The 72,089-nt window shown below is 38.3% G+C and overlaps 1 non-coding gene across 1 annotated transcript; it reads left to right on the top strand.

Moving 5' to 3' along the window:
* The first annotated feature begins 38,970 nt into the window (after nt 1–38,970).
* On the top strand, nt 38,971–39,042 carry TRNAC-GCA (transfer RNA cysteine (anticodon GCA)). The gene has a single exon. It is a non-coding gene; the product is annotated as a tRNA-Cys (tRNA).
* Nucleotides 39,043–72,089: the final 33,047 nt, after the last annotated feature.

Raw genomic sequence — 72,089 nt, 5'->3', positions numbered from 1 at the left:
TTTTAGAGCTATAATGAGTACTAAAGGATGCTATAAAAGAACATTTCCCTTGTGGTAAGTGTTCTCTGCATCATATTCTCTAGTAGTCTGATAATCAAAAGAGCTAAGGCATAGAATAACCCTCTTTATAAACATCAAAAAAATTTAGGTACATAGTACACATTTTAAGAAAACTTTTGAGTCATTGAAAATTTGATTTGAAACCTATCTTAAAGACCAATCATATTCTTACTAATATTGTTTCCTATGGATACACTGTCTGGCCTATGGCCATACCACTTCTAGCTAAAAACTCATCAGATTTTGTAAACTAAACACAATTGAACAGGGTCAGTGTGTATGAGGACGTCTACTGGAAATAAAATGAGGCAATTAGAACTGGTATAAGAGGGGACTTCCACTGAGGTCCAGTGGTTAAGATGCCATACTTCCAATGCAGGGGGTGTGAGTTCAATCCCTGGTCTGATAAGCATCTTGTGTCTCATATGCTTCAAGGCAAGGCTAAAAGAAAATCTGGAATAGGAAAATGTGTGGTTTAATGTCACCTAAGTAAATCATAGTGTTACACATAAATTCAATTTCTTAGAAAATAAAGGTGAGTTATAGAAGACTTTGATACTTAACCTAGGTTGACTAAAGCAATTTATAAATATTTTATCCAGGGGTTCTGGAAAACAGACTAGCTTGATGTGGTGTAACAGACTCTATGTCTAAGGAGCCATATAAAATTATTATTATCTTCAGAACAAGGCATGTGCAACGGGTAGAAAAGAACAGGATAGTCCAGTCAACAGGCATATCACTCACCCATTCCTTCATCCTTTCAACATCCCACCATTGATTCAAATTAATCAAATATTTATTAAACACTTACTATATGCCATGTTGTATAAGTAGTTTTCAATTATAGCAATAAACAAGAGAGATGGACTCTAACCACAAGAAAGGTAGTTTTGTAAAGCAAAATTTCTTCACTTCATGAGTAGTAATGTGCTCAGTTGCTTCAGTCGTGTCTGACTCTTTGTGACCTATGGACTATAGCCTGCCAGGATACTCTGTCCATGAGATTCTCCACATAAGAATGTTAGAGTGGTTGGCCATGCCTTTCTCCAAGGGGTCTTCCCTACGCAGAGACTGAATCTGCGTCTCATCTCCTGCACTGGCATGTGGATTATTTACCACTAGTGCCATCTGGGAAGCCCCATGAGTAGTATCAGTGAAAGTCACTCAGTCACGTCCAACTCTTTGCGACCCCATGGACTGTATGGAATTCTCCAGGCCAGAATACTGTAGTGGTAGCCTTTTCCTTCTCCAGGGGATTTTCACAACCCAGGGGGTAGAAACCAGGTCTCCCACATTGCAGGTGGATTCTTTACCAGCTGAGCCACAAGGGAAGCCCAAGAATACTGGAGTGGGTAGCCTATCCCTTCTCCAGCAGATCCTCCTGACCCAGGAATCGAACTGGGGTCTCCCGCATTGCAGGCGGATTCTTTACCAACTGAGCTATCAGGGAAGCCTGATACGAGTAGTATAATCAGGTGTAAATGTGTTAAGGTTATGAGAGTTCTTCCAGTTATGACGTGATCACACTCTACAGCTAGAGGTGTGAGAATTAGTATCTCTTAGAATTTGATTCTCAAATTCTGATATGTCATAGGAAAACTGCAACCCAATTCAGGCCTCCAGTCAGAATCAGAAGGATTAGGGATGGGCAGTAGAGCAGAAAGGAGCAATTTTCCCTGGTGATTCTGGTGAATGTGATGAGGCCTGCTCTATTTGAAGCTAGTGGTAGCTGGGCAGAAATACAAAAGCTAAATTTCCTTCTTCAACAGGAGAGGAAGAGAGGTAAATTCGGGATTCAAGGAAGACATGCCATAGGTGCTTGCATAACCAGGGAATAGAGGAGAAAAGAATATAGCTGTAAATTCTTCCAAAGAAGCTATGCTTAAATGTAGGAAAAAGTTATTGAGCTTCACCTTCTGACTAAACTTGCTGATAGGTCCTCTTTCCTGAAATGGATTAGAAACTGAAATGATTTGGGTCTATCTAAAGTGCTTCATTTCAATATAGTTCATGTGAAAAACAAAAATTGGAAGGATGAGGCTTCAGCAGACCACTCAAGACTTCTGCATGTTCACCATTTCAGAGATGACTCTCAAGTCTGTCTAGAGCGTCTGAAACAATACAATGGTAAGAAAGTTGTCTATTTATTTATTATTTTTTTCCCAGTGTTTTATTTTTTATTTATTTTTTTCATTTATTTTAGAGGGAGTTATAGCCCGATGCCAAGTGCTGGCTTTAAGGTCACAGATTTGGTTTGAATTCCTGTTCAAACACTGTGTAGCCATGTGGCTTTGGTGAAAGTTACTTAATCTTGTTATGTCCTGGTCTCTTCATTAAAAGCAAAAACAAAAACAAAAAACCTAGGAATTGGAAGAATAAAATCTTTTTTCTAAAGTGCTTGGAACAAAGTAAATGATAACTATCCTTAAGCCTCTCTCCCTTCCATTAACAATAAATTGTATTCTTGAGGTCACTGTTATGCAAAAATTAGTTCAGTAAATTACTGGTGAATTGAATGATTACACTAACCCCTTTGTTTTTACATACTTTTACCAGTGTATACAAATACAGTGACACTTCTTGTTGGCTGACAGGTAATAGAGACATATAATTCAAGCACCTTGAAAGTGGCTGTATTTTGATGATAGCTGAGTAGTGTCCTTTGGCAGAGTAGGTACCATAGTTTGTAAATCATCAAAGAAAGGAGCAGGGTGAAATATTTGATGAGATTTCCATGGCATTATCATATAGATTACAACATAAAGAAGAGTTTGAATATATCTGAAGAAGTGTTTCAGGATTTACATAATGAATTAAAATAAAAAGGCAGACTTAGGTCTGAATACTTTAACCAACATTCATCCATCACAAAGTCAATGGTCTTCGGTGAATTCCATTTGCACTAAAGGGACCTGATATGTTTTGTTAATAGTGTTAATGGTGGAAGAATATCTGAAATTGAAAAATAACAGAATGTTCTTAACTTTTAGAAGGATAGATAAATGGAATGGGCTCATTTACCCAACTGTCTTTAAATGCCATCTCAGGTATCTTAGGTAAATTGTGTAGACAAGCCATTGGCGAGATTGTGGAAAATAATAAATTGAGTCGTTATAGTACAGGCTCCCCTGGTGGCTCAGATTGTAAAGAGTCTGCCTGCAATGCAGAAGACCCAGGTTTGATCCTTGTGTTGGGAAGATCCTGTGGAGAAGGGAATGGCTACCCATTCCAGTATTCTTGCCTGGAGAATCCCTTGGACAGAGGAGCCTGTGGGGCTATAATCCATGGGATTGCAGAGATGGACAAGACTGAGTGACTAACATTTTCACTTTCACAGTAGTATTATGCACTCTTATTTAAATTTGCCTCCTTTCCCAAATATTCATAGATGTATTTTATGAACCTCTCCTGAAGTTCATTGTAGATCTCGCAAGCTATTTTTATCCCAGCTACCTCTATTTTAATCCTCCAGTTTTGCTAAAATTTATCTAGTTTATAGGATAAATCTAACCATGGGTTTTATGTCAACCAAAAACTGAGGTTGCAGATATATGTGGATGTCCATACTATAGTATGGACATAATATTTGCCTTATGCAGGGCTGACAGGTGTAGAAACATCTAACTGCAGGGAGTTATACTTTTACAGATAGACTGGGGATGTGGGTATGTTTCAAATGCCCCTGATAACATACAGCCACATTCTCATTTGATGTGTAGAGTTAGACCTAGATTTGAGATAAGACATGAGTAGAATAACCTTTCTGTTATTGTTATTTTTTAATGGAATAGGTATCCATGTTCTTCCTTTGGCAAACGAATTGCTCTATCATGAGAATAGGGATGGTCTTCTTGCCTGGATGGAGGACAAGCTGGCTTACAGGGCCACACATAACACCTGAGATTGAGATCCAGGAAGGGGTGATATCAATCAAAATGGTTTCACTGAACCTGAAGGGAAAAACAGAGGCAGAAATTAACACTATTCAAAGTCCATTTATGACTACCTAATAGGCCCAAATACCAGTAGAAGGTCTGTCAATAAATGAAAAAAAAAAAATATTGGCTTTGAAAAAATGTGGAGATTGGGAGAGAAGACGGCAGTTGGGAGCTTTCTTAGAAGAGGCCATGGAGTTGTTTTCATTGAGTATGTTTGTTCTTGATTTAGGGTGTGATTATCAAGTCACAGGGTAGAATTAGGCCATCTCTTTCACTCTTCTGTGAATCATTTTCTTTGTGATCTGAAGGTTTCAGTCAGTGCCTAAAAAGAGGCATGCTCTTTACCTGGAGTTCACCCAGCAGGTATATAATTTATTTTCAGATTTGGTTTCATGCAATTGTAATATGTTGATAAGAAATAGTAATACTCTAAGCATTCAGTACACAAATAAACTCACACAGCATATATGTTTAACATTTTCACATTTATAACAGGTGTAGATACATTTGTCTTTAATTTGGAAAATAATTTGCAATAGGGATTGAATTATTTAATATTATAAGTGATTGTTATATGCACATGTATTTCCTTTTTTTTTAACTAGTGAACTATTTCTGTACTTTTTAAAATTAATTGTTGTTGTTAAGTCCCTCAGTTGTGTTTGACTCTTTGTGACAGAATGGATGCAGCCCAGCAGGCTTCCCTGTCCTTCACGATCTACCAGAGTCCACTCAAACTCATGTCCATTGAGTTGGTGATGCCATCCAACCATCTCATCCTCTGTCCTCCCTTCTCCTTCTGCCTTCAATCTTGCCCAGTTTTAGGATCTTTTCTAAGTCAGTTCTTTACATCAGGTAACCAAAGTATTGGAGCTTCAGCTTCACCATCAACCCGTCCAACGAATATTCAGGTTTGATTTCCTTTAGGATTGACTGGTATGATCTCCTTGCAGTCCAAGGGACTCTTAAGAATCTTCTCCAGCTCCACAGTTAAAAGACATCAATTCTTCAGCCCTCAGTCTTTTTTTTTTTTTTATTGCCCAGCTCTATTTTTAACTAATAGAGCTTCCAAATTATTAAGTCTAATTCTGTAGGAAGATATTTATTAGTTTGAAAGGGAAGTGTTATTTGTAAACTCCTCGGGACCTACAAAGCATCAAAATTAGTTCTTTTTATTCAGAGTCTTTTGTGTTTCCATACAAATTGTGAAGTTTTTGTTCTAGTTCTGTGAAAAATATCATTGGTAGTTTGACAGGGGTTTGATAGGGATTGCATTGAATCCATAGATTGTTTTGGGTAGTACAGTCATTTTCACAATATTGATTCTTCCAATCCAGGGACATGGAATAGCTCTCCATTTGTTTGTGTTGTCTTTGATTTATTTCTTCAGTGTCTTATAGTTTTCTGCATATAGGTCTTTTGTCTCTTTAGGTAGGTTTATTCCTCAGTATTTTATTCTTTTTGTGGCAAGGGTGAATGGGATTATTTCCTTAATATTCTTTCTGGTTTTTCATTGTTAGTGTATAAGAATATAAGGGATTTCTGTGTATTAATGTTATATCCTGTGATTTTGCTATAGTCATTTATTAGCTCTAATACTTTTCCGGTGGCATCTTTAGGGTTTTCTATGTTAAGTATCATTTCATCTCCAAACAGTGAGAGTTTTGTTTCTAAATGTCCATCAACAGATGAACAGGTAAAGGAGTTGTGGTGCATATACACAATGGAATATTATTCAGCCATAAAAGACATTTATTTGAGACAGTTCTAATAAGGTAGATGAACACAAGCCTATTATACAGAGTGAAGTAAGTCAGAAAGAGAAAGACAAATATCATATATTAACACATATATATGGTATTTAGAAAGATGGTACTAATGAACCTATCTGCAGGGCAACAATGGACACCCAGACATAGAGACCAGCCTTTGGTCACAATGAGGGAAGAAGCAGGAGGGATGAATTGAGAGAGTTACGGTTGAAGCATATATATAGCCATATGTAAAATTAGCCAGTGGAAATTTACTATATGACACATAGAGTTCTGCGTGCTTAAATCTGGTGCTCTGTGACAACATAGAGGGGTGGGATGTGGTGGGAGGTGAGAGAGAGGTTCAAGATGGAGGGAACATACATACACCTATGGCTGATTTATGTTGATATATGGCAGAAACCAACATGATACTGTAAAACATTTGTCCTCCAATTAAAAATAAATAAATTTAAAAACTGGTTCTTTTTATACCATGCATTCATGTATATGTTTGCCCTGAATAGCAGGTGTTCAATTGATATGTTTCAAGTAGCCACTACTTAACCTATTCATTGAGTGTCCAGAAATGACAGAAACTTGGGTTCAAATCTTGCCTTTTGCATTTTAATTAGTCAATTAAGTCTTCTCCATGAATAGAAATGATGTAGCCCCGATATAATTTTATTAGTTCAATAAATAGATTCATAACTAAATTCTATTTGCTTTTTCATAAAAAAAAAACAAACAATACCTATTATATTCTTGCTTTATATAGGACCCTACCTCCCAAAAATGAAGATTATAATGAAAATACTTATCTATTTTATGATGTCAGTAGCAAAGAGTCAGACACAACTTTGTGATTAAATAACACCTGCAGCTCTTTATACTCTGTCCCTCCTTGAATGATTCTTTGTAGCTTCTGGAATACAATTTATTCCTCACCTCTTATATTTGAGGACCACCCTTAACTGATAAAAAACAGTATCTTCATATACTCTGCAAAGTATGCGTTTAATCTACTCTTCACTGAGTCCTTAGCTCTCTTTAAACATCCATGTTTACTTCCACTGCCATATCATTGATCACATAGAAGTATTAACAGTATGGTGCACTAAAACAGACTTTAAAGCAAGATGAATCAGTTCCAAGGTGTGTCACATGTTTTATAAACTAGGTTGATGAATATTGACTTTCAGGACTGTGAAGAAGATCAGAGATAAAATACAATGTGTCTAGCATAAGATGTAGACAAAACAACCTGATAAATGCAAATCTATTTATGAGAATAGAAGGTAGGAAATAAGGTCACATGCAGATGATTTAGGTGTGTGGCTACCTAAACTAAAAAGCATTGCACTCACAGCCACCCCTTCCTTTTTTTAATCACACAAACTTCTTCCCAGCTCAGCTCAAACCTCAAATCTTCTGGACCCAAAGGTTTACATCATGTATTCTTATATTGATTTATATTGCTTAAAATTGTGGTGCTGGAGAAGACTCTTGAGAATCCCTTGGGCTGCAAGGAGATAAAACCAGTCAGTCCTAAAGGAAATCAACCCTGAATATTCATTGGAAGGACTGTTGATAAAGCTAAAGCTCTAATACTTTGGCCACTTGATGCAGAGTCACCTTTCCTGATTCTGGGAAAGATTGAAGGCAGAAGGAGAAGGTGGAGACAGAGGATGAGAGGCTTAGATAGCATCACAGACTCAGAGGATGCAAATTTGAGCAAACTCTAGAAGATAGTGCAGGACAAGGGAGTCTGGCATTCTGCAGTCCATGGGGTTGCAGAGTTGGACACAACTTAGCAACTGAACAACAACTACTACTAAAGTTAAATAAGAGCTCAAAAATGCTGATAGGTTCAGTGTAAAGTTTTTTTTAAAGTATTTACAAGAACGATGATCCAAAAGGAACACTTGATTATCCCAAGAATCTAATTCACATACTTTTTATAAAAATGAAAAAAAAAAATCATAAAATTGTATAAACCAGAAAAACAAAAAGAAAAAAGAGAAAAGTTTCATTTTGAGACCTTGATAAACTTCATTCCATTTATCTAGTATTTTTCAGATTTTCATTTCCTGTTGCTTAGTTTCAGACCTTCACTTTCTTGAATAAAGTAAGAAGATCATGGTCTTATCAATTGTAGCAGAGCAGAAAGGAGTCCTAAGGTAATTTTCAGGTAAGCTGAAGCAAGAAACACACAGCAAAACTCTCTAAAGCATATAACTCTCTAAATAAAGCATTTTTAGGGTCTAAAGCCTCTAGGTGATGCCCCCAATTCCCAACTAGACTGTAAGTAGAGACCTGTCCTGAGCACAGGAATTCTAAAGAAGAAAATGAGACTGCCTATCTCCTGACCTCTGCCTCACCCTCTTCCCTTTTACAGGTGGGGCTGAGGCTCCTCAAATAGCCTGTGGCCCAGATGAGAGAGAACAATCGATGTCCCAATGACAAGAGGTTTTTCTGGGGTTAATCTTACTAGCTATTGAAAGCCACCCAGGACAATTGTATTCATTCTTTTCTTAAAGGAGAGAGGACTCCAAATCTTACCATCATCTTGGAAAAAAAAATGGTCACTCACAAGTACCATTTCACTTCCATCTAACTACAGGGAGGTGGCGGACTACAGAGAGAAGCAAGCAGACAAACAAACAAAGATGTGAGGGGATCAAGGCTCGCACTTGGAGCACTCCGTAGCAAAATGATGATAGGTCTTGCCATCTAAATCTCTTTCCTGCCTTACTGTCATTCCCCCCCTTTTTTATTTATAGTTTTTCAATGTTTAATAAGTAACTGAAGATCTATAAGTTCATCAATTGCTTTAATTTTTCATCTGCAATCCAGATTTTGTGTGAATAAAGTCTAACAGCCACAACAGGACAACAAATGTTGATGCTTTGCGCACTATAGATTTTATTATTTTTTTGTTTTAATAGTTCCTTGCATTTGGTGAATCTTGGAACAGATTTTGTAAAGGGAAAGAGAGAGAATCCAAGCAGACATGTCTGTTCAGAGGCATTTAAACTGAGCATAATTCCAGTCCCATCCTTGAGGAGTGGAGAATATTGTGCTACTCATCAACCAGAGCATTTGGCTGTAAAGTTGAAGACAGGAATATTTAATTACTATCTGCAAACAGAAACCCAGTGAAGAGTATTTGTGTCAGTTAGATGCCGATGAAACTAAGCCTTTCTGAGATGGAGAGGATCGATTTAATTTTTTTCCCCTTCTCCAGATTTTTGCTATGACAGAATGACATGCTCTTCATTCAGCCACTCAAGCAAAAGAATGACTGACGAGCCAATGAAGGTCAAATAGTTTTCCAGCCAGCTGACACTGTTTCAAACCAACTTAGCACTTCTCACAAAATGGCTGCACCAAAAGTTTAGCTCTGAAGACCGTTAAGGGCTACCTTTCCAGAGACAACCTGCCCTCACTTCCTCTCTCCCCAAAATACACGCTTAAAGAGAACTCTCCAGTGGGTGGTTTTACTTCCTCAGAAGGTCCCGCCCTTCCCTTTGTGTGCGGCTGAAACAACTTAGGACTTTCATTCTCCTTTGCCGGCGCTTTCCTGATCTTGCACCATTGTTGGCTCTGGCTTTATTTCTCATCAGTGTCAGTGCACCCCAGGGAATTAGTTTTTCTCTTTCCCTGAATGAACAAATGCTTTCCCTAGATGAAATCTGGAAATATACGGCCTTTCTAACAAAGTCATAAGGCAGGACTCTCCAGGAGGTGGGAACATTTACATAAAACAAAATCTCAAAGAGACTAGCGAATACTTCAGTTCAGAGCTCTGCTAGCAGGCCAGAAGAGACTCTTGCCTCTGACCTCTGCTTCTTTTAAACTGTACATATTTCAATATAGCTTCACATTCTTAAGAGGTACACTGAAGGGAGAAAGTCAGGAAGGATTTTGCCACATATCATCTGGTGTGCAAAAATCTGACAAAGGCCAATAGAACTGAGTGTCGAGGATCTTCTCATTTTTGGGTATATAATCCTAGACATTAGTTGAAGTCGGTGGGTTCTTGAAGTTTTATTTTTGTTGTTTTGAAAAGTTTCCTGCCAGCCAGCCTGCCTCAGAAGAAATCCCACTTGGCTATTTGGCCCCTAGTATCCTCTCCAGACTCTAATTCCTCTACCAGCCTTTTGAAAGATGTGTCTTCTATTTTTAACTTTTTGTTTCAGAGTTTTTTTCTCTTCCAAAATGTGAAGAATTAATGGATTCTTTTAAAGTGTCTGTCAAGGTAAAGAACAGCAATATATAACAATGTGTTCTGCATTTAGCTAAGGCACTTTTAAACACATTAACTCATTCAAGTCTTGATTCCTTCTATTATAGATTAGAACATATATTGATATATACTTGGTACATAATTTTTAGAACACCTGAGTAGTTGCATTATTTGTTCAGCTTCACCTTATAAGTCACTGAATAACCAAAAACAGGGTGTTTATTAACTCCTGGGATGGGATTTATTCTACTATGTGTATATGGTGCCTCTCTGTTTTCAAGTCTAGTTAGGTATTATTGATAGAGGAAGTCACTCTTCAAGTGAGCTGTTATTAACTCAGGTGTTATTATGCCCAACACTAACAGGAGGAATATGGCCCCACTGAAAGGGAAAGAGATTGAAGAAAACAACAGGTGTGCTGGACAAAAGCTGCCAATGGCAGAATTTCTGTAATTTAGTAAATAATAGTTCTACCAATTTAAAACAGCAATGTAGCATTTAGTAACTGAGCTTACCAAATAATCTGTTTCTCTACTAATTTGGAATTGCTCGAATATCAGTATTACAATATACCTTTGAAGTAAAGAAAATGTTAAGTTTAAAAGATGATTGTGCTGGCTGATTTGAGATTTGTGAATGTAAGTAAAGCCTACTACTTCTGGCCACAGCCACAGAGCCTGGTCAGTGACTTTATGGCTTTTCAGGCAGGCCTGGGATGGACAGCGCAGACACAGATATGGAGCTTAGTTTTGCTTATGCCGTTTTCTATCAGAGTAACTATGAACATGTGACTTAATTACTCTCAGCTTGCTTTCACATTTATAAAATAAGGAAAGGAGAACCAGTCTGCAGTGGGAGAATTAAGTAAAATGATCCACATACTGGAGTTAGCATTTAATACTTACACGGTTGTGTTATACTACTCTTTTATTTCCTCTGTGATTTCTTCTTTTCTCCCACAGAGAAGGTGAAGCAGCGAAGAAATATTGACACCGTTAGTGTTTGTGAGCAGCCATTTTCTAGACTTGCCGTTGAATACTGTGATCTTGAATCTTCTACCAACTGACTCTAATCATGGGCTACTCAGTTTGTTAGTTATGCACACGACTGCACCATGATGCAAAACAGCTGAGAATGTGAAGATCCGTACAATTCTAAGTAATGTGAGTCAGGTGGAAATATGCTTGTTTTAATCTAGGTGAACTGAGTCTAAAATAATTTACACTTTTAAAATCACAAAAAACTGGGCCTTGTTTGTCAGAAATTCTAGAGTATATAAGATGCAAGCAAGGGCTAAGAAGAGAAACATGGACTGATTTTAGATACTAAAAATACCTGAGACCCATTTATATATGAGAACTCTGAATTTTGCCTCTGCCCCAAAGCCCCAAATTTCTGCAGCATATATCTATGATATCGTTCTGCTTTGTTTCCCTTTCTTTTACAAACTGCCACACTCCACTCTAGCAGTCACATGACTGCCATTGGAACTGCCAAGTGAATATAAATATTGTACGGCTCCAGGTGACATCTCTCACGTTGCCTGTGTATATTTTACAATGTAAATGTTATGCCATATAAATATGTAAGCAGTGGCCCTGGTACAACATGAACCTGCCCTTTGCCACAATTGTTTGACTCAAGAATTGATGTATGATTCAAGAATTAAAAGCTACCAAAAGAAAAGACCTATTATCCTCAACTACTAAAACCCATTAATGCAACATAGTTCTTCCTCTCCTAAAGTTTGGATATGCAATACCTGCATTGGGACTCTGATAAATCCTAATATTTTTCCAGTAGCTTCTCTGTTGTTGCATGAGGTAACAAGATTCAACTTTCCTTAATCTGAGTAAACAATGAAGAACCTAAACTGATAAAACCATTCCATTCTAACCTCACATGAACATCCTCACACAAACAGACACATGGAGCAGATGCAATGCCTGTCCATTTTTCAAGACACAAATCACTGTGACTGAGGATGTAGGCACTGGCTTCAAAATTTCTCTACCTAAATCCTGATATCATCATTTACACTAATGGAATTGTGAAAAATAATTTTAGTGCCTCAATTTCTTTATCTGTAACATAGAAACAGTAGTGCTCTTGCCTGGAGAATCTCATGGACAGAAGAGCCTGGCAGACTACAGTTCATAGGGTTGCAAAGAGTCAGACACAACTGAAGTGACTAACACACATGCATGGTAGTACCTGTTAGGGTTATTGAGAGGGTGAAAAATTTGTACATAGCTTAGTTTGCTCTTTATCAACTCAGCTGTTATTACTCAGACCCTAGGGAGTCATCTGAAATTCTCCCATAAATTCTCTAAATCTCCATTTGATATAATTACATGGTGTGTGTGTGTGTGTGTGTGTGTGTGTGTGTGTGTGTGTGCTGCCACTTTCTCCTCCACTAGATGTCTTAATACATTGTTTTACAATTACGATTATTTATTCATCAATCTCCTTTTCCTAGCTGTGGTATCTGTGAGGGGCAAGCCCATGTCTATTTCACTTTTCCCCAGAATGCCCAGCTAGAAAAATGTCTGTTAAATACAGTGCTAATAAATAAATTTGATAAAAATCAATCAGCAAAATTACTGAAAACTGCTATACAAGGCCACATTCTGTTTTTTGTTATTATGTTTTTTTTCTCTTTCATTGTCAATGCAAAAATTTCTTTTCATTCTCCCACTTATTCGTGCATTTATTTGGAAGAGACGTAGGACAAAATCTACAGTGTGGGGTGTTCTGTGGAAATATAAAATGAATAACAATCTGTATCCTCTAAAGCAGTTTGCAGTCCAAGAGGGGATAAAGCAGGTACCCAAATTGCTGTAATATAAAGTAGAAGGTGATGGATTTTATAATAGAGGCACTAGGAAATTGCTATAAGATCTAGGAGATGTAGAGATCATTTTAGGCTGCAAAGCTTGAAAAAGACTTCAAGGAGGAAGTGTATATGAGGTTGTTCTTAGAGAAATGAGTATGCTTTCAATAGACTGACAAAATATTTCCTCAAATGGGAAAGGTCTGCAGATTAATGAATATCTGCTAAGTATGACTATTACTGATAATTCCTGTCTGTCAAAGGAATTTTGAGAATGCAGCCACAGTCTTCGGCTTGAATTTGATAAGGGTAGAGGTCAGGTGGAGAGATCTGTGTTTGCTTTGGCTTCTACTTCCCTAATAAGCCACATTAACACTACCGAAATCTCTCTGCTGATTGGACAAATTTTTGTTTTAGTTTCACTCTGAACAGAAATCAATATTGCAAAGACAATTCTGATATCCATTATGAACAATGATGATGCAACTGACATTTTCTTTGTTTCCTCAGCATAGTTATTTGCAGGAAAAAATATCACTGTCTGTAATTCTTCCTAAGATTGTTCCTAGGAAGCAGTTATTATTTAATATACATATATATATTACTGAGTGCCTACTGTGTATCAGACATGCCCCTCATTTGATTATTTTGGTCAAGAATATTTGATTGATGTATAATCTAAATTGAATGAAATGTACATTTTTAAAGAGTATGGTTTCACAGATTTTAACAAATGTCTTCACCTATGTCTCCCATGTCTCTATCAATATATAAAAGATTTTATCACCCTAGAAAGTTTTCCTCCCCTGTAAGTCACTATCCTTCCTTGAAAACAACTATTTATCGGTTTTCTCTTATCACAGATTCATTTTTCCTAGTCTGATATTTCTTGGAAACAGAATCATGGTGTACTCTTATGTGTCTTATTCTTTCACTCAGCACTTTTGAGATTCATCTTGTTGCTTCATATATCAGTAGTTCCTTTGTATTGCTACATATTAATATCATCCTTTGTGTGAATAAAACAATATATTTTTAATCTGTTTTTCTATTGTGGGGTATATGAATTGTTTTAGCTTTTAGCTATCATAACTCAAGTTGCTATGCATATTCTTGACAAATTTTTACTGGGCAAGGCATTTCTTTTGCATAAATACCTAAGAAGGCAATTGTTAGATCATGGGCTACGTGCATATTTAACTTTATGAGAAGTTATCATATCTATTTCCAAAATGTTTCAACAATTTCATACTTCTACTAGCTAAGTTTGAGAGCTCCACTTGCTCTTATTTTTCCAACTTACATCTGATACTGTCAGTATTTTTTAAAGTTTTATTTTATATTGGAGCTTAGTTGATTAATAATGGTGTGTTAGTTTCAGGTGTATCTAATTAAACTCAAAGTTTTGCACAGCAAAGGAAACCATAGACAAAATGAAAACAAAGCACAGAATGGAAGAAATATTTGCAAATGATGCAACAATCAGTATTTTTAATTTTAGCCATTTTTGTGACTGTATAATATTGTATGATTGAGATTTCATTTTATGTTTTCCTGATAAGAAGTAATGTTAAGTGCATTTGCATGATCTTGGTATATATTTCTATATCTTCATTTATGAACTGTCTATTAAAGTTTTTCACACAATTAGAAAAATGTGTTTTTTTTCCTTTGATTTTTCTAACTTCTCATTATGGACAAATCTTTTATCACACACATGTCTTACTAATTTTTCTCAATATGCAGTTTGCTTTTTCATTTTCTTAACAGTATTTTTTAATGAATAAACTTTTAAATTTTAATAAAGCAAAATTTCTAATGGTTCAAAATTGGGCAAGAAGGACATCAAGACTATATATTGTCACCTTGCTTATTTAACTTGTATGCAGATTACATCATGAGAAATGCTGGGCTGGATGAAGCACAAGCTGGAATCAAGATTACCAGGAGAAATACCAATAACCTCAGATATGCAGATGACATCACCTTATGGCAGAAAGGGAAGAAGAACTAAAGAGCCTCTTGATGAAAGTGAAAGAGGAGAGTGAAAAAGTTGGCTTAAAACTCAACATTCAAAAAACTAAGATCATGGCATCTGGTCCCATCACTTCATGGGAAATAGATGGGGAAATGATGGAAACTGAGTGACTTTATTTTTGGGGGTTCCAAAATCACTGCAGATGGTGACTGCAGCCATGAAATTAAAAGACACTTGCTTCTTGAAAGAAAATCTATGACCAATCTAGACAGCATACTAAAAAGCAGAGACATTACTTTGCCAACAAAAGTCCGTCTAGTCAAAGGTATGGTTTTTCCAGTAGTCAGGTATGGATGTGAGAGTTGGGCCATAAAGAAGGCTGAATGCCAAAGAATTGATGCCTTTGAACTGTGGTGTTGGAAAAGACTCTTGAGGGTGCCTTGGACTGCGAGGAAATCAAACCAGTCAATCCTAAAGGAAATCAATCCTGAATATTCATTGGAAGGACTGATGCTGAAGCTGAAGCTCCAGTTCTATGGCCACCTGATGTGAAGAGCTAACTTATTGGAAACAACCCTGATGCTGGGGAAAGATCGAAGGCAGGAGGAAAAGGGCATGACAGAGGGTGAGATGGTTGGATGACATCACTGACTCAATGCACATGAGTTTGAGCAAGCTCCAGGATTGGTGAATGACAGGGAAGTCTGGCAAGCTGCAGTCCATGGGGTCGCAAATATTGGACATAACTGAGCCACTGAGCAAAGTTTCTCAGTTTTTAATTATAGTTATGCTTGCTGTATTCTAAGAAATAGTTGCCCTCCTCATGATGTTCTATGTTTTCTTCTACACAGTAATCTTATGTCTTACAACTTTGCTAAATTCATTTATTAATTCTAATACTGCTTTGATAGATTATTTTCTACATAAATTATTGTCTATGAGTAAAACACTTTCATATTCCTTCAAATTTGTATAGCCTTTATTTGTTCCTTTTTATTGAATATATTTAGATGTCTAGTACAATGGTAAATAGAAGTTGTGAAAAGTAAACTCCTATTTTTGTTCTTGATATTAAATATGAAGTTAGTTATAGGTTTTGCAAGGGCTTCCCAGGTGGCCTCAGAGGTAGAGAAGCCCCTTAACAGTGCAGATGTGAGAGACATGGGTTTGATTCCTGGGTTAGGAAGATCCCCTGAAGGAGGGCATGGCAACCCACTCCACTATTCTTGACTAGCGAATCCCATGGACAGAGGAACCTGGTGGGCTATAGCCCACAGGGTTGCAAAGAGTCGGACACAATGGAAGCAACTTAGTATGCATGTAGGTTTTGCACAGTTGCCATTTATATCAGGTCCAAGAAATTTCCTTCAGTTATATCTTGCTGATAGTTTGTTTGTTTTTTTCCATCATAAAAGGATATCACATTTTTTTTTCCCAATGTTTTTCTGCATCTATTGAGATAGCATGTGATTTTTCTCTTAGTTCTGTTAATGTAATGTATATCATTGTCATGGTTTTTACCTGCTAATGAAACCATGCAATTCTATTTTTTTAATTTAACTTTTATGAATGGATTTTTTAAAGTGAACTGTTAAGAAGCAGGGACAAATAAAATATGTCTTATGTTAACTGGAAATAGGTCATCAAACACAACTGACTTTGTGCTAGCTCATCAAATTTCATACCAATATGGTATATTTTGATTCAATGACACTGTGAATTTTCTTTTTTTTTTTTAAGTTGATTTATATATTTTAATTGGGGGATAATTTACAATATTGTCATGTTTTTGTCACATGTCAACATAAATCGGCCACAGGTATGTGTATGTCCTCCCATCCTGAACCCCCATCCCATCTCCCTCCCCACCCTATCTCTCTGGCAAACCATGCTTTTCTAGAATCTACTTCACTTGGTCGGTATATATTATTCCTTACAGGTATTGCTGGGTTTAATTGATAATATATTGTTAATGATTTTTATAGGTTCATGAGTGAATTTGCTTGTAATTTTGTTTTCTATTAACAATCTTGTCCAGAGTTAGTATCAGGGTTATGTTGATACTAAGTATCAAACATAAAATGAGTTGGGAAGTATTCCCTTTCCTTCTAGTATCTGAAGTTTGAATTATTTCTATTACCTTGTCTTCAAGTTCACTGACCTTTTTCTTAAGTGAGTGCTAAGTCACTTCACTCATGTATGACTCTTTGTGACCCCTGGACCATATAAATCACCAGACTCCTTTGTCCATGGGATTCTCCAGGAAAAAATACTGGAGTGGATTGCCAGTTTCTCCTCCAGGGGATCTTGGACCCAGGGATTAAACCTGTGACTCTTGTATCTCCTACATTGGCAGGTGGGTTCTTTACCACTAGCACTGCCTGGGAAGACTTTTCTTCTGTTCTTTTCTGTGCTTAGTTGCTCAATCATGTCTGACTCTTTGCAACCCATGACTGTAAACAGGATCCTCTGACCATGGGGATTCTCCAGGCAAAAATACAGGAGTGGGTTCCATTAAATTTTTAGTACCTATCTAGATGTGGTTATAGATATAGATGATGGATACATATATAATTTCAGATATTATATTTTTTAATTCTAGAATTACACCTGATTTATATAGATATAGATATTCCATTTTCCACCAGAATATTCTTTTTTTTTTTCATTTACATTCTTGAACACAATTGTAATGACTCTTTTTAAAGCCTTAGTCTGCCAATTTCATCATCCCATGATCTATTTCTCCTGGCTTTTAATTTCCTTCACATATCTAATAAGTTTTGTGTGTCATTATGATTTCTATACTGTTGAATATCTATTAAAAATATCTTTGAATAGTATCAAGTTTCATTCAGGCAGGAGTTTATAGATGGATCAATTTGCTTCTTTAAAGATTTATTTTTATTTTGTTATTGAAGTATAGTGGATTTACAATACTGTTTTAGTTTCAGGTGTGTGTGTGTGTGTGTGTTTGTGTGTGTGTCTGTATGTACTCAGTTGTGGCCAATTCTTTGTGACCCCATAGACTATACCTGCCAGGTTCCTCTGTCCATGGGATTCTCCAGGCAAGAATACTGGAGTGGCTTGCCATTTCCTACTCCAGGGGGATCTTCCCAACCCAGGGTTTGAACCCATGTCTCCTGCATTAGCAGGCAGGTTCTTTACCTCTGTGCCACCTGGGAGGCCCTAGTTTTAGGAATATAGCATAATAATTCAGTATTTTTGCAGATTATATTCCATTTTAGGCTATAACAAGATAATGGGTATAATTCCCTCTGCTATACAGCACATCCGTGTTGCTTATCTATTTTATATATGGTAGTTTGTATCTGCTAACCCCATACCCCTAATTTGTCCCTCCCCTCTTTCCACTTCTCTTTGGCATACAAGAGTTTGTTTCCTATATCTATGAGTCTGAGAATATTATGCTTGTGAAATAAGTCAAACAGATAAGGAAAATTACATGATATCACTTGTATAGACTGGTCTTTACTCTAGCATCAGATAAGCTCTGTTCTAAAACTTTGGCTTTTCTGGGATCTCTAATGAACATGCTAGCTATTCAACAATCTCTATTTACTCTGACTGTCAAAGCTCAAAATCTCCCAGTCCTATTTAGCCCCAGGAATTGTTTTGGTCACAGTTCCCACATAATTATTCTTTCCATGGAAGTACTTTGTAGAATTTCATCGTGCACATGCTCTAATTAGCATTTATTTAAAGATTCAAAGGGAACTTCTATAAGTTTCTGGAGCTTTTCCTTTCTGAAGCCATGCTCTATAGATTTCAGCCACCTCTACACCCCCAAATTCTGATCTTTGCCTTTTGTTTAATGATGTTTCTCTGTTTTAATTTCTCATGTACTGTGGTCTAGAAAGTATGTCTAGGGAGAAATACTGGGCAATTTTGGAGCTTGTCTTCTTCAGCAATTCTGTAATCTTCTTTTGGGTTTATAGTCATGTACTACTTATTCTCTTTCTGGAGACAGTAAGTTTCATGTCTTTTGTCCAATTGTATAATTGAGAAAGCTAGTCTGATACCAATTATTCCATTATTAGTTCAGTTCAGCTCAGTCACTCAGTTCTGTCCGACTCTGCAACACCATGTACTGCAGCATGCAGTCCATGTCCATCACCAATCCCTTGGGCTTACTCAAACTCATGTCCATTGAGTTGGTGATGCCATTCAACCACTTCATCCTCTGTTGTCCTCCTCTGTCACCTTCAATCTTTCCCAGGATCAGGGTCTTTTCAAATGAGTCAGTTCTTCTTATTAGGTGGCCAAAATATTGGAGTTTCAGCTTCAGCATCAGCCCTTCAATGAATATTCAGGAATGATTTCCTTTAGGATTGACTGGTTAGACCTTCTTGAAGTCCAGGGGACTCTCAACAGTCTTCATCAGCACCACAGTTTGAAAACATCATTTCTGGGGTGCTCAATCTTCTTTATGATTCAACGTTCACATCCATACATGGCTACTGGAAAAACCATAGCTTTGACTAGATGGACCTTTGTTTGGCAAAGTAATGTCTCTGTATTTTAATATGCTGTCTAGGTTGATCATAGATTTTCTTCCAAGGAGCAAGCTTCTTTAAATTTCATGGCTGCAGTCACAATCTGAAGTGATTTTGGAGCCCAAAAATATAAAGTCACTCACCGTTTCCATTGTTTCCCCATCTGTATGCCATGAAGTGATGGAACAAGATGCCATGATCTTAGTTTTCTGAATATTGAGTCTTAAGTCAAGTCTTTTGCTCTCCTCTTTCACTTTCATCAAGAAACTCTTTAGTTCTTCTTCACTTTCTGCCATAAGGGTGATGTTGCCTGCATATCTGAGGTTATTGATATTTCTCCCAGCAATGTTGATTCCAGCTTGTGCTTCCTCAGCACAGCATTTCTCATGATGTACTCTGCATAAAAGCTAAATAAGCAGGGTGACAATATACAGCCTTGATGTACTCCTTTCCCTATTTGGAACCAGTCTGTTGTTCCATGTCCATTTCCAACTGTTGTTTCTTGACCTGCATATAGATTTCTCAGGAGGCAAGTCAAGTGTTCTGATATTCCCATCTCTTTCAGAATTTTCCACAATTTGTTGTGATCCACGGAGTCAAGGGTTTGGTATAGTCAATAAAACAGAAATAGATGTTTTTCTGGAATTATCTTGCTTTTTCTATGATCCAACAGATGTTGGCAATTTGATCTCTGATTTCTTGGGCTTTTCTAAAACCAGCTTGAACATCTGGAAGTTCACATTTCACGTACTGTTAAGCCTGGCTTGGAGAATTTGGAGCATTAGTTTGCTAGTGTGTGAGATGAGTGCAATAGTGTGGTAGTTTCAGCATTCTTTGGCATTACCTTTCTTTGGGATTGGAATGAAAACTGACCTTTTCCAGTCCTGTGGCCAGTGCTGAGTTTTCCAAATTTGCTGACATATTCAGGTGGTTCAGTGCTTTCACAGCATAATCTTTTAGGATTTGAAATAGCTCAACTGGAATTCCATCACCTCTACTAGCTTTATTCATAGTGATGCTTCCTAAGGTCCACTTGAATTCACATTCCAGGATGTCTGGCTCTAGGTGAGTGATCACACCATCGACATGATCTGGATCCTGAAGATCTTTTTTGTATAGGACCTTTGTATATTCTTGTCACCTCTTCTTAATATCTTCTGCTTCTGTTAGGTCCGTACCATTTCTGTCCTTTATTGAACCCATCTTTGCATGAAATGTTCCCTTGATATCTCTAATTTTCTTGAAGAGATCTCTAGTCTTTCACATTCTGTTGTTTTCCTCTATTTCTTTGCACTGATTGCTGAAGAAGGCTTTCCTATCTCTCTTTGCTATTCTTTGGAAATTTGCATTCAAATGGGAATATCTTTCCTTTTCTCCTTTGCTTTTCACTTCTCTTCATTTCACAGCTATTTGTAAGACCTAAGGGATTTGATTTAAGTCATACCTGAATGGTCTAGTGGTTTTCCCTACTTTCTCAATTTAAGTGTGGATTTTGCAATAAGGAGTTCATGATATGAGCCATAGTCAGCTCCCAGTCTTGTTTTTGTTCACTGTATAGAGCTTCTCCATCTTTGGAGAAGCTGCAAAGAATAAAATCAATGTGATTTTGGTATTGATCATTTGGTGATGTCCATGTGTAGAGTCTTGTGTTGTTGGAAGAGGGTGTTTTCTTTGACTGTGCATTCTCTTGGCAAAACTCTATTAGCCTTTTCCCTGCTTCATTTTGAACTCCAAGGCCAAATTTTCCTGTTATTCCATTATAGTTATATTCAGAATCTCCATTGGGTTTTATAAAATGTCTTATGAAAAGTAGTGATGTGGTCTAGAGATAGACAATTATGGCAAATACAATAAGAAGAAGTAGAATATTTCCTGCTGCATCAGTAAACAAAAGATGTCATTTGCGTTGTTTTTCAGTAGCTAAATTGTGTCCAGCTCTTTGCAGCCTCATGGATTATAGCATACCCGGCTCATCTGGACAGTATGTAAAGCATGTCATAGTCATCAGCAATTGCAGCCAAGATGGAGAAAAATTGGTGAGACTTGAGGCAACTCAGGAAGGAAAGAATACCTGCCACCTAGCAGCTGTCAAACTAAAACCACTTCCTGCGATGAACCAGGAGGAAGCTCAGTGAAAAACACAGGAAACAAGTCTCAGATAGCTGAGGTGCATTGTTAAGGAAATGATTTCAGTGAGCCTAGACTCTTTCATCTTTCTTTTTTTTTAAATTTATTTATTTATTTTAATTGGAGGCTAATTACTTTACAATATTGTAGTAGTTTTGTCATACATTGACATGAATCAGCCATGGGTATACATGTGTTCCCCATCCTGAACCCCCCTTCCACCTCCCTCCCCATCCCATCCCTCTGGGTCATCCCAGTGCACCAGCCCTGAGTGCCCTGTCTCATGCATCTAACCTGGACTGGTGAACTGTTTCACTTATGATAATATACATGTTTCAATGTTATCCTCTCAAATCATTCCACCCTTGCCCTCACCTACAGAGTCCAAAAGACTGTTCTATACATCTGTGTCTCTTCTGCTGTCTCACATGTAGGGTTATTGTTACCATTTTTCTAAATTCCATATGTATGCTTTAGTATACTGTATTGATGTTTTTCCTTCTGGCTTACTTCACTCTGAATAATGGGCTTCAGTTTCATCCACCTCATTAGAACTGATTCAAATGCATTCTTTTTAATGGCTGAGTAATATTCCTTTGTGTATATGTGCCACGTCTTTCTTATCCATTTGTCTGCTGATGGACATCTAGGTTGCTTCCATGTCCTGGCAATTATAAACACTGCTGTGATGAACATTGGGGTGCACGTGTCTCTTTCAGATCTGGTTTCCTCAGTGTGTATGCCCAGGAGTAGGATTGCTGGGTCATATGGCAGTTCTATTTCCAGTTTTTTAAGGAATCTCCACACTGTTCTCCATAGTGGCTGTACTAGTTGCATTCCCACCAACAGTGTAAGAGGGTTCTCTTTTTCTCCACACCCTCTCCAGCATTTATCGTTGGTAGACTTTTGGATAGCAGCCATTCTGACCAGTGTGAGATGGCACCTCATTGTGGTTTTGATTTGCATTTCTCTGATAATGAGTGATATTGAGCATCTTTTCGTGTGTTTGTTAGCCATCTGTATGTCTTCTCTGGAGAAATGTCTGTTTCATTCTTTGGCCCATTTTTTGTTTGGTTCATTTATTTGTCTGGAATTGAGCTACAGGAGTTGCTTGTATATTTTCGAGATTATTTCTTTGTCAGTTGCTTTATTTGCTATTATTTTCTCCCATTCTGAAGGCTGTCTTTTCACCTTACTTATAGATTCCTTCATTGTGCAAAAACCTTTAATTTTAATTAGGTCCCATTTGTTTATTTCCATTATTCTGGGAGGTGGGTCATAAAGGATCCTGTTATTCCTTAACTTGGGATATCTGGTTTTCTTTAATTAAAAGCAAAAAACAGAGAGAACAGCATTGAAACAAGTATACTATCAAGGGTGAAACAGATCACCAGCCCAGGTTGGATGCATGAGACAGGTGCTCAGGGCTGGTGCACTGGGAAGACCCAGAGGGATGGGATGGAGAGGGAGGCGGGAGGGTGGATCAGGATGGGGAACACATGTAAATCCGTGGCTGATTCATGTCAATGTATGGCAAAAACCACTACAATATTGTAAAGTAATGAGCCTCCAATGAATAAAAATAAATGGAAAAAAAAGAAAAAGCAAAAAACAAAGAAACATAAAAACTCTTTGTGTTCTAACTACCTGCCCTTTGCTGCAAACCTTCTATATAACCTGGCTCCTCCCCTGCCTCCCTGGAGTAGTTCTTTCAGAGTTACTTGAGATGCTGCCTCTTGGGCCTAAGTCCTAAACATTTCTGACAAATAAAATATAACTCTCAACTTTTAGGTAGTGTGTATTTTTTCAACAACAGTAACCAAACAGAAATAATGGTAGTCTCAAAAGTGAACTTGCAATGATTAGTTTGATGGAGAATATGGTCACTGGAAACATTACCACAAAAGGATCATAAAGATCATGTGCTATTGGATTTTTTTTTTTTTTTTTAGCCATGGAAAAGCTATATTAAGGTCTGAAAGAGAGAAAATACTTGTGCGTTTCATGTGTGCTTTTTAGATGACTCTTTCCTCTAAAATCTGAAAGGCAGCTAAGTCTATTGTATAGTTTGTCATATCAAAATTTAACATCAGATTTTATCGTAGCAGGTCTGTTTAATTTTGCTTTCCATAACGAGGCAAAAATTAGACCTGACCCAGATGTTGTTTAGATAAGTGAAAGCTGAACACTCTGGTATTAGGAATATTTATTTCTTCTAGATAAAATCAGTGGTCCTATTTACATGAGTTTAATTCAGTGTACTGCTTCCAAGCTTTATACCTCAGGAATACCCTCTTCTAATTTATTCCTCTACAAGTGAAAAGGGTTAAATAGTGCTATTTGTAATGATATTTTCTTGCAAATAGACCTGAAGGGGGGAAAGCTTATTTCTCAACATAGGACTATTATATATGAATTTTTGGATTCTGCATATAATGTAGATTTTCAGAGTGTCATGATTTTCAAATATGTTGTGCATAACAGAGTAAAGAATGAAGAGGTTTGGTGTTAAATAGATCTGGATTCTAGTCTTGGCATATGAATTACAAGTTTTGTTGCAGGGGAAATTTATTTTTTCTGTCTCAGACTTGGTGTCTACATCTATAAAACTGAAGTCATGAAAATACCTATCTTGCAAGATAATCTTGAGAAATAATTTAGGTCACATATGTACAACACTTGGTAGAGTATCAAGTATTGCTAAACATTAAACATGTTTACTGTACTTTCAGTGCATTAATAGAAGTAAAGACAATGATATAACAAGTGATAAAACTAAGAAATTATATTTATATGTGTGTGTATGTGTATATATATTTTCAAGAGCCATTTTCATCAATACCATGTGTGTTATTTAATTTTATGCATCAACTAGACTGAACCACAAGGTTAAACATCACTTTGAGTGGTGTGTGAAGGCATTTTTCAATGAAATTATCATTTGGATTTGCAGACTGAGTAAAGCAGATTGCCTGCTCTAATGTGGGTGGGCCTCATCTAACCAGCCAAAGACCTAAATAGAACAAAAAGGAAGGAAAATAGGGAACTCCTCTTTCCTGATTTCATACACTGGGATGTCAGTCATTTCTTGCTTTCAGATTTGAATAGGAAAATCTTTTCTTTTTGGGTCTTCAGCTTCCTGGTTTTCAAAATGGTATTACATCATTGGCTATCTTGGGTCTCCAGCTTGCTGACTACAGATCTTGGGATTTCTCAGCCTCCTAATTGCATAAGCCAATTCCTTTTACTGATTCTCCTTCTCTGTCTGCTTCCTATTGGCTTTGTTTCTGAGAATCCTAACTAATATACTAAGTCTGTAACTTTGGTTGTTCAGCCAAGTTCTCATAGATTATGGGAAGAAAGAGATTTTCTGTATTTCCAGGTACCAAAGACCTACAGCATTTTAGGGTTATGTCCTATTGTTTGCTTCAATTATTACCTTGCTGCTATTACTCTGAAAATGAGAAGGATAATGACATATTTATTTACATGTACTGAGAAGTCATGATGTAAATAGCTGGAGGAAGGGGAATAAAACTGCACCAAGAAACAGTTACTTTTCTATCCCAGAGACCCACAAGATGAATATATAATATAAACAGTAGGGGGCCAGCCCATCTCTGGCTGGAAATGCATTTGCCTTGCATACTTACTCATCTCTTTATGATACCAAGCTGTCTTAGTCACCTTTAAAATAAAGCAAAGATCATTTTAAAGGCATTAAGGTGAAAGGCCAGGTACACTTATTCCTCAGATTCATTTAAACTGCCCCATCGACAGGCAGTTAGCACTTACCAGAGTGGCACAAGTTACCAGAGAAACAGTGCTACAATAAATCTGATGCTGAGAAATAGGACTTGAGAGCAACATGAAATGCCACAATAATAAATGATAGCTTCCTTCTTTAAAAGAAATGTTTTTGAGTTACACTATTCCGATGAAGTAAAAGACAAATGTATGCTGTCTGATATGTTTCTCATATCAATTAAGTGACTGGGCTCTGTATCTGAGCCATGAATATTGAAATTAGGTATTGTCGTTTCGTGTCTAAGTCGTGTCTGACTCTTTTGTGACTTCATGGACTATAATCCAGCAGACTCCTCTGTCCATGGGATTTACCAGGCAAGAATACTGGAGTGGGTTGCCTATCATTTCCTTATCCAGGAGATCTTCCCAACCCAGAGATTGACCCTGCATCTCCTGCATTGGCAGGCAGGTTCTTTACCACTGAGACACCAGGGGAGCCTGAAATTAGGTATACCATGCCCTAACTTAGCCGTCTTTTAGAGGTTAGCTCGTGTGCTTCCTCCTTACCTTAAATGCAACAAATAATAATTGATGTCCATCTATTTACAAAGCATTCTTTTAAGCAACTTAAGGACGTAAATGTGACTAAGATATAATTCCCTTTCTCAAGTGTGCTAGTTTTTCAGTAGTGTGACTCTTTGCAACCCCATAGACTATAGCCCACGAGGTCCCTCTGCCCACTGAATTTTCCAAGCAAAAATACTGGAATGGGCTGCCATTCCCTTGTCTAGGGGATCTTCCCAACCAAATCCGGGTCTCCTGCATTACAGGCAGATTTTTACTGTCTGAGCCACCTTTCTCAAAGCAGCTTAAAATTTACTGGAACATTTTAACAAGCATTTATTATTGATCACTCTTATATGCCAGGTTGTGGCATATCCCCCAGGTAAAGGGGACACACAGAAATATATAACTCATTTCTTGTTCTTATTAAATACCTACTAAAAGAGAGAGAGAGAGAGACATAAAAGGAATAATTTGTACAAAATAAAAGTATAAATGAGGAGCCCAGAGTGAGGAGTGAGTGATTCAGTCTGGAAGAGGAGATAAATATGGCTACAAATGAAATATTCAGATGAGAGAGTGAAGAGATGTGTATTCACGAATCCAGTACCTTTCTAGAATTCACATTTTAAAAAAGAAAAGCATATGGTATGCAGGAACAAAAGTTATTTTACTTTAATTTAATCTCAACAAGCAGAATATTGGCAGTCCTCTATGGGCCTAGCATGACACTTTTAATTCCAGATTTGGAAGAGGCTATCCTCTAAGTCCTTAAGTGTGGATGGCCTTTTGCATACAATTTACCTCTTACAAACCATTGTTGCTTAACCGGTGTTAATTTTAAGATTCTATACCCTTGCTCAGAATTTGAGGGCAGAGGTCATGATCAACATTGCTTCTGCAATCACCACAATATTTTGTACAAATGAGCAGGATAGATACCAGTTGATTGTAAAGATGTATTTTCCTCCACAATGAAGACATTCAAAGCCCACCTTCCTCAAAGGTAATGAAAAGACCCCTTGGAGCAATGCAGGGCCTTCTCTCACATCTGTGCTGTGAAAATCCCTCAGAGTATCATCTATTTTCATCCAGGGCTTCTGCTGTCCATTGTGACCAGCTGTGTGACGAATGGAAACATAAGGGTCCTATTTAAGAAATAATTCACCATTCGGTAGCAAAGGAAAGAACATTTTCTCAGAACATAAAAGAAATGTAGAATGACTTCTAATTGGAGAATACACAATGATTTTTGAGTACACATTATTCTTCAGCAGAATTTTTAAAATGAAATGTAGATATGCATGATAGGAATAGACTGGATACCTTTGTGGTCTGAGTGATTGTTGTGAGTTACAAGAGTTCTTGCAGCTAAGTTTGCTTCCAATAAAATAGAGTGGATATATGAAAAATTATGCACCAAAATAAGAGTTTTATTTTCTGGTTTCCACTTATGTAAGATTTACACAAATTTAAAATAAATTTTAAAAAACATATGAATATAGCTGAGAATTGTAAGATAAGAGATAATGCAAAAAGCCTACTTATTTTTGCAATACAGAATGACTAAATATTCAAAAATGGTTTAAAAGTGAAAGTGCCTGCTTTGGGGGCTTCCCAGGTGGCACTAGTGGTGAAGAACTTGCCTGCCAATGCAGGAGACAATAAGAGACTGTGATTTGATCCCTGGGTCAGAAGATCCCTTGGAGATGAGCATGGTAATCCACTCCAGTATTCTTGCCTGGAAAATTCCATGGACAGAGGAGCCTGGTGGGCTACAGTCCATAAGGTCACAAAGAGTTGGACACAACTGAAATGACTTGGCACTTGGGATGCGTGCGCATACCTGCTTTGCTGCAAATCAGACTTATTCAATTATTGACTCATTACACTATCAAGAAAGACGCCACATAGAACCATTTGGGTGCAAAAATAAACTGGAACACTCATTTTCCTGCCATTGCAACCAATCGATAATTTTTAAAAATTCAGCACCTCATACTGACAAAGCACTATCCTAATTGTCACAAGGAGATTCAAATAGGCATAAGATGTGCCCTCAGAAAGCTTGTAACCCAGCTGAGTAGAAAAAATGAGACACACACATACACACATTGAGATAGATCAGAATCAATCCTCCCCTATAAAGTATATACTCTCAGTGAGAACTGACACAATCAGCACTACAGATTTATAAGAGAATAAATACTTCAATGAATGGGTTTGTCTGGGGTGCCATCTCTATACAAGGCAGGTGGACTGCAGGTGGATCTTGAGGGAGCGTGTCACGGAAAGAAAGCTCAGAGTGGTCTTGGGAGTGAGGCAGTGAATTCCTGCCAAGGTCTGAAAAGGTCTAAATCCAGGGGTTCCCAACCCCAGACCTCAGGACTGCTACTGGTCCATGGTCTATAGGGCCACACAGCAGGAGGCGAGCAGCTGGCCAGTAAGCAAGGCTTCATCTGCTGTACCCCATCGCTCCCCACTGCTCACATCACTACCTGAACCACCCCCTACCACCCATACATGGGAAAATTATATTCTACAAAACCAGTCCCTGGTGTCAAAAGCTTGGGAATCACTGCCTAAATGGGGTTGTTGGGAGAGGGACATAGGGGCAGGCCTTCAAAGACTTTGATAGTAGGGATGAGAAATATGAATTTTAACCTATGAATGATGAGAACTTTAAATGAGCAAGAAGTTATTTATTGAAGGAGCACTTTGAATTTTGGGTCTTGGTGAACTATGCAAAGTGATTTTCAGTGACTAGATAGCAAGGAATCAGGACTGTGAGAGCCAACCCACATTTGAAGCTACTAAGTTCAGCATTAAAGGCTCCAAAGCAGAGTGCAAGGACTTGCCTAGATCCTGGAGCTAATCTGAAACATGAAAATGTCTCTTCCATTCTACTCACGTTCTATGTACTGCAACATTTTTTTCTCACAAGCTCATAAATTTGATTATAAAAATCTACATCTTTGCTGGGCACAGAATTTGGGGCATACATTTTTTCTGATCTTTTCATATTAATACTAACAGTTCCATACCAATTCCCCTAGACAAAGATTTGCTTAGATCTCCAGCTTTGCCAACTGAGCTATGGATTGTCTATTCCCGGGATACATTTCTGAAACTCCCACATCTAAGGATTGGGGTCTAGTTGACAGTGGAATTTAAGAAGTTTCTTGTGTTCATTCTCCCATCTCTGGTTAGCCAAGGTCCTGCTTCCTGGGAGTAAGGTTGTATTCGTCTGGAAAGAATCCAAGGCTGTTGAGCATTCAGAAAGAAATAGTAAGAATCTTGCCACACACTGTATTTAATTCTCACTTTAAAAAGAATGGTCCTTTCCTGGTGACTGAGATGTTAAAGAATCTGCCTGCAATGCAGAAAACCCAGGTTCGATCCCTGGGTCAGGAAGATCCCCTGGAGAAGGAAGTAGCAACTCACTCCAGTATTCTTGCCTGAAAAATTCCAAGGACAGAGGAGTCTGGCAGGCTTGGTGGACTCCAGTCATCAGATCTCAAAGAGCTGGACACAACTGAGCAACTAACACTTTCACTCTTTTTAAAAATAGTGGGCTTAACAGAAACCCAAATGGTCCCTTAACTTCACGTTTATTAGTCTGGTGCTATAGTTTATAAACAAACAATAGGAAAATGGCAGGAGTGAGGAAGTTTGAAATAGCAATCCTGGGCCCGGGGTGAATCAGAATTTTTCAGCTGTCTACAGTCCAGGCAGGAAGCCCCTAAAGAAGGACAACCGGATGAGCTGAGGCATCTTCTTCCGGTCAAAAAAGAACGCTTCCCCTCTTCCTTCCTGTTTCCCTCCTTTTTGCCTTTTCCTCCTTCCTCTATACCTCTCTCTAGCATCCCTTGTTACTCTCCTGTTCTCCCTCCATCATTCCCTTTTTTCTTTGTGTCTTTCTGATGAGGAAAAAAAATTTTTTTTTTTTTTGGTTTGACTGAACAAAAGGTTGAGTGCCTATTTCTAGTTACTGCCAGTTTTCATATCCTTTAGCATAAAAGACCTTTCCCTTTAGAGGCCCAAAGGTGGAGCTGTTGCAAAAGGAGACAGCCAGGCAGGCCAGCCAAGCTGGCGAGGCCAGCGACAAACAACGCAGAGGCGCAGATCCGGGAGGCTTTGCTTCCAAAACATAAACATTGCCTTTTTTTTTTTTTCCCAAGGAGAAATAAAAATTCTGATTACAGCAGATGCATTACTGCCAAATTGTACAAAATAGAACAAGTATTAAGTGTCTGCTTAACCCCTTTTAATTGTTAATTTCATGCACTTCAGTAGATGCCAGTATTATTAAAATAACTAGAGGCAGAAAGGATTCAAATTCATCTGGGTCATTAATACCACCGTTTATCAGCTATGGGTAATGATGGGAGGGTCATTCTATTTTCTCCATTTCAACTCTTCTCTGTATAGTGCACCAAAATGCTATCGGGATGGTTTCATTTCTTTGATGGGAAGGCCTAAACAAATGCTCAATTTGGAAGCTGAAAAGAGGTTTCCACTTCTGCATTTGGTGACTTCTCACAATAGTTTCAGAAACAGAATTTAGCTTTCAGGGTGCTAACATAATATTTTGCTTTCATCATCCTGAGAAGAAGCAGAAAAATTTGAAAACCTACTTTATGGAAAGAAACAGGCACAGAACTTGTTGAATTGTTCTAGTTCCTCCCAGAGATGGGAAGAGTTATTATTGTCTGTTTTCATAGACATTTATCTCTCAGCTTTGTCTAAGTGTTCTGACTGTTTTCTTCCCTTGAATCGTTTACCTCTTTCTTTGTCTCTATCCCTAGAGCAAAGGCCTTCAGATTGTCTCGAAAGCTATTGAAGCAAACAACTAATTTCAAAAATGTCCTTATTTACTCTCAAAATATGATTCCACCCTCATCAACTGAATGTTTACTTTCAACCCTGAGTTACTGTAATAAACAGGGACAAGGTAACCTGAGATGCTTTATGGCATAGAGACAAAAAGGTATTGACCCTTTTGTCTCTGGTAAAAGAGGTTTCTGATAATTTCTAGATATATTGTAGATTGCATTGCTATCTTTAATTAAAACATGACACAGGACAAAACCCAATTACTTACCCATTTAAGCCATAGGGCCTCCTTTGTTCTAATGGACTCTGATGCCCCATTTGCAAATTGGCAAGTTTGTTTTCAGTACCACTGTGATTATGTGAATGTGTGTGTGTGTATGTGTGGGTGTGTCTGCTTGTGTCTCTTGTGCTTGGATGCAAGCATGCTTGTGAATTTATTCTTGGCTTTCTTACTGGTGACATTTAAATGTGTGATTATGTGGGTAGTTAAAAATATATAAAAGGCTGAGTTATACCAACATTGCCTATCTGTATGCTCCCAAGATGACTGACTGAGGAGGGAGTTTCCAAAGTGGTTTTATTCAGGCCGTTTTGGTGCACTCTGAAACAGGAAGTAGGGGCTAAAGCAAAGTGGAGTAGATAGAAATGCCTTGAAAGAGAACCGATTTCAGAGACAGAAGTAAAGCAACCCTATCCAACTAGAAGAATACTTAAACTAGTTCAGTTCCTTCCATATTTCTTATTCTCTCCCAGCTGTTTCCAAAGGCGCATCTCATCACATGTCTCTGGGGCTTTCCCTCTGATCCAGACCTGGCCTGTGATCTGTTCTTTCCTTTCAGACAGTGCAGGTTTCCAAGACATCTACTCGGCAGCTTTTGCCATCTGGAGCTGTCTGCCTTCAACTCTGCCGTGCAGACTCAGGTTCCTTGAAAACTGTCACCTCGAAACATATTTATTACTTCCTCATGCCCGGGCTTCTTGGTGCCATGTTCATTCTGCAATTTGATTAGACTGGGCAGAGTCAGTAGTGTTTTAATATCTGAATTAGAGCTAAGAGGTGCTGTTAGTGAGACGAACACGACCTCCAAAGGAAAAGTAGGCATAGCACGAGGCTGCCTCCTGACAGCTCAGACGCCTATGCTAGGCGGTATTCCAGACAGCTCTGAGGCTTCAAACAGAACAACCTTCTTCTCACTTTGTTGCTACTGTCTATGTTGTGAAATATAACTGATGTGAAATCAATCTAATGTGACTGCTTCTCCCTCTCACTAGCCTGGTAATGTACCCAGATACTTCAGGTGGCAATGCTTTTTAGGTCATTGCCCTTATGGGCTCCGTCCTATGGAAGAGCAGACACACTCACAAAACAAACGAATAGCTGTTTTAGAGACCAGAGAGCACGGCCATTCTGGAAAGTCTTTTCCCAACAAAATGGCAGACTACAGGCAAGATTGATCTAATTCGCCATGAACAGAGAAATCCATTTGCACATGTGTATTTGCAAAACTATCCTTGAGGTCCATGCCTTGTGACCTAGTTACAGTTGATCCTATGGTACTGAAAGGCTGTCTGTATTTCTAGTATTAAAACCACATTTCAGGGACCCAGGGATAGATACACTGAACCACAAATCAGAGTGCATCCTATAACGCAAGAATCACATCTCACAGGCATGGGGCAGTGATGGAACTAGACTTTATTTTACTTTTTTTTAAAGTTAAATTTAATTTGGCTCAGTATCTTCATTTATACCATCGCTTCTTTGATTATGGTTGCCCCTTAATTGATAACATTAAATGAATGAGGAGGAAAGTGGCTGCCAAATGTGTCTCGCTGCGATTTTTGACAGATGCTCTGATGTGAGCGGCTGTCATAATGTACACGAAGGACAGAGTTCCGGAAGGACTTCAGAGTTTAGCTTTGGTTGAAGAGCTATCATTAGTCACATGTGAGAAATATTAACATTTTCCATTAATTCCAAAGAATTTCCCACATGTATGCGGATTTCCATGGTTAATATTATGGTGGAAATGCAGTGAGGCCTAAGAAAGGCAAAGAATCTAAAGTCTTTGAGAGTCTACTAAATGTGGGGACAATTATACATCTTGATCTATTACACAATCAAATCTCATGAGATCCCCTCAGCAACCACATAAGCGAGTATCGTTATCTTGATTTTACAAGAAACTGAGACTTACAGGCTTTCTGATTGAAAAACAAAAACCAACAAACAACTTATTCCTGGGGTGTTAGTCTATCAGGAAAGCAGCTCTGCAAGTCTATCTTTTCAGAGATCCTGACAAACAAGTCAAGACCATAGAATTAAAATCCCACAAGTGCAAAGGATAGCAACAGTGAAGGACAATGAGGTCAGGTATATTTGGTGAATTCTTCTCAGTCCTGGGGCTGCAGGGATGGACTCTGGATGTATTTACTAGCTCATACCTCCCTCCCAAGGACCAAGCTGAGGACCAGGGCAGCCTGGAGGAAAGTTCTCCCAGAGCACTCTCAGGGGCCATTTCTGAAATGGAGTTAAACTCTTTTGCCTGGTTCTTGGTTAATCTCCCCTTAGAAAAGAAAGAATTCACATTGGATGGAGAAATAAAAGGGTAAGTTACTAACACCCTCCTGGACAAGAAAAATAAAATCAGGTTTCAAATGCTATTAAATTTTCCCCTAAGACTGAGAGGAATTGAAGGGCCTAATGTTTGAATTATTATTACTTTTTAATCTCTACTCTCATTGTTTATGCTCATAAGAAAGAGGTGGGTCAATATCCTCAAAACTAAAAAGAAAAAAATGAAATGAAGCAATCAGACAAATAAATAAAATATAGAGGAAATATAAATGGTGCTTTTCGAGCAATGGGAAATCCAAAGGGCCCTTGTTGTCCTGAGATTTATAAGCCTGTGTATCACAGATACCCTGTTACTTTATTCATACTGTTGAGCGAGAAAGGCAACCTCTAACCATCAGCCCCTATCATTAAATCATTACAGAAGCACTATTGTTAAAAAGACAAGGCTTTAAAAAAGACACATGCACACACCATTGTACAGTTTTATTTTACCAGAACTCAGTGTTTAGATACTCTATGTATTGCCTGGGCAAGACATAGAGCTTTCAAAGCTACTATTTTAGAGGAATAAATACACTCAAATAAAAAACTTTTATTTGTTTCCTTTTCCAATCTGATCATTGTTTGGAAATCTGGAACAAAGGCAGGTTTAAAATGGGTGAAGGGAGATACATGGCATAGAATGAGATGCATTTATTTTATACCAATGCTATATTTAAGAATGCTAAACTGGTCACTGTGTATGTGCTTATTGATTAGATCAGTTTTAAGTAGACCGCTATATGTGTGCCTATTGACTACACCACAAAAAGAATTCTGGTCAGGAACGCTCCCATCTTCCTCAAGCCTTAACACCAGGACTGAGATTCTTCTCTGCTAATTGCATTAGCATACCACACGTACTACTTGAAAGTTGCCTGGGAGGGCTATTGTGTTCAGCACCAATTTCCACTAAACTTTCTATCTTGTGTCCTAAGTCAGAGTAAGGAGAAGTGGTAAAAGTATAATCAAATTATGCTACCCTCAAGTTATACTTTTCAGAGAATTGCTTCACCTTAACGAAGTGGTGTCTGTAAGTCAGAATTGTAAAGTGAATACTACGTTCCTGTTCGTAAATATATGGTGACATATAAAAACCTTGGGTCCCTTGGCTCTTTTATTAATCACCATTCCCTAGTCATTAAGAATTAAGGTCACCTATCTTTACAAATAGTAGCCCATTTGGCACTAGTGGTAAAGAGCCTGCCTGCCAATGCAGGAGACTTAAGAGGCAGTGGTTCAGTCCCTGGGTTGGGAAGATCCCCTGGAGGAGGAAATGGCAACCCACTCCAGTGTTCTTGCCTGGAGAATTCCATGGACAGAGGAGCCTGGTGGGCAACAGTCCATTGGGTTGCAAAGAGTCAGATACGGCTGAGTCAGATACGACTCGGCACACACATCTTTACAAATGGTTGTGTGTAAATTACCATGGCTTAAGGGGACTTTTTATACATTAAGCAAAGGGTAGCTCAAACTTCACTTCTTGGGGGGAATTTCTGGACCCTTCAGTCCCCCCATGACTTCTGCATCTTCATTTGAATTCTTATAGATGTTATTATGTCTACTGTCTGGACCTTGGCATAGGCTTAGACTTAATTTAACTGGACACAGTATTCAAATCTCAGCTAAATGTTAAAGTCCTCAATGATGAAGTGTTTGCTCAGTCACTCAGCTGTGTCTGACTCTTTTCTATACCTTGGACTGTAGCCTACCAGGCTCCTCTGTCCATGGAATTTTCCAGGCAAAAATAATGGAGTGGCTTGCCCTTTCCTACTTCAGGGGATCTTCCTGACCCAGGCATAGAACCTGAGTCTCTTGTGACTGCAGCGTTGGCATGCATATTCTTTACCATTGAGCCACATGGGAAGACTTGGTCTTAAATTTTCTTTCAGTTAACTCATGCTCCCAACGAATCTGTAGCACAGTGTCTCATGATCTCATTTAATCATGCTTTCATTTGATTATTTGTTCATCAAATATCATTGAGTAGCTTATCCTCATGCTTATTGAAAGTGGAGTAACAACATCCACATAAATGAGATATTTAAAGCAATATAATCCATATGAAATTAAAAGAATATATTTAAAGTATTGAGTCCAAGTATTCCCTAATCAGGGTAAGAAAAAAAAAAAAGCTTTGATAAACAACTTGGTAGCAAAGAGGGGAGTCCTTCAAACACTATAGGAAATTCCACATGAAATTTATAACTGGCAAGACAGAAGATAGTCTTGCTTGCATATATATTCCATTGGTCTGAGATTTGCAGAAATCCCAGGTCACTGGCATTGTTTACCTAACGCATCTCTTTCATTCATTGATAATTCCACAATTTTACAGAATTAAAAGAAAATTCAAAGTCCTTAAGGATTTATTTTTGCTATTCAATGTTCTAGAGGGGAGACAGTTTAGTAAACAATTAAAAGTTAAATTAGGTGGCTTTGACCAAAAGAAGAAATGAGTAGAAAAAAAAGAAATAAAAATTTAAAAAAAAAAAATGAGTAGAAAGGAGTTATATGAATTTTGTATCATTTCACCTAATTTAGAGCTACCTGTCATGAGGATGGGAGGGTGGTTGGAGGTGGAAGTTCAGTCTAAGAAGCTAGTCATTTTCTGATGAATGGCAAGCATATTTCTGAGAACGGACCTTAGGTTCCAGATGGCCATGCTGCACAGTCTGGGGGGCGCACCTCATATCAGAGTCTATGTGAACAGGGCTGGGCAACACACAGACTGCAAGACCGCCTGCTGCATGACCAGTCTCTGATCTTAGGGTGGATATCTGGGTGTCACCACCAGGCCATTTTGAGGTGCCATATGTGAACGTTTTCATCCGGGTCAGTGCCAAAATTTTAGAGAAAATGTCTGTAGAAAAATCTGTTCATCTATCATTGCTCCAGGAAATTATGTTCCTCCCTTGAAAAATGTTACTGTTCATGTGCATATTCTTTGCTTTTCTATCCCTTGGGTGCCACATAGTAGATGTGAGGCTTTTTTTTCCTTGACTTTTTGGCAATTAGAGTGCAAAGGTGCCATGAGAGCTGAGGGCTTGGCAGAATTTTACTAGAGAACACAGGGTGCCTACTGCTGGCAGACAGAACCACAACTTATTTTGAAAACATTCGTTTAGGCTAAAAATGATAAATCTGTATTTATCTTCTTAAAATGCTCCCAAAGGGGGTGGGGGAGGGAGCTTAGATTTGGAAAGCATAGAGACCAGAGAAAAGAAGAAGGCAAATCTGCCTTTTCCAATAATTTATCTTCTTTGATACTTCCCAGTGGGCATTGGGTACATTTCCAGCCTGTATTTTGAAAGATAAAATGAATATTTCATTTAACCAGCTGTATTCCAGAATCTGCAACTATCCCAACCTCATTATGAAGAGCCAGAAAAGGTGCTTTACCTCATTGTACATAGGTTTCCCCAGCTATCTAAAAGCAGAGCATGTCTAAGAAACCTTTTTTAAATCGAAAAGGCACAAAGCACAAAAGCAGTTACCTTAGGACATATCTGGCTAGCGAATGCACAAAATAAATCAGGACAAAACACAGATGCTCACAGACACACAGCTCAAAGCTCTGAGGGTGCTGAGTGTAGTTCCAGGGGAAGAGCTTTATCGGTGCCCCTCTCATTGTTTAGGGTGGGCACTGCCTTTATAATAAACTGCAAAACAAATGCTGAATGCTATTTTCACTTTTCCTTTTTCTTTGTGAAAGCAAAAATCTTCTTTGGGTTTCTTTTGATTAGCAAAAATGGGTATTAACATAGGTCTTTCATACAAGTAGGTTGGCATAAAGTAAACTTTGGGAAAGTGGAAGATACTGATGTAAGACAGAAAAAAGTGTTTTCCAAACAGAAATGTTAGACACCTTCCCTCATTGTCCTAGCTGGCACTTTTGACAGCTTCACAGTGCTTTCCAAGTCTTTCTGGTTAAGTTAGTCATGGTTTTTAATATGCCATATTTATCATGCAGGATCATTTTCCCCCATTGTTTAAATATTTTGTATTCAGGGAGAAATTAAATGTTTTGAAAGATAAATTGAAACGAATGAAGGAGTCTTGCATGTTCATGGTAAGAGAATTGACAGGTCAATTTTCCCCCAAGTGGATAAATCCAGTATTGAAAATTAGTCCAAATATAATGTGATCATATTACACTTGCCCATTAATGAGTATGCAAATATTTTTTCTATATAATATAAATAAAATGCTATGGTATTTTGTTCTTCTTGTTTATTTTTTCTTAAAGACCAGTAATTTTCTTGCTTTTTCATATGCAGCTTATCCAACTTTAATGTGCATATGAATCAACTAGGGCTGAGTGAGAGCTAAGTCACTTCGGTCATGTCCTACTCTTGACTCTTTATGACCCTATGGATTGCAGCTCGCCAGGCTCCTCTCTCGCCAGGCTCCTCTCTCCATGGGATTCTCCAGGCAAGAATAGTGGAGTGGGTTGCCATGCCCTCCTCCCAGGGGATCTTCCCAACCCATGGATCGAACCTGTGTCTCTTATGTCGGCTGCATTTGGCAGTAGGGTTCTTTACCACTAGTGCCACCTGGGAGGCCCAAATCAACTTGAGATCTTGTCACATATGCACATTCTGATTTGGGTAAGGTTGTCATTTCTGCATTTCTAATGTTCCCAGGAGGTGCCAATGCTCTTAGTCCGCAGCTTGCACTTGTAGCAAGGCTCCCTATCTCACTACCTAGAATATTGTTTGGCACATAAGTGTTCAATAATAAACATTTGCTAATAAGTGAATGGATAAATAAATGAATCTCAGACATATCCTCGTTTTTAAATTCCCTTTAATATTGTCTCCTAGTTAATTACTGAGTTTAGGTAACAAAAATGTTATAGGTATTAACTTGAGCCCTGAAATGTTGTTTCCCAAGTGAAAAATAATACTTTCCTTTTTATAGGGAAAATATGATTACAATATATATTCAATTATAGAACTTTATTCAAAGATTAGAAATGGAGAGTCAGGAAATATGGTCCAAGAAGCACATTATTCAGCTGAAGATAAAAGTCAGATGAAGAGAGTGGCTATGTCAGACAGACCTAGGGTCAAACCTTCCTTACCTAGCCTGCTCTGCGGGTATTGAACGTCACTAAGCCTAGGACCCTTCTCCAAAACATGAGGATGTTTCCTTTGTAAAATTATGAGGAAAGACTGAAATAAATTATGCAGATGTTCACTTTCTATTTCTCTTCCCTCATACTTGCTCAAAATGACATCAAAAGAGTGTCACAGCACGTGGGTAATTTCAGATCTCTTAGTTGTGAACCCTCTGCTCACAGAAGAAAAAGCAGATTTCTGTGGACATGCTCCTCAAGCTTTGGAGGTCAGGTGAAGGCAGGTGGTAAATATTTCTCCAGGATTTACTATTTATTAGTTTTAGCATGATAAATGGTCATTCGCTTTATGTAATCTGAGTCTAACTTCCTCCATTCTTGCTATTTCAGAAGGCTTTTTCCAAGTTGAAAACAGAACTTTACCCTAAAATGCCAGATCTTTTCTTACATTTTCTTTTGTTTATAGAAATTTCTGTAACTTTCCTCAATAGAAAATTATTGGTTTGTTGACCTGATGGCAAGAATGTCTCATGTGCAAATTTGGTGATTTAAATCTATTTCCTTTTCTTTTTGCGGGGCACTCTCCATCCCTCGCTTTCTCTGTCTCTTTTATGCTTTAATACAGCTCTGCTACACACACAAGCCTTCTCTCACATGTCTGATGGGGGCTTCCCTGATAGCTCAGTTGGTAGAGAACCTGCCTACAATGCAGGAGACCCAGGTTTGATTCCTGGGTAGGGAAGGTCCCCTGGAGAATGGAAAGTCTACCCACTCCAGCATTCTGACCTAAAGAATTCCATGGACTATAGTCCACTGGGTTGCAAAGAGTAGGACAAGACTGAGTGACTTTCACCTCACTTCACTTTCTCTTTTTAGATAGAATTAGATGATAGTAAGAGTAGGACAAGACTGAGTGACTTTCACCTCACTTCACTTTCTCTTTTTAGATGGAATTAGATGATAGTAAGCAACTCCTTCCTTAAAGAGAGGAGAAAATGATGTGATATTTAATATTCTGTTCATCTTATATTTTCTCATTTAATTCTGTCAACAGTTCTGAGATGAGTGCTCTTAAATTTATCTTATAGATTATGAAACCAGTTTTAAAACAATGTAATATCTTTCCTAAGGGTGTAGCTAGTGAAAGGAAGTGAGGATTTAACTCAAGTTATCACTTGTTTGAAAAGACATAGTATGGTCAATTTTTTGATCTCAACATTGGATATAATGGGGGCAGGATCAAGAAGACTTTTCCTCTCTTGGATATTATAGAATCAAGAAGTGGACCAACAAGCAACAATTTTGGCTCAGTAAGGTAAATATTCTTGTGAGGAACCTCCTTGCCCTGAGCTGTGCAATGAGAGCTCTTGACCAGGAAGCCACAAGCTGTTTTTAACTCAAAGGACCCATTTTCCTCACATTGCGTCACTTCTAAATTGTTATGATATATTGGAATATATGAATTCAGTCCTATCTACCCCATAGTTCAGGCTTACACAAACAGTAACACAAACACTTTGAATCTTTAGTCAGGCCCTTGAGTCTAGGGCTTTATTTTTTCAGCCCTTTCCCTCAATGAATAAATGTTTTCAATAAATTCAGGAGAAGGGGAGACAGGAAAACCATTACTAGGAGTCAAACATTGTATTTTTCGGTAGATAATGAGTTGAATATCAGTTCTTGACTATGGAATCTCTCTCCAATAAGACACTCAGAGTTGGAGTGCCCCATCAACCCTAGGGGAAATTACTATTTCTGTTTTTAGAAAAAAGTCTGACTTAGTCCATGGTTGTTACAATCTATAGAACTTCCTCCTGAATTTCAAGGAATTTGCTCTTTGTGCCACATAATTGTTCAGTCTTTGAGTCTGTTCTCTGATATTTTTCCCACTGTTGAAAGGCCTGGTAGATTTGTCCTCTCAGTAAGTTTACAAATTATGTGAAATTGAATGTTGTGACTTTTTTCTCCTTCTCCTCCTCTTTTTCTCCTCTTCTAGTCTTACTCTTATTTTTGTGAAAATAAATGAAAACCAACAAATAAGCAAAGCAAAGTCTATTCAGGCTGCTGTAGCACAGGAGTCAGCCATTTCACTCAAATTTGGGCAGAGACTCGAAGGAGACAGAGGAGTGGGGGAACTGCCTGGTGGAGAAAGTGGGTGACCTCGGGTAAACCTTGACTGGAGCCTGCTGGCTTGGGCAAGCTGTGTTTAGGCAACCTAGAAGTGGAACATCTATGTGATTAGCTAACAGTGTCCATTTAATTTGTCTAGTTGGTTCTAAGTTGGAAGCAGGGACAAAAATTAAGAAAGCTGTAAGTTAATAGTCAAGTCATGGTCATTTTGGGTCAATTATCCCAGAAGTTAATGTTTAGTTTCCTGAATTGTCAGTAGAGATCACAGTCTGGTTTCCTGCAAATTAGACTTAGAGCAGCCCAGCTACCTAGCTTGTTTGTTGTAGATAAAGGTGTTGCTTTCTTACGCAGATTGCAGATCAAAATTCTATTTTAAAACACAATCTGATCATTGCCCATTTGTACATCCAATCTCTTACCCTCTTCCTCTCCCTTCCTCTACTTTCTTTTCTTCCAACACTGACATATGAGTATAAATATGATTTATTGAATACTTGCTTTCCTTTTAGAGACTTTAAAATTATGAAATATGTGCATACCTATTAAAAAATGCCAATCAATGAAGAGTGCATAAAGGACAAGGGAAAGGTCACTCCTTCCTCATCATTGCAAAATAGCCATTAATTAGAAGCATGATGCATATTTTAAAATATTTCAGACATATGTAATTGTTTATTTAAACACCAAAATTATACTATATTTTTCAACTTGTTTATTATCACTTATCACAATAAAGAGCTATCTTTTTAAGTCAGTACTCACAAATCTTTGACTCTGAGGTTATTAGAATATAAACTCCATGAAAGCAGTGATTGTAATTCTGTTGTTAACTGCTGCCTTCACAGCCTTTAAAAGTACCTAGCAGACTGCAGTTAATCAATGATGTATGCTGGATGAATGATTTTAGATTGCATCCTGTTTTTTACAACCATTATTATTTCAAATAATAAAGAAACATATAGTCTTGATTGTCAGTGTCTGCACGTGTACTTCTGTAGGGTAGATTGCTAGAAATAAAATTGTGTCAAAATGCATAAACATTCTAAATCTTGATATAGGTATCAAATTTCGTTCCAAAATAAATAACTATTTTTTTAAACTTTGTTACTATTTGCATTAACAGAAATATGTATAAAGTTAGGTATCATTGGCTAGCTCCCCAGAATCTATTACTTCCCCTAAGTCTCACCAATCACCTCTCTTGAAAAGAGAGCAGATTTCAATTTGGGATGCCTACTCCTACTCTTGCAATCCTGTTCTTTAAAGAACTATTGCCTCCAACTTGGCCCCTGTTCAGAGACCTGGTTAGCATAAACCAATCAGCACATTCTATTCTCCTGGCCACATTCATTAAACATCTGCTTTAAGCAACCTAATAAGAATTAATTTCAGGAATCGTACTAGGAATACTGAGGGGAAAAAGAAAAAGTCCTTTCCACTTCTTTGAGAAGGGTGGTAGGTATGAAGAGGTGAAGCCTGAACCTAGAGCAGTAAATTTGTCCTCGCTGGGGAGTCTAGTCGTAGCACGAGGTTGGCACTATGAAAGCGAGTAGTAAGGTAGAAATGAGCCAGGTCTGAACCAATCTAACCCTGAAGGCTGGTCCTCTGCAGAGCTTCCCCTCACACTAAGCCCACCAAATTATGCTTTCTGACATGCAGCTCTACAATTCTTAATTATTTTATTCTGATGTTATAACAATTTATCTTGGACACAAAGATCCTCAGGAAGAAATTATCTTCTAATAAATTCACCTTCCCAAATAGCTTTATGAGAATCTGGTCAGCCTGAAGAGCTTCTCCTTTGCCTTACATCCTGTCTTCCATTATACGCAGTTTTCTGTTAAAGAGCTTATCAGTTGCTCAGGTGTGGGGGACACGGCCGAATCCCATTTTAGTTCTCTTTTCCTTGACCCCCTTGAAGGAGAGCCATTCCCTCTCTTGCCGTTGGCCTCTACACGCTGTGATCTTGGTCACAGCCTCATTCAAGGCCCAATGTTAAGCCTAAGCCATGTGAAAAACTCCGGTGTACCCAGGTAGCTCAGAAGTTGTTGCTATTAAAATTGTGTCTGAAAATAGTGCTTAGCTTCCGAGGCATCAGCATCACAGAGCCAGACTCTTTTACTAGATTTGTCCAATCAGTATTAACAGATTAATTATTAAGATCCAGGCTACAGAGAGATGCGTCAGATGCAGAGGGACTGAAAGAAACTCTGAGAAAATGGCGTCTCAGTTTCCTGACGTGGGTGTGGTTCCGGCTGGCTTCTGCTGGGGCAGAACCGGCACGTCTCACAAGCGCTAGCCAGAGCGCAGCTCAGGCACAGACGGTGCTGGATGGGACTTGGCCTGGGAAGCACTAGTGGTCTGTCAGTGGCTGCCCTGAAGGCTCACCTTGGTGTAGGACTGAAGTTGGTGCTCCTATCATTGTTCTCTTCCTCCTCCTGCCTTTCCCTATGCAAGGTGTATTCAGACACAACCCATGGGCACCATTCAACTAAAGGAACTTTTAGATGGATATGGGATCATAATGTGGTGCAGTCTTGTAATACCAAACATCTCCACTTGTTTGAAAACCAGACGTAGTATTTTTCGTCTCTGCAAAGAATATCCTCAAATATTTCTTGAATCTATTGATCCCCCTCAGTGTGTGTATGTGTAACCCTTTACCTTTTAGTTGTAGCAGTCAAACTCCATAATGTCCCCAATAATCCTCCTCTCCCAGAGTTTTCACATTTGCATCGTGCACTCCTGCTGTGTATGAGGGTGGATGGTGATGACTGTTGATGGCTGACTTTTGATTTCTCTAGTTGTGGGAAGCTAATGACAAGGGCATAGAATCATAACCAAGAACGTAAGGTCAGAGCTACTGGAGATGAAATGGTGATAAAGAGGAGCGTTTTTTTTTTTTAATGACCCCAAGTGGAAAGAACATTTCTAGCCCTGTCTGAGTAAATCTGCGCAGAGTCCTAGAAAGCTGGGGTGGGCATGGTGGCGACAACATTAATTACATCACAAAATTTTACATTTCAGCTCAACAAAAGGAATAAAATGTGAGAGAAAAGAAGAGTGGCTCTTGTGATTGAGGTCAATCGGTTTTAGTTAGTTTGTATATGCATGAAATCTATTCACATAATGGGTGATAAATAAATGGCAGAGCCCTTATATAGATTTAACTTCTTCAAATAGCTTTGTGGAAGGAAGGAATGCTTTTTCATTATTTCATGACATTTCCAGTAGGGCAAGAAAAGGTGATATGTGCTATATAGCAAGATTCCATTGCTCAAATCATCTGTGGAGATTATTATAATAGAAAGGCTGTTTCTTGTACTATAGAAGGATACATCACTAGATATTGATTTTAGCGCTTATTTTGCCAATTGTGGAAAAGTGTTTTTCGGTATACCTTTATATCTATTTGAGACTCAGTTTTTACAAGATAAAATGGGACTCTGAAAAAGTGCTTTGCAAGTTCTTGACTAGTTCTGGCATTCTGAGTTCTGTCTCCATCATGCCAGGTATCTTTCAGTTCTAGAATCTCTGTATACAATTGCAAGAGAAACATCCACCTCTATCTTTGCCCATTAGTTCCTGAGCACATTGAGTCTAATAGGGTGAAAACAGTCTGGTACAAGAAAAGTTCCAGGGTGATCAAAAGGAACAGAAAACAGAATATTTTCCTTTAAGTCAATAGAACAAGTTCATGTCAAGAGTTCCTGGGTTACTAAGGACAGTCTGAAATTTTCAGTGACTTACACTTAAAAGCATGCATGGTTGTTTCATCGAAATAAGTGAAGTAGATCCAAAGATGAAGGTTTCATTTTTTAATACTGTCACAAATCCAAATTAAGGAGAGGTGTCTGCAAAAGCCTTTGATTATAGATCATAAAATCTACAGCTTATATCAGACACTGTAAAATTGCTCAGTGACAAATGAAATGCCTTCGCACTAAATATATCTTTTAAGCACCTTGCGGTTCGGGTACGTTTATCTCTGAGATACAATAGTACTTCTGCAGGTCACAGGTACAAGGTCAGAAATGCTGGTTCTGCTGGTTTGGAATGTAACACTTAATGGCCCATTATTTGAGGACATGGAGCAGAGGCTTCAAGCAAATACCAGGCGATATTTCATGTGGAAACTTCAGAAGCCAAGAGACCAGCCATATTTAGAAATAATGATAGACCGACTAGACTCAGCATGTGCGTGTATGGCTCAAACACCACAGAACCCGCCAGGATTCAGCTTTGTAACAATAGCTTGCATCTGTGCAGTGTTTTGTAGTGTTTCAAAGAATTTTCACATACGGTATCTCATTTGATCTTCACAGCAATATTGTGAAGTTGGCAAGGCAGGAATCATTATCGTCATTTTACAAAATAGGAAACTGGACTCAGAGAGGTTAAGTGACTTGGCCAAGGTCACCCAGCTGGCATGCAACAGAACCACAGGATTTGAATACACACCTCTGACTTCAAGTTCAATATTTGTTCCATCACAACAAGCAAACAGAAGCTGACGGTGTCTATTTAGCTGCTTTATTGACCATTTCTTGTTCTAAAAGTCTACACTACAGAGTCAAGCAGGAAAATATCATAGGCATTTGACAAAAGTGTTTTTATCTTCCCTTGACATTTCCAAATGTCTAGAAGTGAAACAGGTATATTTTGACAATGACAGTAGCAAAATATCTCAGCAGGATGACCAATGTGAGATATTTCTTCAAGAGCAGATTTGCATATACAAGAAGAAGAGAACCACTGGATACTGTAATATAAGAATGCCAGCAAAAAAAAAAAAAAAAAAAAAAAAATTGATAGTAAATGGAAATTGAAATCCTGAAAGTATAATGTATAATGATTTTACATTCTACTCCAATGAACACCTGCCTCACCCTCCTCTCATCTTTTCTCCAGTCATTTATCATTTAGTGATGCTTTTGTGTACCTTCTTGCTATTTCTTGTTGTTGTGGAACCTAAAGATCTATTTCTCTCTCTTCAGGTTAAATTTCACCTCACCACCCTCTGTTTTAAGCTACCAGTCCTGAATCTCACTCCCTCAAAGCTCTCCTCTGCCCACTGCTAAACAAATGAGCCAATTCACATCATATAAGACATACAAAGCCTAGTCTTCAAGGTTCTGAGCTGACATCCTGAGAAGAAATGCCAAATCTAACCCAAACTGTGTCTGATCACTATCCTGGACACTAATCAGCTGTATTCTCACTTTTACAGCATGTATCACCAATAGAAAGCAGAACCTCTTTTCCCTATTAACTCTGTTACCATACCAGATTTGTTCTCTGTCCGGTCTTTTAGATAGCTGCCAATAATCAATCAGAAGAGAAAAGGGAGATGGGAACTATTTGACATCCTTGTTCATTCAAATATCTTGTGGGTGGGACAGGAAGGGGCTTTTCCATAATCCTTTTCCCACCCAAATCAAACCACATATTTGAACTAGAAGGCAACAACTGTTGTAAGCTTACTCTGCTTTTCTTAGTCTCATTCTAGTCCATTTCAGATAAGTATATTCAGAAGCACTAAAAGAATACCTTACATGAATGAGTTAGAAATCCTGAATGTAAAAAAATTAAGAATCCGTGATTTAAAAGAACATTTTGTTTTTAATAATTTCTGTCCTGTGATTCTAACTCATGTGACCAAAATGAAAATGCTAAGTCATGGAGAAGGAGGGCTAACTGTGTCAGTGACACAAACCTTAATATTTCCCCTTTTTTCTGAATCTTTCAGAGATTGAGAGATAAATTCTTCCCTCAGATTTTGTTTGTTGAAAACGGAAGAGAGGTTGTAGATGAGTGTGTGCTAATTCCTTGTTTCTCTGTGCAGTGAAAGGCATGCAGATGCTTCTGTGACCACACAGTGAACCTCTGGTTCCATCCCTCTTTTTACCAAGGAAGCTCAGAGACTCACATCTAAGGAAGTTTGGTTGAGATGATCAATAGTGAACTCCTAATTTCACCTTGCATCCAAAATGGCAATTTGTAAAGGCATTCTCAGAGAGTGTTGGAAATACAATTAAATCTCCTTGCAGGAAGGAGGCATGCCAGTTCTCCTGCCAGGACTGTGTGCATTACATCTCCAAAGGGATTTTGCTAGTGAGAGGCTTGCTCCTCTAAGGTGCTTTATATTAAGGCACAAGCTGGCACCCAAAGAGGCAAGGAACAGAAATACGGAGGGGAATGCGTTGAATAAAAAAGTGAATAAATTCAACTGTAAAAGAATCTTACAAAAACTCTGTGTTCAGTTTTGTAGGTGACTTGCAGTAAGCAGTGGAAAGAAAGGTTTTATAAGGCTGTGCATTGAAGACAAAGTTTCAACATAGACTGTGAATAAGCAAGAGAGGGCAGTGTTGGCACATTTAAAGCATATCGTGGAGGCTTACAGGCTGAACTATGAGCGACATTTTTTTTTGTTCAAAATTTATGAATTCTTATTGTTGTTTGTCTCATCCTCCCAAACTCTACCCCCTCACACACATTTCTCTTGGAAGTTTTGCCTGACCCCCATCAAATAAGAAACCCTAAAGTAACATCTAACTGGAACCTTAGCCAAGATTTAACTGTGAGAGAATGGAAAAGAAACTAAACTTGGGAAGGGAAAGAAAAACAAGATAAATTACTTGTAACTAAATGGAATCATTTCAATCAAAAGCATTTTTTTTTTTTTTTAAATGAATGAACTTGCTTCTTTGCTTGATTCTAGCTTTAGCAAGAAGATCAAAGAGATTTATGACCTGGGTCTCTTTAAGCCTGATGCCAGAAATGAACATGTTCTCATTAATAGTCATTTTCTTGTCAAAAGAAGCCTTTTATGCAGACAGCATGCATTGCTTTTATAGCTTGCTTGCTGGCCAAATTTTTTATTAGAAGTTGAATGGCTTGTCTTAAGGGATAATGTGTTGTATGTTGTTTGTGTGTATTTGGAGGGCATTTGATTCCTTTTACATTTCAAGTGTTCCAAACTATTGTGGCCCGTGTATATCCATGTATGTTTCAGCTTTTAGATACCTGCCTGTTTTGTTGAGGTGGGAAATTCACTGACATAGTAAGAAATGCAATAGACAAAGGTAAATCTCTACACTTGGATGTTTTAAGTCTGATGTTATGAGAGTAGAAATTCTTTGGGAGTTTTTTTGTATAGCCAGCTTCATATTGAGATTCCACAGTTACTCTTGTGAAGCCTTAAACAATTATCTGATGAATTTCAGCAACAGACTCTAAAAAGCCTAATAATGAAAAAATGAAATAAATAAATAAAGTCTTTCTTCTGCTTTCAGGAACAGGATGTTTTGTTCCTCTTCAATGAATAGTTTCTGTTTGCTTGTTTGCTGAGTGTATCGGCTCCAGTCTGTGGCTTGAGTATATATTTAGGAACACAAAGATATTATCAAGTAGAAATGACTGAAAAGTTCAATTAAACAGCCAGTGTGAATTTTTGTCACAAAATTAACTAACAGACCAATTGTGTGGGACATTATATAACCACACATAAGGTAATGACATATGTTTGGGGAAATTTTTCAGTTGGAAACTAAGATTGCTGCAAATGCATAATATCATCTATGGGCTTCAAGTCACTGCAGGCTAGCTTCTGCCTCCACCCCTGATCCAGGAGTGGCCTGTGCCCATTAGACCTTTTAACTTTGTGTTACTGTATAGAACATTCTCTGAAACTGACTCCTTTCTTTCTCAAAACATTTCATATTTTGGATTTTCTGATGCTACATATGCCTAATTATCCATTTCTCTGGACATTTTTGCTCTGCCTCTTTCAGTTCTTACTTCTTTTCCTGCATCTAAATATTGAAGCCCTTCAGTATTAGTCCTGGGCACTTCAGTTCTGCAATTTATTCCTTAGGTGAGCTCATCCTTTTGCCATGCTATTAAATGGTATAGATGAATTCAGGACATGCTACCCCAAAGTGTGGAACCTTGGCATACTTAATATTTTAAGCTAAAGGAATTTGAGAAACCGCAGGTACAAGAAGGACTCTTTGACCCCACCTACCCAGAAGGAAGTCGTGAGACCCTGATCTGAGAGGGCCCTCCCCATACCTGGAGGAAAGGGGCATCCTTGTATCAGAAGATGGAGAGATGTCAAGAGGCACTGGAACAAGCTGATCTTGCAAATTTTCTTCAAGATTAATACTAGTCTTAGTTCATAACCTTTTTTTCTGTATATAGGAGAACACAACTTGTTTGTTTATTCACTGAGCCCTCTCCCAGTATCCAGCAGTGCCTGCTACATATTAGCTCAGTAGATATGTGCCAAGGCAAGAAATCTAAAAAAGAAGAAGCCGTGGATAAGCTTTCATAACTAGTACAGTGGCTACTTTTGAAGGTAGGCTTGAAAAGGGTAAATTTTCTTGATGAACTTGGGGCTCTTTAGGCTCTTTTGGTCATGCACATAGCTTATTTAAAGAACAACATTTCCTTGGGGATTTGTAGGTGCTTTATTCATGTGCTCTTTCTTTGTCAAGCCAGGGACTATCTGCTTGGGATATGAAGAAAACAAAGGTCACTTGAAAATACTATCTGCCCCAAGATCATAGCACTTTTCCCCTAATGAGTGTGAAATTTTCTGCTGAAAATTTCTGCTGTTAACATTTAACATTTAATGCACACTTTCAGTGAAAATATTATATTTAGTTGACTCTGAAATGAAGATGTTAATTCAAAACCACCTTTCTATGTGACAGGGACAATCTTAATATAGAACTTATCTGACTGAGCACAAATCTGGGGATGGGGGGTAGGGTCAGCAATTGCTTCCTTGAGAATGAAACCGTACCTGCAATTCAGGGTAGTTGCTCCTAGTGGGATATATCTTGTTCATTTATACAGCCAAGACATTTCTAAGTGCCTAACTCCTCTAATTGGATAGCAAGAAATTATAAGGGTCAGATAAACCTAAAATGTGAAGATAAAAAGCAACAAAAAATAAAACTTAGACTTGGTTCAAACAGAGAAGACTTTAGAATGAATCAGAAAATTTCAAAAAGTAAACAAGGCAGAAAGATGTTCTACATATATGTATCTACATATATCTACATATATGAATGCACTCATTTTGGTCACCAGTGCTTTTCATCTTTCTTTGGGTTGCACTGCAGATTTTTTTAGCAACTGTATGACCTGACTTTTCTATTTTGTTATGGTGGGAAAGGTGAGCTTACAATAGGTATTCTTAATGTAAATGTGAAAGTACTAAATAAAATTTAACTAGAAAAAAAATGCAAAAGAGAACAAAATGAAAGGAATTATGATGCTGAAATTGCTAATAAAGTCAATTAAAATTTGTTGATTATTTCAGCATTTTATATATGTATAACTTTAAATATTTACTACATTGAGCAAACTTTTCCATGTTTAAATCACATTTTTTTTTTTTTTTTGTATCAGAACAATATGGGATGCTGAAATAAAAAGGCATGAGGGCAATATTTTTATTCTGAAAAAATTATGTCACCTTTTTAAACAATAGAATGTTTAATTATCAAACACATTCAAAGCCAGTGCTAATATATGATTAATGGATGAGTTTTGATTGGAATCTAGGCCAGACCTTGTTCTCTGAAAGGGGGTTGGTAACTGTGTATAGTGTCAAAGAGGTGGAAGAAGGGCAGAAAGCACAGAACCGGTGTGTGTACCGCGAGACAGAACATTTCACATCCTCAGTAAAGCTGAGTTTAAGAACAAATGCCTGACTGTCTTCTATGTTAAATGCACTACATTCTAGGGCCGGCTGTCCCAGAGTGGAGCCCTCAGGGTCTTCCAATCCTATTTCTCACCACACCTTTTCACAAATCATGTTTTCCCACCACTTCCTGAAACTGTACCTTTTCTGGTCTCGCCTTTCTTCCAGTCTTGAACATCCCCGCCCCCAACCCCAACTATTTATCTGAAGCAAATTCATCTTCTGTGGCCCAGAGGCTGGCTCACATCCCTTTTCTTAAAACTACTCTGGCCATTTCATTTAGAGGTAAAATCTTTCTCTTTTGAATATCCATAAAATAATTGTATGTACAGTGCAATTGATATTTAATCACATACTGCCTTTTGACAGGTCTTCTTTTGCTATCTTGAATTCATATTTGCATTTTGAACTATTATTTTCATTCATTTTTTACAAAATCAGAAACTAAGTCTTGATGCCAATGTCCATGACTGATATTTACTTTGTAATTTTCACAAAATTCAGTACAGTATTTTGTGAATATCCATTTACAACTGTTAGTTTTCTTTTCTTTTCTTTTTTTTTTTGCTCCTCCTGTTAAATTTCCTGCATAAAAATCCGATAGAAAAGATTTTGCTTCAAACTCTCCAAACTCTAGTGATAGAGACACATCTGAATTTTACTTTTTAATTTTGAAATTCTGTTTTGTTTTTAATTTCATTTTAATGTCCCTCCACATCCACTCAAATTCTAGCACTATAGATTTTACTCCTGGGTGAAAACCAGTTGTGGAGCTACAAGGAGGGAAAAGGACTCTAGTGATGAGAATGGACTAATTCCTTGGCCAACTGTGGAGACTGCTTAGCAATTTTCAACTTCCCTTTTTTCCTGGTTGTCTTTATTTGCTTGTGTCGCAGAGCTTGGAATCTGATTGGCAGGAGCAGATTTTAGTTTTGCTCCTGTCCTACACAGTGGACTCTAGACACAGCAGTGTGTTGAATGCTGACTCTTCAGACAGGTATGTCTTTTTGTCTCACTTAACAGATGAGAACTTGGGACTTAGGGTGTTAGGTAGGATGTCAGAAGTAAAACTGCAGGATTGGGGTTTTGTTTTAAAAGAATATGAAATTTGTTACATCCTGAGCAAAAATAAACCCCTCCCTCTAAATAGGGATATAGACGGCTCCTTTATCTCATTCCAGGTTCCCCCAAGTCTTCCCACCCTAACTTCAGTGAAAACATCATTTCAACCATCCTGCTGTTTTAGGAATATACACAAGAAAAACAAAAGGTGGAAGTTGGCAAGGCTGTGCATTACATAAGAGACATCCTTGGGACGAGCTGGGACGATAGTAATTCTGAAGCTAAGTGCCCTGGCCATATTTTCTCTTTTTTGATTTTTAAGTCCTCCTACCACTGTTAGGCTCCTTTGATTAGGATTTGTATGAGCAGGTGAACTTGACAAGTGTTGATCATCTGGGTTACAGAAAGGGAGCACGTGAAAGGGTTTGCTGTAATGACAAGAAATTACGGAGCAGCGATATTCAGTGTGATGCAGCACAAAATCCTCTCCGGGAGAGCTGAAACGGTGTGTCAAGCCAAGCAGTGTCAGTCTGTGCAAAGCGGTCACCGGCTACTTTAGTGATAACGTTGCTAGGATATGAAACTCCAAACGCACTCTTAGTGTGAAAGTGAGATTTCATATTTTGGGGGAAAAAGAAAAAAAGGAAGAAAGAAAGAAAAGAAAAGTCAGGAAAACAGTCAGTCCCTGGTGCTTTTCCCGGGCATTGGAGGCACAGAGATGACATCACCAGCAGCCTATCAGAGCTCTCCAGCTTTGTTCAGGTTCCGAAGCCATGTCATCATCACCGATGTAGCCCAGAAATGAAAATAGCACCATCTCTAAATATACAACAATGAGAGTCAAGCACTGCTTTTAAAAGGATAAGAGAACCAAGAAAAACTCCTTAAATCAGAGTCTTCCTTTCATGAAGTACACATAAACCTAGAATTTGGTTCCTGGAGCCACTAACCTTGGTATTGAATTTAGTCTGCTTGAGACTTTACAAATTGGCAGTCAGAGCTAATTAACATACAACTGAGACCACAGCCCAGTCTCTCCAGCTTGCTCTTAAATGTAGGACAGCGGCAGACTGACTTTTCCCTAAAAGGCAGGAGTGGGTGATGACTACAACAATGTCAAGGGGAGAGTCTGCCTGGTTGGGGACCAACATGGGGATTTGGGGCTCCTCAGCAAGGTGGGTAAGTGGCTGTCATTGTCAATACATTTCACTTAGCTAAAAGCACGGTTTACAGTTGTTGAAGTTTGATTGATTTGTTGATAAACACTAATGTTTTCCAGTTGACAATTTCTCCATGTTAATTTCTTTAATGCTGGCAGACCTGCCTGGCAAGACTCTATAAATAGCATCAGTGTCATCATCCTTTTTAAGTTATTAATGAGCCATCGTGTTTCAAGGGGCTGGGATTTGGGGACAGGTTGTGCTTGACTGCAGTTTCTAACATTGATACCTAAGCATTTGCAACTTGCTTGAGATGAAAACATGTTTCTTAAAAAAAAAAAAAAATGCAGCACTGGCCAAATACATCCATAATAAAAGAGAGTAGTTGATAATTAGTGACTAATTAAACTTTGGAGAGAGAACTAAGCTCCAAGGCCCTACAGGCAGCATGCCTTTGATTTGGGGGCATTAGTACTGTCCCCACCTCAACCGCAGCTGCCCTTTGCTTTCCTTGCTACTTCTCTCTACACATGCCCTGTTATCACTGAGATAAATGAATGCCTGACTCTGGAAATCAGCTTCGGCCCAGACTGCTCTGTCTGCCAACTGGCAACAGGGGACCAGAGCAGACTTCTCCAATTAGCAGCGTCCCCCATCAGGCAGCTGGACGCACTGTGTTTATGCTCGTGGACGGCACGCTGCAGAAGCTGAGCCTCTGGCTGAGGTCTCCTGGGCTCAGAAATGTGATTCTAAAAGCAAGACAGGCAAATAGACAAGGTAGTGTGAGATCTTCTGAGGACATTCTCTCGATCCAATTCTTCTCACTCCTTTGAGGTGACTGAAATGAACACCAAAAGCATTGCACAGTAATGATGGCAGGACTGATTTGCTTCATGGTGGTAGGACCACTGCGTAGACGCTTTGCTTCCTAATGGACATACATATGAATGGGACATGTGACCAAGCTGGGTTGTTATTGTAACAACTCAAGTATTTCTCTAGTCTTAAATTCTTTCATTGCACAGAAATGACCCTAAGACCCTTTTCTGGGCCAAGATTTTCTATTTAAATGTTTGTCTCTAAATCCTCCTTGTAAGTATTCAATTATTTCCTTCACTTTGAAACACTAACTTATAATGACATTTATCTATTTTAATCAGATTTTATTTTGGATTACTAACTCATGAGTAAATACATTACCATTCTTGTTTCAAAAGTTCCTCTATGTCAGGGGTCCCCAACCCCTGGGCTGTGGACCAGTATTGGTCTTTAGCCTGTCAGGAACCAGGCCACACAGCAGGAGACGAGCAAAGTTTCACCTGCTGCTCACCATTGCTCTCATTACCTCCTGAGCCACCCCCCAACTGTGCATCCCACCCCCATTGTGTAAAATTTGTCTTTCACAAAGGTGGTCTTTGGTGCCGAAAGGTTGGGGACCACTGCTCTATGTATTTTCAAAATAATTTAATGATTTTTTTTTTTGTTTTCCTACCAAACATACTAGTTTCAGAAGATCTTTCTTAGGTATCTTAATAGCAAGAAATGCAGGGGCTGAGCCTCTGGTGTCTCAATTTCAATATACGTGACCTGACAGCCTGGGAACATTGAAATATAGAGAAGACTGTACACAGTTGTCCACTAAGGAGATTTAGCTCAACTGAACTAAAATGACAAGTTTCCAGTTTCTCTGCTGAGTCTATCTACTTCTCATTCTTTAGCAAGAGAACTCTGCAAAAATAACTTAGAAACAAAACCAAAACTGATAAAAACAGTTTTTATAATAATCTATTTATCTGCCATCTAAAGGATATTATAGAAAATTTGGGTTGGTAGCTTTCTGTAAAACAGCAATTTCCAGTATAATTATTAGCCATAAACTAGTGCCAAAGGAACAAATGTCTATGTTTACCAATCTTGACTATATCTAGAAGCATTGTAATATTTCCGAAAATAAAAGTTACTAATCTGTTCATAGTTAGAAAAGGTTTCATAATATTGAAATTTACTTATATACAGGAAGGTAATTTGACATATATAAGGAATAAATTTAAATTAATGAAAATTAATAGATCTCAAGATCATATAACAGGAGGTTTAAATTGAGATATGGTTATAAAACAATAGTAATTAAAAGGAAGAGAATAAGTGGAGAACAATTGTATTCATTTTTTTCTTGAGTGGGTTCTGAGATGGGGGTCAAGGTAACTCCACAGTAAGAACTGCCAGAAGGTCTAAGCAGTGAGAGCCTTACTGGGCCAGCTCTCTGTCCTCACTAGAAAACTAATATGAAAAAGACATACACTCTACTAAGGTTGTTTAAAGGAAAAAATAGAAATATTCTCCGATAGTCACTGTCCATTCCTTCAGTTATTACTACCAGAAAATTGTCCAAAGCAATCTTTGGCAGCTGAAAGGCAATGGTGGTGACAGAAGAAATTGTAGAAAAATAAAGATGAGTGAAATGGTTATATTCACTTGATCCAGAAAAACTGCCTAACAACATGTTTGCTATATAGGAATTCCATAAAATCACAGAAAAGGTGAGAAAAGAAATGGCATGTTGCCATAATTCAAAATAAGAAAGAACAACACAAATATTAGACAAAGTTTGTGACTACAAATCCAGGTAACTTGCAAAAGTCTAATTTTCTGGACTTTCTTTTTGCTCATCTTTAAAATAAGTGTATATAGATGATCTGTATTAGGAGTGATGGTTTTGATAGTGTATCATGTTGTGTTTACCTATATGAGTTTTATGTGTGTGTGTGTATACATCTGTATGTATAGGTATATATAGTTGTGTATATAACCACCAATATTATGCCATATGTATACATATATATACAAATATGTAATTTATGCACATATATTCATGTGTGTACATATTTATAAAGAAATACACAACCAATCTGGTAGAAAATTCACTCTCTTAAATCAAAATACAGCTAACCAGTCATAGCAATCATCTTCCTCTTTGTAGCAGTAGTTTTAATATGTCTTATGGCCATCTCCAAAGAAAGTCAGTATTTTTACATTCCAGAATACATTTCTCTGCCTCCAAATTCTTTTGAGATTTGACTAAAATATCTTTTCTCAATGTAGAACAATTTGGTTGAGACAATTGGTGCAAGCAAGAGAAAACCTATTTAAGGGTGCGATACTCTATCACCTCAGGTTTTGTGACTCAAGGTAACATAGGTGCCACAGGGTTTATGAAGGATTTTAGGGGGAGAGGATAAGGTACACTGTCAGTAGCAATCTCTCTTGTCCTTAATCTAAGGCCCCCTTAGGCTCAACAGGATCACAGATTGTGTTTTTGGAGGCCCAATGTTTTCCTTTCTCCTCACTGAAGCACTCCCCAGCAACTTTAAATCAACAGTAATCATGCTCCTGATACTATAGAAAGAAACCTTAATTACATTTTTTTCCTAAAATAGTTCAATTTTAGGTTAAGAAGGGAATATCATTAGGGATTAAAATTTATTTGTTAAAAACACACTCTGGCTGTAGGCTCTGTTCATTACTTGTTCAACTAGTATCTACACTAGATTTTGGAAAGAAATGTCATATGAAATTAAAAGATGCTTACTCCTTGGAAGGAAAGTTATGACCAACCTAGGCAGCATATTAAAAAACAGAGACATTACTTTGCCAGCAAAGGTCCATCTAGTCAAAGCTATGGTTTTTTCCAGTAGTCATGTATGAATGTGAGAGTTGGACTATAAAGAAGTCTGAGCGCCAAAGAATTGATGCTGTTGAACTGTGGTGTTGGAGAAGACTCTTGAGAGTCCCTTGGACTGCAAGGAGATCCAACCAGTCTATCCTAGAGGAAATCAGTCTTGAATATTCATTGGAAGGACTGATGTTGAAGCTGAAACTCCAATACTTTGGCCACCTGATGTGAAGAACTGACTCATTTGAAAAGTCCCTGATTCTGGGAAAGATAGAAGGGAAAAGGAGAAGGGGTTGACAGGATGAGATGGTTGGATGGCATCACCAACTCAATGGACATGCATTTGAGTAGACTCTGGGAGTTGGTGATGGACAGGAAGGACCGGCCTGTTGCACTCCACGGGGTCTCAAAAAGTCGGATATGACTGAACGACTAAACTGAACTGAACTGTGTGATAACAAACACATGTGTGTTGACTGTTACCCACATTGGGTCTGCTATCACAGTGTCCTCCTCTCACCAAGTACAAAAACTTTCCATTGCTATGTTTCTGGGAGAGCTGGACAGTGGACCCTAACCTAGGCTTCCCTGTCCCTGAAAGCAAGCATGTGCCCTGTCCCCTCCTTGTAGTGGGTGCACCATTCACAGATCCCTCCTTAGGTGGTAGAGACAGTGCATTGTCATCTTAACCCCTCTCATGTAAGACCCCTCTCACACATGAGCATTTCTTTTCAGATGGTACACAGAGTGGGTAACACTGACTAACTAAGTTAATAATGACTAACTGTAGATTTGACATACAGAATGAATTAATGGTTGTACCATCATCAAAGAATGACACAGTTAGGGTCACCTAACTCCCCTGACTCAAACAGAAATAAGGCCTAACAGATTGCTTAGAGTAGTTTATAGCTCATGTATGTGTATGTATATATATGAGAGAGACAGAGAGAATCAGAGAGAGACAGAGACAGAGAGACAGAGAGAGAGACAGAGAGAGAGTTAATTGCTTGAAGAGGGTCAATACTTTCCAATGAAAAACTAAAAGAGAATTTCAGTTTAAACTTTACTGTTCAGAAATTTGGTAAATATCATTTAATTCAAGTTTTATAGTATTTGCTATTTAATTTCAATCTAAGTTAATTTGTCTATATTATCATCATTATAAATAAACACTTAAGTATCTATCAGATTAGTGTTTAGGATGTTATGAATTTTGACAAGACATGCTCTATTATCAGTTTTGGTGATATTCTATTATGAAACAAAGAGAAAGTCTCCAGAAATGTTACCTAAATCTAGGAAAAGATTCATGATGAGTTTAGAATAATCAGTTAATTCCAATTGATTGTTTTAGCTTTTAAGCCATTCACACAGTCTGTGCCATCTCACTGAGAATACTTCCTATACCATTTTTTACTGTTAAACAATTGTTTCATGTATATTGGTCTTGTTCAATGTGATTGTTAGTGTCTCTTGGATAGGAACTTTCTTCTTACTACTCATCACCAAAAAACTAAGATTAATGGCATCTGGTCCAATCATTTCATGGCAAATAGAATGGGAAAAAGTGGAAGCAGTGACAGATTTTCTTTTCTTGGGCTCTAAAATCACTGTGGTCAGTGACTGCAGTCATGAAATTAAAAAACTATTCATTCTTGGAAGGAAAGCTATGGCAAACTTAGACAGCATATTAAAAAGCAAAGACATCACTTTGCCAACAAATGTCTGCATAGCCAAAGCTATGGTTTTGCCAGTAGTCATGTATGAATGTGAGAATTGGACCATAAAGTGGCAAATTGCAGTTGCCGGAGAAGACTCTTCACAGTCCCTTGGACAGAAAGGAGATTAAACCAGTCAATCCTAAAGGAAGTCAATCCTGAATATTCATTGGAAGGATTGATGCTGAAGCAGAAGCTCTGATACTTCGGTCACCTGATGCAAAGAGCCAACTCATTGAATAAGACCCTGATCTGGGAAAGATTGAAGGATAAAGTAGAAGGGGGTGACAGAGGCTGAGATGGCATCATCCACTCAATGGGCATGAATTTGAGCAAACTCCGGGAGATAGTGAAAGACAGAAGCCTGGCGTGCTCCAGTTCATGGGGTTGCAAAGAGTCCGACATGACTTAGCAATGGAGCAACAACAACAAAATCTTATACTACCCTTTCCAATTCATGACTGTTATGATTAATCTCTCTTCTAAACTGTAAGACTTATTGCTTTAAGTACTCTTTAATTAATCACATACTACTTGCATTGTTCATACTGTATTTCTTGTATTATTTCTAACTTTTCATGTCTACCCATTATCTTCCCACCTAAGAAAGGTGTAGAGAAAGTAATTTTACAAGGTCAATTCACTTTAGTGCACTGAAGTCTGTACAATGCTTGTGTTGGTGATATACTGTTTGGTTGAGCCAATGTGGCAGCATCACCCATAAATAGAATTGCTTATAATTCTTCATAATTGTAAGTATCTTTAATTAAGATAGCCTTGCAATTTGATTTTTAAATGTGGAAAATGCTGAAATTGATGGAGAAAAGACAGAGTGATGTTCATCTAACAAAGAATTTCAAAATTTAGGAATATAGATAAAGGAGAAGATCCAGCCAGGACTTAGTATTTTGAAGAAAGCTGGGGTCAAGAATGAATGAGGCCTAAGTAACTGGGCAATTCTCAATGTGGTTTTCTAGGGCATTGTAGAGCTACCACAATCCTTAAAAGGAATTTGTTTGCCAATCTTTCAATGTAGAACATTTTTAAAAAGGGAGAAAAACAAGTTAAAGTTTCTGGGAAAAAGCTAAGGTTTCTGACCCAATACATCAGTTGTCATCTATTTATGAAGACTATAGCATATAGGTAAGAATTGGTAAGAGGAATAAACACAGCAAGAAAATACCATGCAGTAGCAGAGAAGCATGAGGCAGTTTGGGACAAGTCCCAGGAATATGATTTCTGATTGACAAGTAAGGCCTAATGGGAGAATTATTACAGACAAAACATGCAGATAAATCAAGGTTTTGAATTATTTAATCGTTACTAATTTTTTTTTCCTGCATAGGACACATGTATGAATCAATTGGTAAATTATTTAGAAAAGTACAATAATGTGTTTTAATATTTATAATGATTATTTGCCCTATGATATGTGCTGTTCCTTGAGCCCACATTATAAATGTGCTTTGCTTCAGTTCTTAATGATTGCTGTAAGCCTTCATTCTCACACCAGGGCCACACACTGGGCATCACATGAAAGGAGCTCTCGGGCTCTCTCTTGCTGTTCACAGACTTAGTTCTGAACCATTGGTCTTGACCCAGTTTTGTGTGTGTGTGTGTGCTGTATTCCAGCCTGCCTTTGATCACCTCAGCTCTCACTGCTCATTCTCTCCTTTCAAGCCTCACCTTGCCTCACCCTTTGTTCTTGATGTGTTGCACTAGCATTCCCAGTTGCACTAGCACACCAGTGACACTAACTCCACTGCTGCGAGCAAATGCTCCTCCTCTTATGATTAGATCCTGGAAGCCCTTGGATCAGTACTGTTCCCTTCAGTCTCCTCTAACTCCCCCTGCTCCCTTCAGGTAGCACACCCCCTCGGTTCATCTCAGCTTAAAAATAAGCACTAGAAATGTTGTTAAATCATGTATATCTCTCCATTTCCCTGTGATGAAGGGCCACACCCTATTCGTACTTACATCTACTATAGTACATATCAAAAGGCTGAAGAGCCTGAGACATGTTTCATAAATTATTCTTAAATGAAACAAACCTCAATAACAGGGTCAAATAGGGTTGTAGAAATGGAAATTCACTGAAAAAGTAAACATGATTTTTCAGTTTTGCATCACTGTAGTCTGTTTGTTAATTGTTTGTATGCTGGCTTTTAGATGTCAGAATGAATTGGTCACAGTAAGCAATGAAATAAACAGATGAAGTATCCAGATGAACTATACAAAATAGATCTTAATAAACCAGATAACCATAATGGTGTGATCACTCACCTAGCATCAAACATCCTAGAGTGTGAAGTCAAGTGGGCCTTTGGAAGCATCACTATTAACAAAGCTAGTGGAGGTGATGGAATTCCAGCTGAGTGATTTCAAATCCTAAAATGTGATGCTATTAAAATACTACCCTCAATATGCCAGCAAATTTGGAAAACTCAGCAGTGGCCACAGGACTGGAAAAAGTCAGTTTTCATTCCAATCCCAAAAAAAGGCAATGCCAAAGAATATTCAAACTACTGGACAATTGCACTTACATGCAAGCAAAGTAATGCTCAAAATTTTCCAAGCTAGGCTTCAACAGAACAGAGAATTTCCAGATGTTCAAGTTGGATTTAGAAAGTCAGAGCAACCAGAGATCAAACTGCCAATATCATAGGAAAATCAAGAAAATTCCAGAAAAACATCTATTCTGCTTCACTGACTGCTCTAAAATCTTTGTGTGGATCACAACAAACTGTGGGAAATTCTTAAAGAGATGAGAATATCAGATCAATATACAGATTGCTCAGGAGGCAATCTACATGCAGGTCAAGAAGCAACAGTTAGAACTGGACGTGGAACATCGGACTGATTCCAAATTGGGAAAGGAGTACATAAAGGCTCTATATTGTTACCTTGCTTATTTAACTTATATGCAGAGTACATCATGAGAAATGCTGGACTGGATAAAGCAAAAGCTGGAATCAAAATTGCAGGGAGAAATACAAAAAACATCAGATATGTAGATGGCACCACCCTTATGGCAGAAAGCAAAGAGGAACTAAAGAACCTCTTGATGAATTGAAAAAGCTAAGATCATGGCGTCCAGTCCTGTCACTTCATGGCAAATAGATGAAGAAACAACAGAAACAGTGACAGACTTTATTTTCTTGGGCTCCAAAATCATTGCAGATTGTGACTGAAGCCATGAAATTAAAAGATGCTTGCTTTTGGGGAGAAAACCTTTGACAAACCTAGACAACATATTAAAAGGCAGAAACATTACTGACAAAGGTCCATACAGTCAAAGTTATTGTTTTTCCAGTAGTCATATCTGGATGTGACAGTTGGACCATAAAGAAAGTTAAGCACCAAATTGATGCTTTTGAACTGTGGTGTTGGAGAAGACTCTTGAGAGTCCCTTGGACTGCAAGGAGATCAAACCAGTCAATCCTAAATGAAATCAGTCCTGAATATTCATTGGAGGGACTGATGCTGAAGCTGAATCTCCAATACTTTGGCCACCTGATGTGAAGAACTTACTCATTGAAAAAGACCCTGATGCTGGGAAAGATTGGAGGCAGGAGGAAAAGGGGACAACAGAGGATGAGATGATTAGATGGCATCACTGACTCAATGGACATGAGTTTGAGATGGACAGGGAAGCCTCATGTGCTACAGTCCATGGGGTCACAAAAAAATGTGAATGATTGAGTGACTGTATTGAAATGAACTGAAACAGTGAAGTGGAGAAACTCTCCCAGGTTGCCTTAAGATCAAAATGTTCTGAGGTAGGCTTGGCAGTGGTCTTGCTCTGACTCTCTGAGGTAGGTCTTAGATGGTGGACTCTCCCTTCTCCCCTCACCTGTGGTGATGGAGCCACATTCAGGCATCACCGCCTCTTTGTTCAGTTCAACCCTTGCCTCACTGATCTATTGAGCTAAAGAGCTAATACAGGTGACACCCTCTTACTTTCTCATCACTAGTCTTTTGTTTTAAGTTTAGTTTCTTTCTTTCTTTTTAGATGATAGGTAAGATAAGAAATTATCAGTTACTCTTCAATCATATTATTATTTTTTCTCAACCTAGATAGGATTGCAACTCTTACAGCTTTCTTCATAGTCAACCTCTTCAACATGCTTCATATTTAGGCCAATAAAGTGAAAAGAGAAAGTCAGAAAGCTTCTTTACAATATGGAAGTTTGGGCAGGGGAAAATGAAAGACCCAGACAGAGTGACATGAGTACCCTGCTGTCAAGAGCAACATTAAAATTTACCAGCTGTAAAAAAATTAAATTAAAATGCCAGCTGTAGAGATTTAAAGTGCTAAAAGTGTTAATCGCTCCATCATGTCTGATTCTTTGCGACCCCACGGACTGTAGCCTACCAGACTCCTCTGTCCATGATATTCTCTAGGCAAGAATACTGGAGTGGGTAACTATTCCCTTCTCCAGGGGATCTTCCCAAGCCAGGGATCAAATGCACATCACCCGAATTGCAGGCAAATTCTTTACCATCTGTGCCACAAAGAAACTGTAGAGAGATACTCAAATAATTGGTATGATCTTAATCCACAAACTCAGTGGTATGAAAATAATCCTTTTTTTCCCCCTAAAATTCAACCTGTGAGAATTCCAAGCCACTGTTTTGTCATGCTGGTAGTTTTTTAACCTCAGTCACCCTAGGAGTGTTTTGCCCTTCCAGACCATTACACATTCATGTTAGAAAGATCATGTTAGAAGTATGATCAAGATCTTTCACTACCACTCCACTCAAGTTCTTATCTCAGTCCTAGTGAAAGTGAAGTGAAAGTGAAGTCGCTCAGTCATGTCCAGCTCTTTGCGACCTCATGGACTGTAGCCTACCAGGTTCCTCTGTCCATGGGATTTTCCAGGCAAGAATACTGGAGTGGGTTGCCATTTCCTTCTCCAGGAGATCTTCCCAATCCAGGGATTGAACCCAGGTCTCCCACATTGTAGGCAGACACTTTATCATCTGAGCCACCAGGGAAGCTCATCTCAGCCCTAATGTCACATTAAATCAGAAAAGGACATCAAGAAGTAAATTAACTTAAGATGAAGAGGGATATGCCTTCAGATCCTTTACAGTTATTTTAGCAGCACTGTATTCAAATATGTCTTAACCTTGTAAGTATGCCTTAGTGTGCTCCTACATATTCCAAAAGGTGCAAAGACTTTAAGAAAATACTTAGAGTCAGAAATAAAGCTAATAGTTTCAAATTCCTGTGGTTTGGTTTTCTTTAGTAAAGAGGATAACATTGTCATTAATCAAGAGGCTCCAACCATTGAGGTTGTGGTTATAGATAAATTTAGTATATGCGTTTCTATATATAAAATTTCAGGTATTTGCTGAAATTGAGTTTAGGACACTGATATTCTAAGAAGTAATTTTGACTCTTTTGTGACTGATCTCCTTTAGGATGGACAGGTTGGATCTCTTTGCAGTCCAAGGGACTCTCAAGAGTCTTCTCCAACACCACAGTTCAAAAGCATCAATTATTCAGCACTCAGCTTTCTTTTTTTTTCTTCCCCATTTATTTTTATTAGTTGGAGGCTAATTACTTTACAATATTGTAGTGGTTTTTGTCATACATTGACATGAATCAGCCGTGGATTTACATGTATTCCCCATCCCGATCCCCCCCCCCCCCACCTCCCTCTCCACCCGATCCCTCTGGGTCTTTCCAGTGCACCAGGCCTGAGCACTCAGCTTTCTTTATAGTCCAACTCTCACATCCATACATGACCACTGGAAAAACCATAGCCATGGCTAGATGGGCCTTTGTTGGCAAAGTAATGTCTCTGCTTTTTAATATGCTATCTAGGTTGGTCATAACTTTCCTTCCAAGGAGTAGGCATCTGTTAATTTCATGGCTTCAGTCACCATCTGCAGTGATTTTGGAGCTCAAAAAAAAAAAAAAAAAAAAAGTCTGCCACTGTTTCCACTGTCTCCCCATCCATTTGCAATGAAGTAACGGGACAGGATGCCATGATCTTAGTTTTCTTAATGTTGAGCTTTAAGCCAACTTTTTCACTCTCCTCTTTCACTTTCATTAAGAGGCTCTTTAATTCTTCTTCATTTTCTGCCATAAGGGTGGTGTCATCTGCGTACTCAGGTTATTGATATTTCTCCCACTGATCTTGATTCCAGCTTGTGCTTCTTCCAGCCCAGCGTTTCTCATGATGTACTCTGCATATAAGTTAAATAAGCAGAGTGACAGTATACAGCCTTGACATACTCTGTTTCCTACTTGGAACCAGTCTGTTGTTCCATGTCCAGTTCTAACTGTTGCTTCCTGACCTGCATACAGGTTTCTCAAGGGGCAGGTCAGTTGGTCTGGTATTCCATTTCTTTCAGTATTTTCCACAGTTTATTGTGATCCACACATTCAAAGACTTTGGCATAGTCAATAAAGCAGAAATAGATGTTTTTTCTGAAGCTCTCTTGCTTTTTCAATGATCCAGCGGATGTTGTCAATTTGATCTCTGGTTCCTCTACCTTTTCTAAAACCAGCTTGCACATCTGAAGTTCATGGTTCATGTATTGCTGAAGCCTGGCTTGGAGAAATGTAAGCATTACTTTACTAGCATGTGAGATGAGTGCAGTTGTGTGGTAGTTTGAGCATTCTTTGGCATTGCCTTTCTTTGGAGTTGGAATGAAAACGAACCTTTTCCAGTCCTGTGGCCACTGCTGAGTTTTCCAATTTTGCTGACATATTGAGTGCATCACTTTCACAGCCTCATCTTTTAGGATTTGAAATAGCTCAACTGGAATTCCATCACCTCCACTAGCTTTCTTTGTAGTGATGCTTCCTAAGGCCCACTTGACTTCACATCCCAGGATGTCTGGCTCTAGGTGAGTGATCACACCATCGTGATTATCTGGGTCATGAAGTTCTTTTTTGTACAGTTCATAGTAAGGGGTAAGTAAATACTTAAGAAATAAATTGGGATCAACAACATTATTTATATGGAATGTATTTCAGTCAGTTTGATCATTTTGTCACAATTCATATTGAACTTGCATATATTCACCCTAATCCAAATAAATTCAGTGAGAACACATGTGTAACCCAATAATATTATCTCACCATAGATATTTTATTTAATCTTCTTCCTAAGTGTAAACTTGCCCGTATTTTAAATGACTCCATAGCTTCAGATGTGGAAAAATATCTATTGGGGAAAAATGGCTGCAAATACCACAAAACATAAGGTGCCCATATGGGTCCTAGAGTTCATGCCAGGATCTTCTGGTGAGAGGTAAATAGGGCCAGAGGATGCAAATAGGAATAGTTCTTGAACAGTAACTCATAGGTTAAAGCAAATATTCATCCTCCCAGAGGTTGTTTTTCTCTAAAACTTATCATTGTTTTCCATAGGATTTGATAAAAGTATCTCTAGATTATAGTTCTACATCACAGCAGAGCTACTGGAGAACTTGGAATGCTTAGGCTAAGAGCTTAGCCCTTAGCCTATTGATCCCCTATGGAAACTGTACCCATTTGATCACTGGACGCAGAATGGCACACTCTACTGGAATGTTCCCCTGTGTCCTTGAAATTGTCAAAGTCAGTCTTTTGTGACAACTAAAGTCCTCAGACTTGGAAACAGGTGAGATTTTGAGTGTGTGTGTGTGCGCTTAGTCACTCAGTCATGTCCGACTCTGTGCAACCCCCTGGCCTGTAGCCTGCCAGGCTTTTCTGTCGATGGGATTTCCCAGACCAAAATACTGGAGTGAATGGCCATTTCCTACTAGAAGGGATCTCCCTGATCCAGGGATTGAACCCTTATCTCTTGCATCTCCTGCATTGGCAGGTGGGTTCTTTATCACTGTGGCACCTGGGACTGAGGTCAAATGAGGACTGACTGTGAATCAGGGCAAGTGCACCTCCAATCTAAGTTTAACAGGGTGCATTTTGCAAACTTTACTTTGCTTCTACTTCCACGTTTTATAGTCTAAAGCTGTGTTCCACATTCGCTGATCCTCAAAGGAGCAGTTCAGGTGTTTAAAAGCCTTGTGGAAGAGCCTTCCTGAGAACTGGGATTTGCCCTTCTAAGAGAAAGAAGAGATAGAACTATATTAGCATAATGTCTCCTCTTCCTCCCCCACCTTACACCCATGGAAAATCAATGCTTGTCTAGAGGGAAGCCAAATAAAGGATGAACATCTGAAGTGGGAGAAAAAGGCAACTTTGTACTGCATTAGCTCAGGTGAATGGGAGCAGAATGAGAGCTGTAGTCTAGAGGAAAGTGAGAAATGAGGTTTTCTTTTCCTAAAACAGAAAGGGATGACAATTACTGTGGACCTGGTTGGCAGACTTGCTTTGAGATTCTAATTCACACACAGCTTCACTCCTTACCCTGAAGGGTTGGTGGGGAAACAGGATTGTTGCTAGAGGGGAAATCAGTGTCCTATTTCCTTAATCCTCCCAGGGCCACTCCCTGTGGAACTTTTTAATTCTGGATTTGCTTGAGGCATTTCACCCCACCAGTTCATAGCCTGGGGCACAGCTCTACTGATAAGCTTTGGGCAGTGGGCTGGAGTGGGAGGAAGATTCCCCATAGGAATGAGGGGAGGCAGCAAATAAGAACTTTTCTGCCTTCTAGGGCACTATGGAAATCCATTTTAAGAGACCTGGATGGGCCTTTTCTGATACAGCAGCCTAAATTCACAAAGAAATAAGGGTAGAGTTTGGAAGAAAATCTTCCCAATCTACTTTGCACCCTGTTAACCCCCTACCCTCCTACGCAATGATTGACTTTGCCTCTATCCTGCCAAGTTCAGTATGGAGGTTCCTAATTTTCTATGAGACCATAGACTCTTTTGAGAGTATGTGTAAAGCTGTGAATTCTTGTGAGTGGGAAGGCAAAGGATAAGAGAATCAAAAGCACAGAAAATTTTATACAGCTCTCGTTGTTCTTCAGTTTTTCAGTAGTGTCTGACTCTTTGCGACCCCATGGACTGCAGCATGCCACACTTCCCTGTCTTTCACCATCACCCAGACTCATGTCCATTGAGTCAGTGATGCCATCTGACCATCTCATCCTCTGTTGTCCCCTTCTGCTTCTGTCTTCAATCGTTCCCAGCATCAGGGTGTTTTCCAGTGAGTCAGCCCTTTGCATCAGGTGGCCAAAGTATTGGAGCTTCAGCATCAGTCCTTCCAATGAATATTCAGAGTTGATTTCATTTGGGATTGACTGGTTTGATCTCCTTGCAGTCCAAGAAACTCTTAAGTGTCTTCTCCAACACCACAGTTCAAAAGCATCAATTATTCAGCATTCAGCCTTCTTTGCTATGCTTCTTTTGTACAGTATTCAGCTTTAGTGCATTAATAAGATCTTTGAAACCATTCTTCAGTACCCTAGAGATTCTTGGGTGAGAGGTTATAACCCTGCCCTAGACATACACAGCTTCCCTGGTGGCTCAGATGGTTAAGAGTCTGTATGCAATTGGAGACCCAAGTTCAATCCCTGGATTGGGGAAGATCCTTGGAGAAGAAAATAGCGATCCACTCCAGTATTCTTGCCTGGAAAATTCCATGGATGGAGAAGCCTGGTGGGCAGCATTTAATGGGGTCAAAAAGAATTGTACACAACTGAGCAACTAACACACAACTAAACACATGAACATACACAAGCCAGTTGATAGTGTGTAAATGTTTAAAATAGACTCATTCAACCTGAGTCTCAAGTTGAAAAAAAGGAGAAAAGATTATTCTGTTACATGGTACTGACCTCAAAGAACTTGCGGGGTAGTGAGGGAGGTGATGCCAATGGACAAATTAGATAATAAAATAAAACATATATATATATATATATGTGACTAAGTACCGAGGGTAGCACAACACACATGTGCAGATAAAGGACAACTCAGCTAGGCAAGGATGACAGAGACTTCAGCATTGCTCTAGGGGAAGGTAGGGTTTTAAAAGAACAGACAGAGAGCATGAAAATTAGGTTGGGGAGAGGGAGGGATGTGAAAAAATGCTAAAGTCAGAATAAAGCAGCCTGTAGAATAATCCTAACTAAATTAATTAGTAGACACTGTAGGATAGTGGCAAATAATTTGACAAAGGAGAGAGATTTCTGAGAAATTCTTATTGTTTTGTTGAACTGATTGTATAGACCTCTGAAAGCTACCCTTTGAATCTTGAACTGTGTCTGAAGGATATGGGATAACTGTTTCAGGTTTCCTAAAAGGACCCTCCTATAGTTTAATCTACTGTATAACTCATTACCAGTGGATGATCACAAATCTAGGTCAAGGGAAATAAAATAAAATAAAATAAAAATTTAAAAAGCCTATCAATCAGGAATAAAACCATGTCTCATTTAAGTCAGGAGCCATAGATATTTGAAAAGCTCAAACAAGGGTATTCAACATATTGCTTGTGCTTAAAATGATTAATTGGTAATGATATTAATAAGTAAGGTTGTCAGTCTAAAAGCATCCATGGAGAATTCCCACTGGAATGAAAGCTACATTCTGTAGCCTCACAATTGGGATGAAAATTGGACTCAATAATAGCAGAGGAAAGGAGAAATTAAATGTTATAAGCTTGATAGAAATGAGAGGGCATAGGCAATGAGAGTTGAAGAGCAAAAGGAAATTTAATAAGGGTAATGTAATAAGCTCTCTTGTCTGGCAGACACTGAAGGAGATGACTCTCCCACCCAAAGGAGAAAGGATGACAGGGATGTCTAGAGAGACTGATTATTCAGGGGAAGTTCAGAATATGTCCTGGATGAGCTAGCTACAATAGCAAAAGTTACCAGGGCTAGGATACTGATGACTCTCACTGATCCAACTTGCCCAGCATCCAGTCCACCTGCACTGTATCTGTACCTCTTGCAAAACTTATTTTTATTATGAACTCTGATGAGCAGCCTGGTCCTTATCTGTGTTCTACCCACATCACTGCTCAATAAAATAATTACCTTATCTCCTTGCAAATGTCTATTATTACATACTTGGTGTGTGTGTGTGAGGTCACTGTCATGTTCCACTCTTTTGCAACACATGGACTGTAGCCCTCCAGGTTCCTCTGTCCATGGCATTTTCCAGGCAAGGATACTGGAGTGGGTTGACATTTCCTTCTCCAGGGGATTTTCCCAACCCAGGGATCAGACCCACATCTCCTTCTTGGCAGGTGGATTCTTTAACACTGAGCCATCTGGGAAGCCTAATACAATACAGTTGCATACTTTAGGGAAAAATATTTTTATTCTAGCCTTTTGCTCTTTACAGTAGCTCTGTGAGTGAAAGTCACTCAGTTGAGTCCGAGTCTTTGCAGCCCCATGGCCTATACAGTCCATGGAATTCTCCAGGCCAGAATACTGGAGTGGGTAGACTTTCCCTTCTGCCGGGGATCTTCCCAACCCAGGTACCAAACCCAGGTTTCCCACATTACAGGTGGATTCTTTACCAGCTGAGCCACAAGGGAAGGCCAATAACTCTAGGACGTTGTTAAATGAGGAATTATTATCTACATTACATTATTGTGGAAATTGAAATACAATACAGTAAGTGGATTTTCCAAGGTTAATTATGATGCTGGAATTTGAGGATCCTGGTTCAGAGTTCTGCTTACCTATCTGTTTCTTCTTAGTAGCAAGGAGGGCAGGAAAAATTCTTACTTTTCATGTTCTCAATACAGGTCAGAGAGCAGGACTCTGTGCTGTTAGTGATATAGAATAAAGCACTGTCACTGTAAAATCTGATTCTGGCATACAGTTTTACAGAGAGACATTTTGCATAACAAAGTCATTCTCATATCCCAGGGGGAATCGTCTACATAATAGCATTTTGCTGATCTGGTCACAACAAATAATCTACAATTAATGATATAATGCTTTCTCTCTTGACTGTTCATAAAACATGCTGTCACTAAAATAAAATGCTTGTTGGCTTATTGTTTAATTATTGTTTTGTTATTGCTTTTTAAAAAAGCAATCAATGGAAGTGTGCATTTTGTTAGGATTGTAGGTGAGAAAGCAAGATCTCCAGCTCCATACCAGCCCAGTTCTTCCAAATTTAGCTTCTGTTCTCAGGCATTGCTGGTCAACTTTCCAAAATCTTTTCCAGCTTTCACCCATCACGACTCAACTACCACTCTACCAGAAAAATAAAATGCTACATAAACCCTTGTTATAACAAACAAATGATCTCAGAAGTGGAAAGGACACATGAAATTAACTATGTCAAATGATATCTTTTCATTTTTAAAGTCACTAGATAACAGGAATACTCCATAAATGTTTGATAGGTTGTGTTTAGTTTTGTTAACTCATGTCAAGAGTGAATATAGTTTACAAACTAAAAAAAAAGTCATTATGAGAAAATAATGAGTCATTATGAAACTAAATAATTTGAATTTTTTACATTATTTTCTATATAATGAAGTATGATCAGTGTCTCTTTCCCTGGTACTCAGATTTGAAAAATATTTACTAAGAATTAGAAAATATGCAGTTAAATCTATCCTCTTACATATCTAGGAAAACTTTTAAAACAATGATTATTAATTTTCCTTTTTAATCTCCTTTCTCCAAGGTGCTTTACTTCTTTGACCTCTGTCTTATACAACCATATATGTAATATGTGAATGTGTGAATATTATATGCATATAGTGGGTTGGCAAAAGTATTACTTCTGTTTTTAAGTAAAAATAAAAGAACTTTATTAGAAACATATTCACAATTTTGTTCCACTATCTTCTGCCATTTGTCATGCAACTTCATAATCCCATCTTCCCCAAATTTTTATCCATTTGAGCAAAGAACTGTTCTAGGTACCTTTTATAGTCTTCCAGGGAATGGAATTTTTTTCCATTAAGAGAATAAATGAGAATCTGAAGGTGCAATGTCTGGTGAATACAGAGTATGAATCAGAACTTCTCAGTCAATCTGTAGTAGCTTTTGCTTAGTCATCAAAGAAACACGAGGTCTTATGTTATCCTAATGGAAGATGATGCATTTCTGTTGACTACTTCTGGACACTTTTCATTGAGTGCTGCTTTCAGTTTATCTTATTGGGAGCAGTACTTGTTGGAATTAATCCTTTTGTTTTCCAGAAGGACTCGTAATAGGGGGCTCCCTTCCAACCCCACCATATATTCAACATCACTTTCTTTGGATGGAGACTAGCCTTTGGTGTGGTTGGTGGTGGTTCATTTCACTTCTCCACAACCTCTTTCATTCCACATTATTGTACAATATCCACTTTTCATCACCCATTACAATTACTTTTAAAAATGAAACATTTTCACTATGTTTGAGGAGAGAAACACAGGTGGAAATATGGTCAAGAAGGGTTTCTTCTACTTATCTGGAACCCAACCATCAAGGCAATTAATATAACCAAGCTGGTTCAAATGATTTTCAGTGCTTGATTTGGATATGTTCATTATGTCAGCTATCTCTTGTGTGGTATGGTGTTGACTGTTCTCAATTTGATCACTATCAACTTCAAATGATCTACCCTACCATGGAGCATTGTCCAGTGAGAAATCACTAGCATGAAACTTTAAGAACTGATTTTGACATGTTCAATTCATCACAGTACCTTCACTATACACTGCATAAATCATTTTTGTGTGTGTTTCAGTTATTTTTACCATTCTTGAACTAATAAAGTATAATGTATCAAAAAATGTTTTTCTTCCATCTTCAATATTAAAATGACTATACAAAAATTCACCAATTCTGTTTTTTTTTTCTTTTTAATGCACACTGATATGACAGCTATCACAGCACAATCTAACAAAATTGTTTTGAATGAAGTTAAAGACAATTAAGTGCTTACATGTCAGTAAGGTTATGCTCAAAATCCTTCAAGATATGCTTCAGCAGTATGTGTACTGAAAATTTCCAGATCTACCAGCCGGACTTAGGAAAGGCAGAGGACTCAGCCACCTGCAGCTGTGCAGCACTGGCGTGGTTGCTTCACGGCGCTGGGGCAACTTTGGGGAGACACCCCACATCCAAGATGTTAGGAAGGGGCAGAGTCACATTTAGAATCAAACACCACACCCACCAGAGATGCTCAGAGGGCTAAAAGATATCTTGTGTGCTCCAGGAGCCAAAGACCCCACAGAGACTGAGGCAGAACTGTGTCTGAGTGTCTCCTGTGGAGGTACAGGTCAGCAGTTGACTGATGCAGTGGCAGGAGCTCTGGGTTCAGTAGACCCGGGGATGGAATAAACCCTCATAGAAGAGATGGCTATTAACCCCACCATCGAGCCACCAGAACATACAGAGGACTGGGGAAACAGACTCTTGGAGGGCATAAACAGAACTTTGTGCACACCAGGACCCA

Source organism: Odocoileus virginianus, chromosome 22 (genome assembly GCF_023699985.2).
Source record: "Odocoileus virginianus isolate 20LAN1187 ecotype Illinois chromosome 22, Ovbor_1.2, whole genome shotgun sequence".
Classification (NCBI taxonomy): Eukaryota; Metazoa; Chordata; class Mammalia; order Artiodactyla; family Cervidae; genus Odocoileus; species Odocoileus virginianus.
Note: the sequence above shows the minus strand (reverse complement) of the source record. Positions and strands in the feature narration are given on the sequence as shown.